General features: G+C 40.0%; 3 protein-coding genes across 3 annotated transcripts; all 3 read right to left on the minus strand.

The window, feature by feature from the left end:
- Nucleotides 1–632: 632 nt before the first annotated feature.
- LOC115790601 (thrombin-like enzyme gyroxin B2.1) lies at nt 633–13,210 on the minus strand. Its single transcript, XM_030744834.1, has 8 exons — nt 13,171–13,210; nt 12,618–12,804; nt 12,236–12,424; nt 10,378–10,439; nt 9,934–10,073; nt 9,735–9,836; nt 4,469–4,679; nt 633–709 (listed from the first exon to the last, which is right to left on the minus strand). Exons 1-8 carry the CDS (start codon nt 13,208–13,210, stop codon nt 633–635), a joined length of 1,008 nt encoding a protein of 335 aa, XP_030600694.1.
- Nucleotides 13,211–23,422: 10,212 nt separating this feature from the next.
- On the minus strand, nt 23,423–29,395 carry LOC115791441 (anionic trypsin-1-like). Its single transcript, XM_030745888.1, has 6 exons — nt 29,353–29,395; nt 27,353–27,539; nt 26,263–26,466; nt 24,085–24,146; nt 23,676–23,815; nt 23,423–23,578 (listed from the first exon to the last, which is right to left on the minus strand). The coding sequence occupies exons 1-6, from the start codon at nt 29,390–29,392 to the stop codon at nt 23,423–23,425; spliced, it is 789 nt and encodes a 262-aa protein (XP_030601748.1). The 5' UTR covers nt 29,393–29,395.
- A 22,439-nt stretch (nt 29,396–51,834) lies between these two features.
- On the minus strand, nt 51,835–54,315 carry LOC115792216 (protein C activator-like). The gene is made up of 6 exons (XM_030747038.1): nt 54,273–54,315; nt 53,862–54,048; nt 53,527–53,733; nt 52,664–52,725; nt 52,080–52,219; nt 51,835–51,981 (listed from the first exon to the last, which is right to left on the minus strand). The coding sequence occupies exons 1-6, from the start codon at nt 54,310–54,312 to the stop codon at nt 51,835–51,837; spliced, it is 783 nt and encodes a 260-aa protein (XP_030602898.1). The 5' UTR covers nt 54,313–54,315.
- Nucleotides 54,316–72,089: the final 17,774 nt, after the last annotated feature.

Below are 72,089 nucleotides of genomic sequence, written 5' to 3' on the forward strand. Positions count from 1 at the left end.
CGTTGAGCCGGGAGGCCTGGGGTCGCCTTGACCCCCACCCCACCGCCACCGCCATTGGGAGACCTGGGGTCTCCTTGACCCCCACCCCACCGCCATTGCTAGGCCTGGGGTCACCTCGACCCCGCACCTCCACCGCCGCCGCCATTGCTAGGCCTGGGGTCACCTCGACCCCGCACCTCCACCATTGCTAGGCCTGGGGTCACCTCGACCCCGCCGCCGCGGCCATTGCTAGGCCTGGGGTCACCTCGACCCCGCACCTCCACCGCCGCCGCCATTGTTGTTAGGCCTGGGGTCACCTCGACCCCGCCGCCGCCGCCATTGCTAGGCCTGGGGTCACCTCGACCCCGCACCTCCACCGCCGCCGCCATTGTTGTTAGGCCTGGGGTCACCTCGACCCCCCCGCCGCGGCCATTGCTAGGCCTGTGGTCACCTCGACCCCGCCGCCATTGCTAGGCCTGGGGTCACCTCGACCCCGCCGCCACCGCCACCACCACCACCGCAGGGGCCCCTTGTCAGTGAGCTGGGAGGCGTGGGGTCCCAGTGACCCCTGCCGCCGCCTCCGCCACTGGGACGACTGGGGTCCCCTCGACCCCCACCCACCCACCCACCCACCGCCACCACCACCACCTCAACTACGGGCAGTCAGGAGGCCTGGGGTCCCCTCGACCCCCAAGCCTCAGTGGGATGGGGGGACGGGTCCGGGTGACCCCTTGCGGGGCGCACAAGGGTTAAGCATAGATAATGGTCTATATGAACCACAATCGGTGGGATCCTTACCTTCTTTGTGTAATACTACTATAATTGCATCAGACCAGGATGGTGCCATAGTTTTAGTTTAAGCTTTAGTTTAAGCTTCCAATAAAATTGGGGTAAGAATATCTATGAAACATTTATAAAATTCGTTTATGAAACGATCCAGGCCAGGACACTTATTATTCTTAAGGGATGAGATAATTTTTTTTAATTTCCAATTCCCGGATTGGCTCATCTAATTGTTTTGCTACTGTTTCAGATAATTCGGGGACATTTATATTTTGTAAGTCATTCGCTATTCTGACCACGTCAGTGCAGGTATCTGTATTCTGGTATAAAACCTTGTAAAACTCTGCAAAAGCTTCAGCTATTTCTTTTGGTTTTGAGATGGATTTATTGCCGGAATTTAGCTTTTGAACCACCCTTTAGGATTGTTGTTTTTTAAGTCTAAAGGCCAAAAGTCTGCTCGCTCTATTTCCATTTTCATAATACTGCTGTTTAGCAAAACGAAGATTGCCCTCAATCTTTTCTGATAGCAGTTCTTGGAGCTCTCTTCGGGTTGTGTTTAAATCATTCAAAATATTAGGTTCCCCATCCTTTTTATGTTCATGTTCCAGAACTTTGATTCTATCCTCCAAGACTTTCTGTTTGGCTACTTTTTGTCTTTTCTTTCCTGTTGTGTAGGAGATGATACTGCCTCTTAAAGAGGCTTTTGCACAATCCCACAACATAATAGGAGATGTTTCAGGAGTATTGTTTATGTCCAGGTAATTCTTAAGCTCTGCTTTAATGAAATCAGTGAAATCCTTGTAATTAAGAAGAGAGGCATTAAGTCTCCATTGCTTAAATGATGGTGTCAAGCCTATATCCCACTGGAGAACAACAGGTGCGTGGTCAGAAATTGTAATGGGCAAAATTGTGATATCTTCAATTCTATGTAGCTCAGCTTTAGCAGTGAAAAAATAATCTATTCGTGAGTAGGATGCATGTTGGTTTGAATAGAAAGTAAAATTTTTCTCCTTTGGGAATTTAGATCGCACTTTGAATACATTTTGTTCAGTTTTGGAGTCTTAAAGTCATTTGATAGCTTGGTAGTGTATGACCTTAAAGTTACAGTGTGTAAAATCTCAGTGCTAGATGTCAGTAGGTTGTAGATCACAGCCAACTGGATTCTGTTTTCTTACCACTCCCAATTCAAGTGCATAATCCTGACTACGGTGGCTGCTATAAGACAAAGATGTTTTAGCATTTAAGAGAGATAAAAACATGAGACTGAGCTCCATAATGGCCACAGCCATTTGTGAAAGGAGACAGATACAATTCGATGAGTCAGTGAAGCTCATTTCTGTCCAGTGACAGCGAAACTGAGGTTATTAATTATTGAACTTTTCTGTTGGTAAGTGCTGCTGTTTCTGCAGTTGTTAGCTGCTGGTATCTAAGCAGAGGTGGCAAAAGTACTGACATTCTGTACTTAAGTAGAAGTAGAAGTACATATGTTAAAAAATACTTAAGTAAAAGTCGAAGTACTGGTTCAACTTCTCTACTTAAGTAAAAGTAAAAAAGTACAGGCTCTGAAATGTACTCAAAGTAAGAAAGTAAAAGTAGTTCTTTTGAGGATGTTTCTACCTGCTATTTTTGTGTAAAACAAACTGAACCTCATTATATATTATTGTAATAATATAAAATAATATTACATGAGAATACAAATTTATTCCAATCTAAATTTTAATCCTAATGAATGCACTCAGCTTGAATCTGTTATGTAGGACACAAACTGTGAAAGGGAATTTAAACACAGCTCTATTCTCTGTGTCCTCCATAGTAGAGGGTGACTGTGCCTCCACCTAAACACAAACATGAGGATACTCAGGGGTTACAGTGGGATTCAGAAGGTGGAGGAACCCCAAGATCAGCTGTAGTGGCTCTGCATGGGGAGAAGAATCACAGCTTTCTATTGTGAGCTGCAGTAAATGATGTTGGTGTGCAGGCTGTGATCAGCTGACCTGCCGCTGCTGCTCTGAGGTTTACTGCTCTGTGAGGATGAACTGAATTCACAAAGATGTAACCCAGTATTTCACAGCTATCTGAGCTGATCTCCATCCCCTACACTGACAGCATACAGGCTGTAGAAATGTTGGACTCAGTGAATGAATCTCAGCATCAGCAGCTTTGATTCAAACTCATCTCTGCTGCACTGATGTAACCTGTCACTCTGACCATGAACACAAAGTGCACCAACACAGAGCTTTACTGTAAATACAGTACAACAAGATAACCTGTTTATTACGTACTAAACTGCAGTATTTTCATCCAATCTTTGAATAACACAAAGTCAGCATACTTCAGTTTATTTTCCAGTCCTTACCTTTAATTCTAGCCTCTCTTCTTCCTCTCCTGTCCTCTTTCTCCATCTGAGTGAACTTCTCTCTCTTTGCTCTCCCTGAAATACAGCAGCTTTTCTTTTAGTTAGCAGACACACTGTGTGACAAACTGCACACACTTTGTGTGTTTGCTGATATTTGTTGAGCATTTAAAAACATTGCATTTACCTGCCACACGTTACTCCCTTCATGCTCGCTCCTCTTCAGTAGCGCTAGCTAAGCGCTTTATGTCCTGCGAGCATAACTTACGGATTTGGTCCGGCCCGCTGTGACCCCTGATTATAGCGCTATAAATGAGACATTAATTACATGGGTTTGTGTATTTAATCTCTTTGTACCTGATAAGCCCCAGTGATGGAGGATACGCCAGTACGATTGTCTCTTATATGTTAATATTCCTCCGTTTAGGCTCAGATCGTTTGATGACTGACGGCGCACTGACCGGAAACGCAAACTTCTCCCTGACGTGTTAAAAAGTAAGGAGTCTGTTTTGAAAATGTAAGAAGTAGAAAGTACCGATACTTGTGTAAAAATGTAGGGAGTAAAAGTAAAAAGTAGTCAGAAAAATAAATACTCAAGTAAAGTACAGATACCTAAAAAATCTACTTAAGTACAGTAACGAAGTATTTGTACTTTGTTACTTCCCACCTCTGGTCACCAGTGATAGTTTCAGAAGGATTTGGCTCTGCAGGTTCTGACTGAAGTAACCCTGGGTTTTCGGATATTTCCAGTACCCCCCAACTGCCTTGCTCTAGCCCTGGTCACTACCCCACACAACTTACTCTTGCTCTCATGGATGAGATCTAACAAAATGGGCAAATCAGTCCCTAGCAGCACAGGATATGGCAACTCAGGAGCTACCCCTACTTTCATAAGGTATGGCTGGTTATAAACTTCAATGTAGACCTCAGTAGTTGGCACCTCCAAACTATGCCCATGTACATATACAACTGGAACTGTCTCTTCTAAATTCCATAAGTCTTTGGGAACATGTTCGGCCTGTACCAGAGACTGGGTGCATCCTGTGTCTAACAGAGCAGTGAATGATATACCATTTATCAGTACATTTGCTAATGGTGACATAGACAATGCATCTTGAGAAACACACAGTTCAGGTCTTGGTACATAACACAAATTTGTACTTTTGAATTTTCTAACTGGGCAGAAGGGACATGTATGGCCTGCCTCACCACAATTGTGGCAAACAACATCAGCTTTATTGCCTGCCCGAGCCTTAAAGTTGAGTGAGTTAACATCCAATGATCTAGTGGAGCTAGCCTGACCAGCTACATGACTGGCTAAACCACCCCTTTTACCCAACCCTTCAGGCTTACCTCCTTGTGGTCTGAGCTGGCCAGCGTAACGGCAAACCCCATGGCCATTATGAGCAGCTACATAGGCATCAACCAGTTCAGCAGCCTTCTTAGCAGTTCCTGGGTTGTGCTCTTTTACCCAAGTCTTCACCTCAGGGAACAGTACTTTGAGATACTGCTCGAGGACCAGCTTTTCCATGATATCTTCCTTGGTGCAGGTGTCATAAGCCACCTATTTACAAAACAAGTCCTTGAGACGTATATACAGCTCTTGAGGGGATTCTCCTGCAGGTGTGTCATAAGAATGAAACCTCTGGTGGTAAGTGTCTCTATTAATCTCCTATTTTTTCTCAATATAGCACTCTTCAGTAATACATAGTCTTTTGTATCCACTGGGTCCATGGCCACAAAAGCACTTCTGGCCTTTCCTGTTAACAGTGGAATTAGTCGAACTGCCCACTGTTGCCATGGCCAACCATAGACCTCAGCCAGTCTATCAAAGGTGGTAAGATAATGCTCAGTGTCATCATTGTCTTCTAACCTTTGCAATTTGGGGTCTCCAACTGGAACTCCACTTCCTGCTGGTGACGGCTGACCAGTCCGGGCAGCTTCGAGGTCGAGTTGGAGCTGTGGCACTTGATGTGACAGGACGCTGAGTTTCTCCTCCTGCTTATTTGTCTCCTTTTCTTGCCTTTTTGTCTCTCTCCAGTTGAACTTGCATAAAACTCTCAAACATCCTTGTCAAAGAGACCAGACTAGCCTCCGTGGATATACTGGAACCAACTCCAAATTGGACATCAGCTTCCCCAGAGTCTGCAGTGGCACCTTCCTCCATACCATCATCCGGTTGCACTTGTTGATGCTGTTGCTTTTTAGGAGGCATTGTTGTTTTTTCTTCTGACACCACATGTAGTAATGCCACAGCTGCAGTTGAGGAAACACACTTGGAGGCTGGAATTCTCTTCACCCGTTGTGCAATTTATTTACAAGTGCTATTTACAAGGAGGGTCAGGATGGTGATATGACCAAAAAAAAGAGATACAAAAACTATAGAAAAACAAACTTAAAACTGTTCAAAATAATTCAAAAATAACTAAACCCAAGAACCCCAAAGGCTAAGCCCATGGCTACTGGGCTCTAGCCGGCACGCTAGGCATGGCCAGCCTTCCTCAGACGCATTAACTCTGGCTTATAAAGCCTAAGCCCCTCCTCAGAATAAACCACATAAAAATTCAATCAAGTCTCCCAATTAGTTATTTTCTACCCATGAGCAACTTTCCAATTACCTCCTTTAAGCTCTGACACAAGATCATCAAAACATTAGTTGGTTTCCTGTATACCAAAGACTATTTCACAAGAAAAGAAAAGAAAATTCCCCCTCTGCATTCTTTCTGACATAGTGAGCTCCCAATCTCCCCTTACTATAAAAAGATTTGGAACCTTCCACATCCTGTTTGGCAGTCCGGATCTCCAAGATGGTGGCAGCATGGAACAGCGCATTCAACAAACATTTGGTAATATTGACATGACTTGACTTGGTGCTAATAAATGGTTTGAATATGTGGGCCCATTGTATTTTATTTTTCTATGACATGGACATAATGAAAATGATAATGCTAAGAGATGAATACCAAAAATCTGCATACAATTGAATCAAACTGAAATTAAAGTAAACCAATGAAGCACTGGACCAATGTAATGTTGGCCTCACATTTACTACTGAACAACCTCTATTTTGCTGGTAAGATGTTATACTATTAGAAGTCATTGCACTCTGTTGTCAGCCATTAACACATTTAGTCTAACAGGGCACGGGCTACCCCGTGACACTGCTTTACTGGATACAAATGTTTTAGGTTTCCAGACAGAAACATAAGCTTTGCTTTAATGTAAACATTTATAATCTGATCTAAGATCAGCCTTCACTGATAGACGATGGTTCTGACAGGCACAGCAGAGTTATTAATTTATTAATACAAGCCCACTTTTACTCTTTAACTTTAAATACAAACGGTAGAGTTTAAGCAGCTGTCAGTGTGCCAGTGAGAAACTTCCACATTACTCTGGGGGAGGCTGGAAAACTTTGTTAAAGGAGTTCAATGTAAGTGAAGCTGTTAAGCAGTGTCAGTGACACTGAGGTGAGCTGTTTTTGCTACCTGATAACAAAAACTGATAAATGTACTGAAGTTAAATGTACAACAGTGAATCAGAGAAGAAGCAGAAAAAAGTCATGAAAAGATTCATGTCAAGTATAAATTCCATAATTCAATTCAATTTTATTTATATAGCGCCAAATCACAACAAACTGTCGCCTCAAGGCACTTTGTATTGTGGGTAAAGACCCTACAATAATACAGAGAAAACCCAACAGTCAAAACGACCCCCTATGAGCAGCACTTGGCGACAGTGGAAAGGAAAAACTCCCTTTTAACAGGAAGAAACCTCCAGCAGAACCAGGCTCAGGTAGGGGCAGTCATCTGCCGCGACCGGTTGGGCTGAGGGGATAGAAAGACATGCTGTGGAAGAGAGCCAGAGATTAATATCAATTAAGGATTAAATGCAGAGTGGAGTATAAACAAAGTAAATAAGGTGAATGAGAAGAAACAGTGCATTATGTGAACCCCCCAGCAGACTAGGCCTATAGCAGCATAACTAAGGGATGGTTCAGGGTCACCTGATCCAGCCCTAAACTATAAGCTTTATCATAAAGGAAAGTTTTAAGCCTAATCTTAAAAATAGAGAGGGTGTCTGTCTCCCGAATCCAAGCTGGAAGCTGGTTCCACAGAAGAGGGGCCTGAAAGCTGAAGGCTCTGCGTCCCATTCTACTCTTAAGTATCCGAGGAACCACAAGTAAGCCAGCAGTCTGAGAACGAAGTGCTCTATTGGGGTGATATGGTACTATAAGGTCTTTGAGATAAGATGGTGCCTGATTATTCAAGACCTTGTAGGTGAGAAGAAGAATTTTAAATTCTATTCTAGATTTAACAGGGAGCCAATGAAGAGAAGCCAATATGGGAGAAATATGCTCTCTCTTTCTAGTCCCTGTCAGTACTCTAGCTGCAGCATTTTAGATCAGCTGAAGGCTTTTCAGGGAGCTTTTAGGACAGCCTGATAATAATGAATTACAATAGTCCAGCCTAGAAGTAATAAATGCATGAATTAGCTTTTCAGCATCACTCTGAGAAAGGATGTTTCTAATTTTAGAAATATTGCGCAAATGCAAAAAAGCGGTCCTACATATTTGTTTAATATGTGCATTGAAGGACATATCCTGGTCAAAAATGACTCCAAGATTCCTCACAGTGTTACTGGAGGCCAAAGTAATGCCATCCAGAGTAAGTATCTGGTTAGACACCATGTTTCTAAGATTTGTGGGGCAGAGAACAAGAATTTCAGTTTTATCTGAATTTAGAAGCAGGAAATTAGAGGTCATCCAGGCCTTAATATCTTTAAGACATTCCTGCAGTTTAATTAATTGATGTGTGTCATCTGGCTTCATTGATAGGTAAAACTGAGTATCATCTGCATAACAATGAAAATTGATGCAGTGCTTTCTAATAATACTGCCTAAGGGAAGCATGTATAATGTAAATAGAATTGGTCCTAGCACAGAACCCTGTGGAACTCCATAATTAACCGTAGTGTCTGAAGAAGACTCCCCATTTACATGAACAAATTGGAGTCTATGAGATAAATATGATTCAAACCACTGCAGTGCAGTACCTTTAATACCTATAGCAAGCTCTAATCTCTGTAATAAAATGTTATGGTCAACAGTATCAAAAGCTGCACTGAGGTCCAACAGGACAAGAACAGAGATGAGTCCACTGTCAGAGGCTCTAAGAAGATCATTTGTAACCTTCACTAATGCTGTTTCTGTACTGTGATGAATTCTGAAACCTGACTGAAACTCTTCAAATAAACCGTTCCTCTGCAGATGATCAGTTAGCTGTTTTACAACTACTCTTTCAAGAATCTTTGAGAGAAAAGGAAGGTTGGAGATTGGTTTATAATTAGCTAAGACAGCTGGGTCAAGTGATGGCTTTTTAAGTAGAGGTTTAATTACAGCCACCTTGAAGGTCTGTGGTACATAGCCAACTAATAAATACAGATTGATAATTTTTAAGATTGAAGCATAAATAATTGGAAAGACTTCTTTGAACAGTCTAGTAGGAATGGGATCTAACAAACATGTTGCTGGTTTGGAGGAAGTAACTATTGAAGTTAGCTCTGAAAGATCAACTGGAGCAAAAGAGTCAAAACAAATACCAGCAGTGCTGAAAGCAGCCGAACATGAAGAATAATCTTTGAGATGGTTATGAAAAATTTTTTCTCTAATGTCTAAAATTTTATTTGTAAAGAAATCCATGAAGTCACTACTAGTTAACGTGAAAGGAATACTCGGCTCTACAGAGCTCGGACTCTTTGTCAGCCTGGCTACAGTGCTGAAAAGAAACCTGGGGTTGTTCTTATTTTCTTCAATTAATGATGAATAGTAAGATGTCCTAGCTTTATGGAGGGCTTTTTTATAGAGCAACAAACTCTTTTTCCAGGCTAAATGAGCATCTTCTAATTTAGTGAGACGCCATTCCCTCTCCAGCTTTCGGGTTAACTGCTTTAAGCTGTGCGTTTGTGAATTATACCACGGAGTCAGGCACTTCTGATTTGAAGCTTTCCTTTTCAGAGGAGCCACAGTATCCAAAGTTATACGCAGTGAGGATGTAAAACTATTGACGAGATAATCGACCTCACTGGGAACAGAGTTTAGGTAGCTGCTCTGTACTGTGTTGGCACTGAAGAGCATAACATTGAAGGAATTAGATCCTTAAACTTAGTTACAGCACTTTCAGAAAGACTTCTACTGTAATAAAACTTATTCCCCACTGCTGTGTAGTCCATTAAATGTCTTAAATCCTCATCTGACACAAATGGACCAACAGCCTCCATGTAAACATTTTCATCCTCAAGAATCGGCTCTGATTTATGAAGTTTATCATCGCTCTGTGTTCAGGCTCTACACCTGAACTGATCACAAAGCCTTTCTGCATCCTCACAGTGTCAGTCTGAGAGTCTGACACCACATTCAAAACACATTCACAAGGTCTTACACAATCTTACACAATTTTAGACAAAGTTTCACATTTTGCATTAAACATGTGAAGATCTTCTAGAGTAGAAACAAAACACACCACACAAGATTCTTGTAGAGATGATTGTTTATTCTCAATGTTGTTTTCATTTAGTTATTTTTCATTGTCTGATCTATCCAGTCAAGGTAAGAACAGACCTTCAAAGAAACAGACAGTTTATTAAAGACACATGGATCAGCACCACCAATGTGTACACCATAAATCATGTTATTGTAGATCACTCCACCACCAGAATCACCCTGAGAGACAGAAATATAGTTTGTTATAAGTTTGTTCTAAAATATCTGATAGCTACACAGATGATATGCAGTAAAGCTAGCAGCTGTGCTAACTCACCTCACATGTATCTACTCGAGGTTCTTTGTAACACATCCTGTTGCCATATGGCAAGACCAAATAACATTTAGAGTATCTGGTAGGCCCACAGTCAACAACATGCATATTTCCACACTGGAGATGAGGTGGTAGATCAGGGACTAAAGAAAAAATGAAAAGAACGAAAGCAATTCATCATCTTTTAATGAAGTAAAATCTTGAGAGAATGTTTTTTTCTTATTTCTGGACATTTCCAAATGATTTTCAAACAAAATTTCTTCATTAAATCAAGCTGCATCTAAGAAGGAGGAAACCTTACATACAGAATATCCACTATAAAATTAAAGAAACACTCTGTTTTTCATACAGTATCCAAATAAAACATAAATGTAACCATCAAAACAGACACAGAAACCAAAATTAAATAACATAAACTGTGAAATAATCAAACAAAAGTTGTCTTACGTTTTTTGTAGTTTACATCTACCGTATAACAACCAAGGCCTGCGACCTGAATGACATCTCCTCTAGAAAAAGACAAAATATATATAATCAATTAATTTCACATCCCTTCATGTGTTGTGATCATAAAATAAATCAATAAATCATATTGATGTACTCTGCACGCTCAGTATCTTCAGCCCACCTCAACTCAGCTAATTTAACTTTGAGGGTTTGGATCACATGTTAAATTTCATTCCTTTAACTGTTTGCTGTGTTTTATTGTCATTGACTGAAGTCATGGATTAACTCCTAAAATCAAAACAAGGAGTATTAACTCCTGTTCTACACTCAGTGATATTACTGATGATATCAGTCAGGAAGAGATGGAGGTGTAATGTCAGTAATGGAGTTTTGTAAATTCAGAAGTATGATGCCCCTCATCGTCTCCTGCTGCATTAACTGTGTTTTACAAGTTTGAACTCTTCTGAATCATCTTCTGAAAATTGGTGCATGTATGGATAAATTTACTGACCACACTACTGTGAAAGAAAGAGATCTTGATTTATAAAACAAGACAAAAAGAGAGCTCTGTTGTAAAATGTAAGAAACAATAATTGTTTTCATCCAAATTATTTTCATATTTCATATTTTCATCTCTGAAAGTCAGCTGTGTTTTGGCTTGTGGCCTTCATCTTTGGCCAAACAAAGTTCTTTTTTGTACTACAAGCGTCTCTGGAGCTTTCACCTCTGTGGACCTTGAAAGCAGGTGAAGCTGTGAGAGAAACCGCTACACTGTTTCAAAAGACCTCAGACAGCAACGCAACACTGCCCCCTAGTGTTCGATGCTGCCAGTTTCAAACAAACTACAGAGTACAGGGTTTAAAGGTTATTAATAAAGTTTTAATTTACACTGTTCTTAGTACGTTTATTAAACCTGTATTTTTTTGTTAAATTGTCCTGTTTTATGTTCCTTCAGCTCACTGAATGTGATTCACTGCTCAGAAGAAACAGAAATTGTATTTTCAATCTTGAAATCATTGTTTTGGTTAATACATACTAAAACTGCAAGAATCAGATCAATATATTTTATGGAAAATTAGTTTAGGATGTATTAATTTCTTTCATTTTACACTTTGACAGTTCTACTGCTCTGGGCGAGGCCTGTAATCCTGGAGGATCTATGAAGGGAACAGAGTTTGGCAGTTGGAGCTGTTCCAGGAAACATGGGGAATGGGAGGTGTTTGGACAATAATATGAATAAGCTTGGTTAGCTAATTAAGACTAAATATAATGCAGTGAGTCCAGTTTGATGCAGCGTGCTCTGCGATGTTGACACCCTCACACTTCCTGGACTAAAGTGTGACTGTACCTGGCTTCAGGATATTTCAGGTGCGCAGTAAGAAGAAAGGTGGAAGGACTGCACTTGTGATTGAAAAGTGCTGCAATCCCAAAACATGTCACTGAGCTGGAATGTGTTCATTTTACCTGCTGAGGGAATTTGTCATTGCAGTTGTTGCTGCTGAATTCCTCTATCAGCTGAAGCAGAGGTCAGCCCTGTTTTGCCCTTTTATTGCTTTTATCAATGGAATCATTGTCAATATGGACTTTTAAATTAAAAATTGTGAGTATGGAAACAGATTTCTGCAAAGTAATGTGAATTAATTAAAAAATTAATAACATAAAGTAACATCATAACATTCAGAGATCTAAATGTATGCCATGGTTCAGTAAGCAGGTGGCCAACTGGCAATATTGTGGACAGGTTCATAATAATTAAAATGTGTAAAGAACAAGCCAGCAACATTCAGACTGCATCGATCTGTTTCTCTGCAGCTCAAAAATGGATATTTTAGACTTTTATGATAAAGGCAAAACTTACATGTTGGGAGGATTTGAGCAGTCAGGTAAGGCAACAGGCTGAATGTTAGACGGGGTAGACAGGGTAGGGAGTTTCAGTAGCATGATGTCATGATTTCCATTTTTGTCTTGAAAGATGAATTTCTCTGTGACTTTCACCTTTTGTCCTTGACTTGGATGTGGATGAATCCCTAAATGTGCATACATATCCCTGCACAAGGGGACAAGGGTGTTAGAGATTGATCATGTCCACAAGAAATGCTGTCTTTATTTTTAAATTCCTAAAAAAAAAAAAAAAAAAAAATGTATTAAGGTTTGTTTGTTGCCTCAGGACTTTGAGAAAAATAAGTTTGAGAGAGAGAAATATTTCATTACACATTTTTGAGTAAAACTCATTTACTCACCTTCCTGATTTCCAGCAGTGAGCTGCAGTCAGAACCCACTGTGGATGGATCAGTGAGCCACCACAGAGAGTTGAAACTGGTCCTCTTTCTGCAGTTACCTTCACATGATACAGACGCTCAGTACTTTCACAGCTGTGGTCGTGAAAGATTCTCTTGTGCAAATCTACCCCCGTGCTCGCTGTGATGCCTGAAAAAGTAATTTACTAACAACTAGTAGCTTCTGCCATCTGAAGATGAAGAACATATTCTTTCCAATAATTATGGTACCAAACAGCATTAGTGTGACCGTAAAGATTTAGTGAAAAAGAAAAAACTTCAATTCAGTCATACTGTATGAGACAATGTACCTGACACAGAAATATTCTGACAGATATACAAAAATTGATGTCAAAGGGGGAAAAATAGAAGCGCAAAAACAGTATCTGATGGATCAGCAAAACTTAACTAAGACAAGTTAAATAAGCCTTTATAACACAAATATGCCAAAACCTGTGAAATCATTCAAATAAGGAAAGTTGAAATAATCAGGATATTAGTCCAATAATTCACTCACCAAGCGACAGAAAAAGAAGAAGCAGCTTCAGATGAGCCATTGTTCTCACTGAGCTTGCAGTGAATGCTGTACTGGGACCATTTTTAAACTGTGCTGGTGGCCACGGATCCACCAATCACAGAGCATGATTTTACCAGCAAAACCCCATTGGCTGGAATGTTCTTCATGCAAATATTGAATATTTAACTTTTTTTTTATTTTCAAGTGTTGATTTACATTAATTACAGTATTTTTCTTCAATACACTGAAAACAGGAAATGACACTGCAGTACAAACAGAAGTAATTTTATTTTTGAAATAAAGCTTTGGCAAAGTTGGTCTTCTGCATGTATTTATTCAAAGTACATCAACTGTACTCTCAGTCCAAACTGCTCCATTTTCCCAAACTTCAGATCAGGACCAGTTCTTCACCCTCTCGAGGATATTGGAGTGTGTGTGGGAGTTTGCCCATCCAGTCTGCATGTGTTTTGTGGACTTCGAGAAGGCATTTGAGCGCATCCCTCGGGGTATGAGGTGTCTGGCCCCTTGTTGCAGGCCATTCAGTCCCTGTACAACATTAGCGAGAGCTTGGTCCATATAGCCGGCAATAAGTCAACAATAAGCTTGGTCCTGTAGGGATATTCATGATATATGCCACATATATATCTTACATACATTTACTTCCCTGAGAAATTTGTCTGGAAAATAACTTAACTGATTATAAATACAGAAGCTTATAATGTTCCGTGTCATCATGAACTTTGTATTCTGACTGTACAATGAACCACACTGATGAAGACTACAGAATGATAGAAATGGAGACTTTGAGGTCACTCTGTTGTTGAATTTCTCTGTTTTCCACATTCTGTTTTGTAAATGATGTAATCAAGACTGATATGCTGTGACTATATGAAACTGTAAGTTGAATTAGAATGTGCAGGTACTTCATGCCATCTCATGGCACGCAGTCTGACCCAGATATCTGAACTGTTTGAAATGGGTTTATTAATTTAATAATTGGACTCCTTATTCCTGTTTTGTGTCATTCCTGTCGATAAGCATACATGCAGAAACCTAAAGGCTTAAACAGCAGACACACACACTTATTTAAATTCCTTCAGTCCCTATAGCAGGCAATAAGTCGGATTAGGTTCCTGTGGGTTTTGCCAGGAACCTAATTTTGCCCTTTGTTACAGATTCTGTTCATAATTTTTATGGACAGAATTTCCAGGCATAGCCAAGTGGCAGAAGGCCTTGGTGGCCTCAGAATCTTGTCTCGGAGTATCCAGAGGAAACCCATGCAGACACGGGGAGAACATGCAAACTCCAAACAGAGAGAGATCCGGGTGGAACCAAACCCAGACCTTCTAGATGTCATTCCAGCTGTGAGGCAGGAGTGCTAACCACCACGCCACTGGATGAACAGTGATGTGAAGTAAAAATTTCCCTCAAAAGCATTAAACCTAACATAATGAGCCTGTTTTGAAAATTTAAAGAGACACAGATGTACAGATATGTGTGTTAGAATGTAGGGACTAAAAGTAAAAAGTCTTCATAAAAATAATAAATAAAAAAGTAGAGTACAGATAAGTGTGGGATATGTGTGAATGAGAGTGAGATGGGTGGAAAGGTGAACACACAAGGAGATAGTAAATGTAGATGAGTTTAAATGCCTGGGCTCAACAATCCAAAGCAACACACAGTGTGTCATGATGAGTGGGCACAGGCCATGTGGCGTGTGAAGGTAGAGAGGACCCAAAAGCAGGATGAAGGAGTAGGTGGCTGAAGCTGAGCCTTTATTGTGGCTAAACGCAAGCAAATACAAGAACCAAAAGAAGATAACAAAACTAAAGAAAAACCTAAACTGGAAGGAAACCAAGGAACCCAAGAAGCTGGGAGAATGCAGGAACAAAACCACTGCCATGAAGACAACAAGACTGACATCTGACAAGTGGAAAACTGAGAATAAATACACAGAGGGAACGAGGGGTGAGTGGAAACAGCTGGGGCAAACAGGTGAACAGAATGATACTAAGGAGACTAAGTGTAAAACAAAACACAAAGCACAAGAGACAGAGGATGTCAAAATAGAACAGGAAGTGAGAAGACTGATACGCAAACGTGAACTTGACACCACATAAAGAGGACGCAGACTAGGCACGACACAGGGAGACAGACACTGTGATAATAAACAAAAGAAACTCCACACAAAGTGGAAACACTTTGGGACAGAAGACAGGGAGAACTAACATGTAAAGCAATGAGAACTAACTAAGAACACATAGGAGAAACACCTGAAACAATATACCCCAAACAAAAGAGTAACAATAAAGGTAACAAAACTACAAAAGACCATAAACTAATAAACAAGGGGTTGCAGACGCAGGACCATGACACAAGTGCACAAGAGAGGTGAAGACGAGAGCGATGGAGTGGAGACGTGTGTCAGAGGTGATTTTTTATAGAAGAATAGCAGCGAATGTGAAAGCGGAGGTTGACAAGATGGTAGTGAGACCTGCTGTGGTGTATAGTTTGGAAACAGTGGCACTGACAAAAAGACAGAAGGCTGAGCTGGAGCTGGAGGTGGAGGTGGCAGTGATGAAGATACTCAGATTTTCACAGGAAGTGACCAAAATTCATGAGATTAGAAATGAGTATATCAGAGGAACAGCTCAGGTATGTTGAGCATAGATGAGTTAGAGGAGTCATAGTGCAGAAGATTTATAGGGGATGTATTAGACAGAGGATGCTAAATGTGGAGCTGCCAGGCAGGAGGGAAAGAGGAAAACCACAAAGAAGGTTCATGGAGGTAGAGAAGGAACACATGCAAAGGGTTAGTGCGACAGAGCAGGCTGCTAAAAATACAGCGCAGCTTTCCAAGTCTTTATTGAAGGTCAAGTTTCATCTATAAAGGCAAACATGTTGTAAGAAATGTCTACGCTTTAAAATATTTCAGTATAGTTTTGGGAGGATGAGTCACTTTAAATAAAGAACAGAGAACATGTTGGGAAAAATTAAGCTATCGTGGACAAATTCCGACAGGATAAGCTTGGAAATGACCAGAGTGGAACTGGATCTGTCTGAATCTATGATCCTAATCCTCTGTAGATCTGTCCTGCTATGCAAATGTAATCCAATGCAATACTGCATGTGATACTTTAGGGCGTATCTGGTCCTGGGTAGGCCCACTGAGACTGATTTACATCATTTTCAGTGGAAAATATGATGAAAATCAGAAATCTGTGATGGCATTATTCACCATCTCTGTCCTAATATATATTGATGAGTGAATGACTGTTACAGTGATCATGTTGAGCACAAAAATACCAAACTAATGTCTAACTGGGATAACAGGTCAAACTCAGAGTTATTAGCTAAACATGCTTCCTGGATTAAGGCCCTGGTCTTCAGTTCTGCCTCAACATTTGAATGCTAGGGTCAGAATATGGCATAAACAATGTTTTCTTGGAACACTTCAGGCCCTTTAGTACCAACTGAGCATTGTTTAAATGCCACAGCCTACCTGAGGATTGTTGCTGACTATGCCCATCCCTTTCTGACCACAGTGTACCCATCTTCTGATGGCTGCTTCCAGCAGGATAACGTGTCATATTATATGGAACGCATTACACCCAACACTGATCATAATAACCTTTGTTTTATTTTAGTAACGATGATTTACAGCAAATGTGCCTTTTTGACTCTTCATCCTGACTTGCAGATTGAACAAAGAGATTTCAGGAGAAAACAAACTAAAGAAAGAAGAAAGAAAGAAAAGACGAGTCACTTTCTCAGGAGAAGTTCGTCTGGGAGCAAATGTTTGTTCACACTGTAGACAGTTTTGCTTAGTCAGTTACCCAAATGTGCTAAAATATTTACAAATGCAAACAAAAAAATGAGAAATGTAATAAAATTTAGTGAAGAAGTTCACAAAATGTTTTGATAATTTCAACTGCCATGCTAGAAAGTAGCCATCAGCATAGTTTACTAGGTTGAGTAGGTGACCCGATGCCATAACATTATTGCAGAGGTCTGTGCAACGTGTAAATGTAAAAATTAATTGTATCCAGCACATATTATACTACTGCCAAAACAAACTAATTAAAATAACTGTAAAACCTGCTGCCACATTCAGAACACATATCAGGAAAAAGGTTTTATATACATACAGAGGGGAAAATAAGTATTTGATACACTGCTGATTTTGGAAGTTTTTAAGAGGTCTGTAATTTTTATCGTAGGTACACTTCAACTGTGAGAGACAGAACCTTAAAAATAAATCAAGAAAATCATATTGGATGATTGTTACGCTCCCTGCAACCCGTAGACCCTGCTGGTAGGGGGTTGTAATAATGATTTTTAAATAATTAATTTGCATTTTATTGAAATACGCATTTGGTCACCTACCAACCAGCAAGAATTCTTACAAACCTGTTACTTTTTCTTTAAGAAGCCCTCCTATTCTGCACTAATTACCTGTATTAATTGCACCAGTTTGAACTTGTTACCTGTATAAAAGACACCTGTCCACACACTCAATCAATCACACTCCAACCTCTTCACCAGGCCCAAGAACAAAAAGCTGTCTAAGGACACCACAGACAAAACTTTAGACCTGCACAAGGCTGGGATGGGCTACAGGACAATAGGCAAGCAGCTTAGTGAGAAAGTAACAACTTGTGGCAGAGTTATAGTGGCTTGCAAAAGTATTCATACGCCTTGAACTTTTCCATATTTTGTCACATTACAACCACAAACATAAATATATTTCACTGGAATTTAATGTGAGAGACCAACACAAAGTGGTATACAATTGTGAAGTGGAAAGAAAATTATACATGATTCAAAACATTTTTTACAAATTAAAAAAACTGAAAAGTGTGGTGTGCAAAAGTATTCAGCCCCCTTTTCTCTGAGTGCAACCAATTGCATTCAGAAGTTGCCTGATGACTGCTAATGACTAAAAAGAGTCCACCTGTGTGTAATCTAATCTCAGTACAAATACAGCTGCTCTGTGACGGCCTCAGAGGTTGGTTAAGAGAATATTGGGGAGTAAACAGCATCATGAAGTCCAAAGAACACAGCAGACAGGTCAGGAAGAAGGTTGTGGAGAAGATTAAAGCAGGCTTAGGTCTATAAAAAGATTTCACAAGCTTTGAACATCTCACGGAGCACTGTTCAATCCATTATCCGGAAATGGAAAGAGTATGGCACAACTGTAAACCTACCAAGACAAGGCCGTCCACCTAAACTTACAGGCCAAACAAGGAGAGCACTGATCAGAGATGCAGCCAAGAGGCCCATGATGACTCTGGACGTAATGCAGAGATCCACAGCTCAGGTGGGGGAATCTGTCCACAGGACAACTATTAGTCGTGCACTGCACAAATGTGGTCTTTATGGAAGAGTGGCAAGAAGAAAGCCATTGTTAAAAGAAAACCATAAAAAGTCCCGTTTGCAGTTTGCCAGAAGCCATGTTGGAGACACAGCAAACATGTGGAACAAGGTGCTTTGGTCATATGAGACCAAAATTGAACTTTTGGCCAAAATGCAAAACACTATGTGTGGCAGAGAATTAACACTGCACATCACTCTGAACACACCATCCCCACTGTCAAATATGGTGGTGGCAGCATCATGCTCTGGGGCTGCTTCTCTTCAGCAGGGACAGGGAAGCTGGTCAGAGTTGATGGGAAGATGGATGGAGCCAAATACAGGGCAATCTTGGAGGAAAACCTGCTGGAGTCTGCAAAAGACTTGAGACTGGGGCGGAGGTTCACCTTCCAGCAGGACAACGACCCTAAACATAAAGCCAGGGCTACAATGGAATGGTTTAAAACCAAACATATCCATGTGTTAGAATGGCCCAGTCAAAGTCCAGATCTAAACCCAATCGAGAACTTGTGGCAAGATCTGAAAACTGCTGTTCACAAACGCTCTCCATCTAATCTGACTGAGCTTGAGCTGTTTTGCAAAGAAGAATGGGCAAAAATTTCAGTCACTAGATGTGCAAAGCTGGTGGAGACATACCCTAAAAGACTTGCAGCTGTAATTAGAGCAAAAGGTGGTTCCACAAAGTATTGACTCAGGGGGGCTGAATACTTTTGCACACTGCACTTTTCATTTTTAATTTGTAAAAAATGCTTTGAATCATGTATAATTTTCTTTCCACTTCACAATTGTATACCACTTTGTGTTGGTCTTTCACATTAAGTTCCAGTGAAATATATTTATGTTTGTGGTTGTAATGTGACAAAATATGGAAAAGTTCAAGGGGTATGAATACTTTTGCAAGCCACTGTACTTTGTTCGTACCAGTAGACCAAACCACAAACCTCTGAACAAGGTCGCTGAATGAGCAACAAACACGTATTTACAATTAATTTACAATACTGAAAGAAAACAAAGAAAAAAGGCCAAGAACAAAAGCAAAAACACAGCCACATTACACAGAGGTAAGAAGATGTTTTTAGAAAGAGGAAATATTCTGTAGTTATTCAGAGATAATTTGTATAAAAATGGACAGATCTCTAGTTTATCACTAAAAGAATGTCAGAACAGAGTAAACACTGCATTTTGTACAAAGGAGACCATTTTAGAAGATATCCAGAGGAGAGTAAATACCTGAGGAAAAATGATACATAGTTTGTCAGACTGACAGTGAGCTGTAGGAACATGTTCTCAATCACCTTCACGGTTTCATGGACAGTGAATACCTACAATCAGTGGCCTGAGAGGCATTTTGGCCTGCAGTAAACGTGAGCAGTGATATACTGTGGACTCGGTGTGACAGTTCTACATCAGAGAGCAAACTGCCATGTATGTGCATATTAAAAAACATTATTGTTATTTGTTTGTGTGTCATATGCTGCTGTACTAACCACAATGGTAATAGTAATGTATGTTTGTGGTTGTAAATATCTGCAGAAGCTTTGTGAACATTTCCAACAGTGTAACTGTTGATGAGGTGCTGCAGGTAACGCAGATTTCCTGACAGTTTTGAGTTATGATGAGATGGGGTGGCTGTAGCTCAGTAGGTAGAGCAGGTCACCTACTGATCGGAAGGTCAGCGGTTTGATTCCTGGCTACTCCAGGAATGTATCCTTCAGCAAGATACTTAACCCCAAGTTGCTCTCCGGCCGTTCTGTCGGAGTATGAATTTGTGAATGTTAGTTAATTAATTAGTAAAAACAAGTGCTTGTATGAATGGGAGTGAATGGGCAAATGTAAAAATGTGTTGTATAAGTGCTTTGAGTGCTCTGACTGAGTAGAAAAGCGCTATATAAGAACAAGTCCATTTCAGCCTCACTCAAACAGTTGCCTCAACTCCAAGATCCGACTGTGGCAAACATTTATCCATCAGTGTGACTGCTTATAATACAACAAATTATTGATCATTGATAAGTGTGTAACAGTAAAGAGTGCAATGAAACTGTTTGTTTGTCAGACTGAGGCAGGGCAGCTTTCCAAGTCTTTAATGAATACAAAGTTTTATCAGAAAAAATAAAAACATAAATGTGTGAGCTTTGATGGAGCTGCAGTATCTCTATGATAGATTAGAGATATTTCCGTATGGTGTTGGAAGGATGAGACATTTTAAATAAGTCGGGGGGAAAAAAGGCTGCTATGAATGGATCCAAAACTGATCCAGATCTGCTGCAGTCTGAATTTGTGATTTTTATCTGCTTTGGATCCGTCCTGCTGTGCAATCTGACATGATTTGCTGATCAGTTATGGAGCCTATGATACCTTTGGATGGATCCGGTTCTGATTTAGGTGATTTTCAGTGGAAAATGTTGAGGCTCAGACTCTGAGTTTCACACAGTGTACCTTTCAAAATTTTATTTGACATGATTTCATGACTGAATCTCAATCTGTGAACAAATTGTAACATGTAGTCAGAACACAGACTGCATTTAAAATGTCACTTTAAATACATTTTGTTCAGTTTTGTAGACTTAAAGTCATTTCAGCCTCATCTTCACTCAAACAGTTGCATCATCTCTAAGATCCAACTGTGGCAAACATTTATCCATCAGTGTGACTGCTTATAATACAACAAATCATTGATCAGTTATCAGTGTGTAACAGTAAAGAGTGCAATGAAACTGGCTGACAGCTGCATTACTGTTCACATCATCTAAGTGCAATTTTTAATGTCCTTCAACACAGAGTTCATAAATTGCTAAAAAACTGCTGCATTACACGTGTCAAAGGTCATCACAGTGTACTGCAGGAAGTGATCAGGTGTAACAGAAGTAGCTATCAGAAGCTCTGGGAGTAAGAGGAACCTGCCAGTATCACTTCAACAAATTAACTTAATAATGTAGGGAGCTGCACCTCTGCTATCTATGCAGGAAATAAATCTGCTCAAAAACAAAGAGCATGATTTGACTTTGGAGTTAAAATGCAGGACATTTTTAAGGACAAATTCTACCTCTTTCTTCATCATGTGTCATTTCAGTGGACAAGAAAATGCATGTTGTTTTAAAGGATGATCATTACATCAATATCATTCTCCAACATGGTGGTCCTAGAAGGTACATCTCCCAAAAGAGTGGATATGACTTTAATAGTTTATTCACACCCTCGTTTTGGCCATCTGTGAGGTAAGAGTCTGTGCACGTGTTTGGCACCTCTGTTCAGGAGTATGGATAATGTAGTCAGTGTTAATCACCCTGCTTTTAACAACATATGGGGCTGCAAACTATGCTGAGAGAGCCAAATAAGGTGTACAATGCCTAAGCTTCCAAGCTGGAGACAAAACAGGAGAAAATTTGTATAAATAAAATGGCAGAGAACCCCTAAAGGTCAGATGATGTCACAGAGCAGGAAAAACAGTAGGAGTTACACCTAGGTCAAAATGTTTGAGTCCACTCCATAAACCACTCAATTCTCTGATGAATGAATCTTATCATGAACATTTAGGCAGTGAAATATTCTAACAAAGCTACAAGTAGATAAGCAGAAGTATAACTAGAAAGATGTTTGGTGCTTCCTTTGCTCGTTCTCCTGCTCTGCATCAAGTTTCTGGTAATTCAGCTTAGTAGTGTGTGACCTTAAAGTTACAGTGTGTAAAATCTCACTGCTAGATGTCAGTAGGTTGTAGATCACAGCCAACTGGATTCTGTTTTCTTACCACTCCCAATTCAAGTGCATAATCCTGACTACGGTGGCTGCTATAAGACAAAGATGTTTTAGCATTTAAGAGAGATCAAAAACATTAGACTGAGCTCCATAATGGCCACAGCCATTTGTGAAAGGAGACAGATACAAGTCGATGAGTCAGTGAAGCTCATTTCTGTCCAATGACAGCGAAACTGAGGTTATTAATTATTGAACTTTTCTGTTGGTAAGCGCTGATGTTTCTGCAGTTGTTAGCTTGCTGGTAGCTAGTGAAACTTTTTTAAAGTGTTGGAACTGGACACTTAGCTGATAAACTCATACAATGTGAGAATATAATCATGCTGTTCATCAGAGGGAAAGTGTGATTTTTCAGAAACTCGTGCCTAACATCAGCTGGCATGTTAGTTTATAAACAGCTGTTGTTGTTGAGCTGGATCACTATCAGCTGTCCACAGACAGGAGAGTCTAACCCGCTGACAATAAGTTATTGCAGCAGTATTGGGAATAAATACATGTTTACGCAAACTTTCATGTATTAGAGCCCTGACTTCAGCTCAGGATATGTGACTTGAGGTGAGGAGGAAGAGGATAAGGTGGAAATCAGGGAGGAGAGAGCAGTTGTGGAGGAGGAAGATGAAGAGGAGGAGGAGAAACATGATGAGAAAGAACCCTTTGCACAGTGCCCAGCTATTTCTATCAGAAGAGTTGAACACATATTGATTTTCCCTCATCCTCCTCATATTTATCCACCAGCCAGCACAATTAAAACCTTAATAATTAATCTGATACTGACTAGTGACAATAGCGACGATTAGTCATCTAGTCAACCAGTCATGCACATCCCTAGTGTTGTTCTGCTTACTTAGTTAGCTTTTTTTAGCGTCCTCTGAGAAGCAGTCAAGACGACTCAGAAAAACTCATCATTTCTGCATCTTCAGTGTAAGTCTGAGAGGATGAGCTACTACACACCTGACACCATTAAAGCACACGCACAACGTGCAAATCTTGCAAAATATTTTCTTTACAATATTCCAGACAAAAAAGGTTGACAATTTGCAGTAAACGTGAAGATCTTCTAGAGTACAGACAGAACACACCACACGAGTTGTAGAGATGACTGTTTATTCTGAATGTTGTTTTTATTAAGTTAATTTCCACTATTTAGTGCAATGTTTTGAATTATCCAGTTAAGGTAAGAACAGACATTCACAGAAATAGTTGGTTCAGTACAGACATTTATACCAGCACCACTGTGTAGACCATAAATCATGTTATTGTAGAACACTCCACCACCAGAATCACCCTGAGGGAGAAAAATATTATGTGTTATAAGTTTGTTCCAAAATGTCTGATAGCTACACAGGTGATATGCAGTATTGCTAGCAGCTGTGCTAACTCACCTCACATATATCTGCTTGAGGTTCTTTCAGACACATCCTGTTGCCATATGGCACATGTGAACCATATACAGCTTTTAAGGTAACCAAACAGTCAACAACACGCATGTTTGCACACTGAAGATCAGATGGTTCACCAGTGACTAGAGAAAAAAGGAAAGGGACAAAAGTAATTCATCATCTTTAATGAAGTAAAATGTTGAGAGAATTTTTCTTATTTCTAGATATTTTCAAATTATTCTTCAAAACAAAACGAGGAAACTTTTCATATAGAATATCCACTATAAAATTAAAGAAATACTCTGTTTTTCATACAGTATCAAAATAAAACATAAATGTGACCATAAAATAAACACAGGAACCAAAATCAAATTTTAACATAAACTGTGAAATGAAACAAAATTGGTCTTACGTGTATTCCCATATTTATCTACCCTATAGTGACCAAGGCCTGCGACCTGAACGACATCTCCTCTATAAAAAGACAAAAAATGTAAAAAAAAAAAAAAGCCATCAATTAATTTCACATCCATTCATGTGGATGTAAGTGCAAAATCAATCAGTCAATCAAATTATTTTCATATTTCATATTTTCATCTCTGAAAGTCAGCTGTGTTTTGGCTTGTGGCCTTCATCTTTGGCCAAACAAAGTTCTTTTTTGTACTACAAGCATCTCTGGAGCTTTCACCTCTGTGGACCTTGAAAGCAGGTGAAGCTGTGTGAGAAACCGCTACACTGTTTCAAAAGACCTCAGACAGCAACGCAACACTGCCCCCTAGTGTTCGATGCTGCCAGTTACAAACAAACTACAGAGTACATGCTTTTAAGGTTATTAATAATAATGTTTTAATTTACACTGTTCTAAGGATGTTTATTAAAACTGTATTAGATTTTTTTTTTGTTAAATTGTCCTGTTTTATGTTCCTTCAGCTCACTGAATGTGATTCACTGCTTAAAAGAAACAGAAATTGTATTTTCAATCTTGAAATCATTGTTTTGGTTAATACTGTTCTAAAACTGCAAGAATCAGATCAATATATTTTATGGAAAATTAGTTTAGATTGCATTTATTTCATTCACTTGCACTTTACATGCATTACACTTTCACTCTGACAGTTCTACTGCTCAGAGCGAGGCCTGTAATCCTGGAGGAGCTATGAAGGGAGCAGAGTTTGGGAGTTGGAGCTGTTCCAGGAAACATCATGGGGAATGGGAGGTGTTGAGACAATAATATGAATGAGCTTGGTTAGCTGATTAAGACTAAAGATAATGCAGAGAGAGCAGTTTGATGCAGCGTGCAGCCCGATGTTGACACCCTCACACTTCCTGGACTAAAGTGTGACTGCACCTGGCTTCAGGATATTTAAAGGACCACTGCACCACCTACTGACATTCAGCTCAACATTTTTTGTAATATCTCTGCTGACACAAGGATGGATACAGAAAATCTTTATCAAGTCACACCACATTTAAGCTCCTCTGTTTACCATAATTAGATTTTAATTGAACTCCTTCTTTAGCGTAATATGCACCATTTCTTCTCATTCACCTTATTTACTTTGTTTATACTCCACTTTGCATTTAATCATTAATTGATATTAATCTCTGGCTCTCTTCCACAGCATGTCTTTCTCTCCCCTCAGCCCAACTGGTCGCGACAGATGACTGCCCCTCCCTGAGCCTGGTTAGCTGGAGGTTTCTTCCTGTTAAAAGGGAGTTTTTCCTTTGCACTGTCGCCAAGTGCTGCTCATAGGGGGTCGTTTTGACTGTTGGGTTTTCTCTGTATTATTGTAGGGTCTTTACCCACAATACAAAGCGCCTTGAGGTGACTGTTTGTTGTGATTTGGCGCTATATAAATAAAATTGAATTGAATTGAATTTCAACTTTCCAAGCTTTTCTTTTCTTACTGTGATCATATCGATTGAGTGAAGTATTTTTTGTTTGTCTGGTGTTTGTTGGGGGTTCTTGTGTTTTTTGGCTGTTGTAATGCAGTAATTTACCAACTTTTGGGATAAATTATTTCTTATCTTTAATCTATTTTATTTATAAGTTGTATTGATGGCAAAGTCATAGTTTCATCAGAAATACATTCAGATGAGGTATATGTCCATATGTTGCAGATACTGCTTACTGGTGTCATTGTGAGTTATTATGGAAATGGGTTATATGATACTAGCACTCATCCTTTGACATAGATGTTACCATTTTTAGGTTAAACCAGCATTCAGATTTGTATGCTTATCTAATATTCTGTACCATAAAGTGCTTATAAAGAGTATGCACCCCTGTTTTGGCCTTTTACTGCTTTTATCAGTAGAATCATTGTCAATAAAACATTTCTTTTTAATCTGAATAAAATGTGAACTTGAAAGCAACTTTATGCAAAATAATCAAAAGAATAAAAGATCTAAATGTATGGTCGTAGTTCACTAAGCAGGTAACCAGTTGGAAATATTGTTGACAAGTAAATACCATAAATAAAATTTGTAAAAGACAGCCAGCAACAGACAGACTGCCTGGCATCTCTCTCTTTCTCTCTGCAGCCCAAGAATTAATATTTTAGACATATTATGTAAAGGCGCAACTTACAGTTTGGGAGGATTTAAGCAGTCAGGTAAAGCAACAGGCTGAATGTTAGCTGGGGCAGGGAGTTTCAGTAGCATGATGTCGTGACGTCCAGTGTTGTCCTGATAGAACACTTCAGATGTGACTTTCACCTTTTGTCTCTGACTTGGAAGTAGACGAATTCCAAATAGTGGCCGTGGATGAATTCCTAAAAATGCATACATATCCCTGCACAAGGGGACATGGGTGTTATGGGCTCGACACACGGGGAGCGACAAACGACAGCGACGAATGGGTCGCATCGCCACTGGGGTGAAACTGAACACACGGGACGCGATAGCGACGGCACCTTTGCGAATCGCGCTCTTACGTCACTCGTCTCCAAGAAATGTGATTGGTTATGAAACTGGAGGGATTTAGACATTTTCAAAGCAGTCCGTGTCAGACACGGCAATAAAGATGAGGAGTCTGAAGATTTTATTGGAACTGACAGAAATCTTGCTGTTAAGTCTCCTCTACAAAAGAAAAAGACAACCTCGCGTTCATCCTATATTAGCACAAAAGTCCTCTCTATCCGTCTGTTTAACGTTAGTCTTGCACCAACACGTTCCCATACGGCTGCCTTTTATGTTTAACTCGATAATCACTGCGTGAAGTGTCATATAATATAGGAAAGTCAAACACAGCTAAAACGATGCTTTCCTTCCTGCTGAAAGTGGTTGCAGACTGCAGTGTGTAGCATACTCTTCGCTCATTGGTCAGTCAATGAAACTCTTGCTGATTGGTTTAGTGCCACGCGACAGCGACAAAAGTAGAACATTTTCCAACTTTCTTGTGTCGCGTCGCCTGGTCGCGTGTGCACGTCTATGTGTACGAGCTCGAAATTTCACATGCACGAACGTCGCCGGTCGCTTAGCTGGAGGAGGGCAAGCGATTGTCGCCTAATCGCACAAGCTCCATAGGAAATGAATGGAGAGCGAGCGACGTCGCTCCCCGTGTGTCGAGCCCCTTAGTCTGTACTTACTGATCATGAGCATAAGAAATGCTGTCTTTATTTTTAAATTCCAGAAAAAACAAACAAACATATTTTTAAGTGAAACTGTCATTTTCTCACCATCCTCGTTTCCAGCAGTGAGCTGCAGTCAGAACCCACTGTGGATGGATCAGTGAGCCGCCACAGTAAGTTTCATGTGTTTTATTTTCTGCAGTTACTTTCACATAATACAGATGGTCTCCTTTTGGACAATTTTGACCCCCATAGATTCTCTTGTGCAAATCTATCCCCATGCTCACTGTGATGCCTGAAAAAGAAAGTAATTTAATCATAAATGGTTGTTTCTGTCATCTGAAGAACAACATATTCTTTCCAGTTATTATGGTTGCAAACAGCAGAAATGTAACTGGAAAGATTTGCCAGAAAAGAAAAAAAATACAGTCATACTGTAAGAGATGAATGTCTAAGGAAAGAATTAGAAGAGCAACAACAGTAGCGTAACAATCCTTATTTAACATAAATATGTAAACAAATATTGTTGGGAATTTTATCACTTTTGGTTGGGGTTCAAGTTTCATGGGTTGAGACCAGCGATGGCATAGTTACCTTGAAAAAGTAATCCGATTACTGATTACTCCTATAAAAAGTAACTTAGTTACTTTACCGAATACTTAATTTTAAAAGTAACTCAGTTATATTACAAATTACTTTATTACTTACATTCAACAGCTGCCGGTGTTGCACCAAAAAGTGATCGTCTGCCATAAAGTGATTCCGAAGTTTCTATGTGCTTTTATGTGTAATGTCTTTGTTTATATTGGTAAATAGAGTGCAGTCAATATGACTTATGAAGGGCTTATATATAAAATGAAGAAATAACCTGTTTTTATTTACCTGTAAATAACCTGTGTTATTGTACCTACATTATAATCAATCCAGTGCTTTTTGGCCAAAATATCTTTATAGATTTATGATGTTATATTTGTTTAATTTCTGCAGCCTTCTGCAACAAAAACTGAGTGCAGCTTCTACCTTGTGAGAGAAATGCTGTTTGTGATTCATAATGACCTGATAACATTCATGAGAGACGTGTTTGACACATGTTTCACAGATTATAGTTCAACAAGTCATTTACAGACATTTAAATGCAGACGATCACTTTTTGGCACAACACCGGCAGCACCCCGGGAGGGGTCAAAGGTGAGTGAGCGCTTAGCATCTTTAACATATGACTGTTGGCTCACTCTTTGTCTCACACACTTACTTTTTTGCTATTCCCTTTTCTGTGCGCTTCTTCTCTCTGCATTTTTCTCTCTTCTTCTTTCTGTCTGTGTGTGTGTGTGTGTGTGTGTGTGTGTGTGTGTGTGTGTGTGTGTGTGTGTGTGTGTGTGTGTGTGTGTGTGTGTGTGTGTGTGTATCTTGTCTTAACTATGTTACTGTCTGTGTTTGGGTCTGTCTGTGTTTTGTGTAACTAAGATGTCTAATAAACAGCCTGCACTGGAACCTGCTCATCCCAGTGATTTATTAGAAATGTGGATTTAATTGGGTTTGAAATGTTGGCCAAGAGGAACAAAGGGGACCCTAAAAAAATTACCAACAATATGTCATAACCTGATAAGTAAAAAGTTAAAATGAATATAGGAAAAAGAATAGCAGTGACTGCTGTACTGGGACCCTTTTTAAATCTGTTCTCGCTGTGCTGGTGGCCACAGAGCCACAAATCCCACAACAGGATTTTTATGAACAAAACTTCACTGGTTGGAACATTCTTTATGCAAATGTGGAACATGCCTTTATCATAAAAAGAGAAATGGTGCTTCTCATTAATTACAGTCTTTTTCTTCAACATACTGACTACAAGAAACAGCACTGCAGTACAAAGAGAAGTTACTTTAAAAAATACAGCTTTGGCAAACTTGGTCTCTTTCTGACACTCTAGTAGAAAAATATACGCTGATTGATTTCAAAGGGGAGAAGAACAAAAACTGTATCTGATGGATCAGCAAAACTTAACCTAGCCAAATGAAATATGGTTTTATTAACACAGCTGTGTCATAACCTGAGGAAGAGTTCAAATAAAATTAAAATAAACATGGAAATGAGTACCATAATTCACTCACCAACCCACAGGAGAAGAAGAAGGAGCTTCAGATGAGCCATTGCTGTCACTCAACTTGCAGTGAATGCTGTCCTGGAACGCCTTTTTTTAAACTTGTTCTTGCTCTGCCACTGCCCATGAAGCCACCAATCACATAGCACAGTTTTATCAACAAACTCCCACTGCATGAGACGCTCTTCATGCAAATGCTGAATTGACTGCTTCAATATGCTGACAGCAGGAAATAACGGTACAGTACGAACAGGAGTCATTTTTTTTTTTTTTAAGCGTGTCATGTCTGGCAGTTTTGCTCTGGTGTACCAAACATATTTGCTTTTACAAGAATTGCTCTGCACGTTTTCAATAGACTACTCTTGTTAATGTTTGTATTTTAATTTAACTTTATTTATTTATGCCAGCCCTGACAGGTAGAAATGAAAGAGTAAGAAAAAAGAGAAAGAAAAGAAACAAAAAAATAAACAAAGGGGAGAAAAAAATAATCAAAGAACAACATACATACATACATCCACATATCTGTACACATGCACAAATAAATACAATCCTGCTGTTGCTTGCAATAATGTGTATGTGCCTCTGTCATGGAATGTACTCACCAATGAGGGCAAGAAACTGCAACCATGCCCCCCCATTATGCAGAGGCAAACAGGGGAGGACTAACGGGACCCGGTCCATCCACGGCCCACTAGGAGCTCAGAAGATAGGAGGCCACACATCCCGATGGCAACCGCGCACACACCCCAGAGGGGGAAGGAGGGAGACCCCAGATGGAGCTCCCACAGTTCAAGGGCAAGAGTCCAGAGAGCCAGAGGCAGTGAGCAACCAACAAGGAGTCATTTTTAAATAAAGTTTGTCTTTTCCATTTGTGTATTCAAAGTACATCAGCTGGACTCTCAGTCCAAACTGCTCTGGTTCCCAAATTTCACACATTTCAGAGATGGTTTTCTTTCTTCATCTGAATAATTATTTTCTATGCAAATACTCCCCAGTGTTGTTTAGTTGTTGTTCAGACACTGCATGATGGTGAATTCAAAGAGGGATTTTTTTTTTAATGAATTCCAGTATTTTGTTATGGTCTGTCTTACTAATTAAAGTTTTTGGATAATTTTGTTCTCATGCACTTTTGTAAGTGATGCTGTGGAGAAAACTTTTTTCTGTGAACATTATTAAATGAATTCATTCAACATGAAATAATAACATAACTTTCAGATATTTACACATTCAAATAACACATTTAATTGCAGTATACACATATTTTAAATAGAATATTACAGTATCTTCCATAATTATTGGAACAAAGACAATTTTTGTAGTTTTACCTCTGTACACCGCCACAGTGGATTGTAAATCAAACAATATGTGATAGAAGTGCAGACTTTTAGCTTAAATTCAAGGGTGTATATCAGCTGGAATGGCATAGTGGTAACATTAGGGTCTGAGATACATGACTGAAGCCATACCGGCTCGGACGTCGCCTGGATTAACAAGGTCCGAGATGAGAACCGAGAATACGGATACCGACTATGGAATGGAGCAAACATCAGCCACCTCCTGTACATGGATGACATCAAGCTGTATGCTAAGAGTGAACGAGATATCGATCCACCAGGATCTACAGCAATGATATTGGACTGTCATTTAGACTTGAGAAGTGTAGTCGGATGGTAACTAAGAGAGGAAAACTAGTCAGAACTGAGGGGATTGCACTACCAGAAGGCAACATTGCAGACATTGAGGACAGCTACAAGTACCTTGGAATCCCACAGGCAAATCGGAACCATGAAGAGGCTGCTAGGAAAGATGCAACCTCCAAGTACCTGCAGAGAGTAAGGCAAGTCCTGAAGAGTCAGCTGAATGGGAAGAACAAGATCCGGGCTATCAACACCTATGCCCTGCCAGTTGTCAGATACCCTGCTGGGATAATAAGCTGGCCAAAGGTGGAGATGGAAGCCACTGAGGTTAAGACAAGAAAGCTCCTTGGATGGAGGGTTTCACCCCAAATCCAGCACCCTGAGACTGTACGCTAAGCGGAAGGAAGGTGGCCGAGGACTAGTGAGTGTCAGAACCACTGTCCTAGATGAAACAATGAAGATTAATGAATACATCAGGAAGATGGCCACAAAGGATCATGTGCTTAGCGAGTACCTCAGGCAGCAGAAACCCAAGAAAGAAGAGGATGAAGAACAGGAACCATCGTGGAAGGACAGGCCTCTGCACCACATGTACCACCGGCAGATAGAAGAAGTGGCTGACATAGAGAAATCCTACAATGGCTGGACAAAGCTGGACTGACAGACAGCACAGAGGCACTAATCATGTCAGCACAAGAGCAAGCTCTAAGTACGAGATCAATAGAGGCTGGGGTCTACCACACCAGGCAAGACCCCAGGTGCAGGCTGTGCAGAGATGCTCCTGAGACAATACAGCACATAACAGCAGGGTGCAAGATGCTAGCAGGCAGGGCATACATGGAACACCATAACCAAGTGGCCGGCGTAGTATATAGGAACATCTGTGCCGAGTATGACCTGGAAGTCTCGATGTCAAACTGGGACACGCCCCCAAAGGTGGTTGAGAACAACAGAGCTAAGATCCTGTGGGACTTCCAGATACAGACAGACAAACTTGTGGTGGCTAACCAACCGGACATTGTAGTGGTGGACAAACAAAGGAAGAAGGACGTGGTGAGAGACGTTGCAATACCAAGTGACGGGAACATCAAGAAGAAGGAACACAAGAAGCCCGACAAATACCAAGGACTCAGAGAGGAGCTGGAAAGGATGTGGAAGACGAAGGTAACAGTGGTCCCCGTGGTAATCGGAACACTCGGGGCAGTGACCCCCAAACTGGGAGAGTGGCTCCAGCAGATTCCTGGAACAACATCCGAGATCTCTGTCCAGAAGAGCGCAATACAGGGAACAGCTAAGATACTGTGCAGGACCCTCAAGCTCCCAGGCCTCTGGTAGAGGACCCGAGCTTGGAGGGCAAAATAAACAGCCCATAGGGGCGAGCTGGGATTTTTATATATATATATATATATATATATATATATATATATATATATATATATATATATATATATATATTAGGGGTGGGACTTGATTAAAAAAATTAATCGAATTAATTACAAGCTTTGTAATTAATTAATCGAAATTAATCGCATTTTAATCGCATTTCAATATTTAACATGATAAATATTAATTTAAGTTTAGTTGATGAATGAATCAATATACATAAGCTTAAACTTCAAAATTTTGTTTATTTTCCCACCAGTCTACTACACAGACCAATGAAGGGTGGAAGCGCTCCTGTGATAAGCAAACACCTGAAATTAAAGTTAAGCATCATAACTGGATACTTTTATTCAACATTAATGTCTCACTTGTTATATTTGGAAATTAATCATTCTCTCAGCTGTATTCCTTGATGTTGAAATGTGTTATGCTTGTTTTAACAGCTTATTTTGAATTAAAGACTTAAAATTAAAGCACAAAAAGGAGAAAAAGTTCGTTCTCAGTTTAACAGCTGCTTTTACACAGCTGTGCTTCGCACTCACGCTTGCTAGGCGACATGAGCTACGCAGAGGTGACGGCAGCTGATATATATATATTTTTTTTTTAATTAAACATTTGAACAAATGTACAGAATCATGTGGCATGTATACACAATAAACACATCAGGTTTTACATATTTAAGGCACACAATGATATATAAGCTAAAGATAATACTTCACACGTTAAACGGGGAAAGAAATGTAAAAGGATAAATTAATTAGAAAAAAACAAAACAAAAAACAAAAAAAAAAAAAAAGAGAAGAAAAACGGCGACGCTGATATGAAGGCTAGCCGCTCACTTCCGGCCTTTCGTGGGCTGCGAAAGACATGGGCCGGGTCCTTCGCAGGATGCAGCCCCTAATTTGGACATTGTGCGTCGATATAATCTGTATGCCTGGAACTCGTGCACTGAGAAACGTTCCACGGTGCAAAGTGCGATTAAAATGCGTTAAAAATTTTAATTCGTTAATTTCCCTGTAATTAATTAATCGAAATTAACGCGTTAAAGTCCCACCCCTAATATATATATATATATATAAATAAAATCAGCTGTCTAAGACTCACAGCCATTTTTATAGACATTTTCAGAGGTTCAACTGACTGTCACAACTGACTGTCATGCAGTTTCATGGCCAGGTGAGGCCTGCCCCCTTCTTATTTTATGACAAATGAAGCAGACATAATATCTGAAGTTCATTCCAGTGTGGAATTTATATTTTATGTAATTTAAATGTAAGTTTAAATATGAGGCCCAAAGAGATGTTAGTGCAGGTGAGGCCCTTTTGTGTTTTCTTTCTTTTGTTCCAGTAATTATGGAGGGCACTGTAAGCATTTGTTTTTGTTTTGAGTGAGTTGTTTGACAGCCTCCGGAATCATATCTCCTGGTGCTTAACATTTTGGTGTAAATGTGATGTGTTTCTGCATCTTGGAAATTTCTTCTTGAGGCCTTTTTTCCCCTCTTGGTTCTCATTTAAGAGTTTTTCTTTAAATATATCCAGGGTCAGAGGGACAGAGGCTGTTATTTCAAAACCAAAACTAAAATCAGAAAAACCCAAGAATTAAAGACAACCCCAGTAAATGCCCAGCAAATCTTTTAAAATGAGGAAACAGTCCATACATATGCATGTTAGGTTAACTAGTGAAAATTAACTAATGTAGTCTATTTTGGCCATGCTGTGAATGTGAACATTAATGATTGTCAAGGACGTACCCCACCACTCGCTCAGAAGCAGCTGGGATAGGCTACCTCACACCTTCTAGTGTGTGCATGTGAGCACCTCATTGTATTTTTATCCTTGTGTCTATGCAAATGTGTGGCTTGGAGAAGGCAAACTATATTCACACCTATTCTGTCATCCTCTTTGTCTGAGGAACATGATGAGACTGTAATATATTGATAAAAAAAAAAAAAAAAGAAGCAGCTGGGATAGGCTACCTCACACCTTCTAGTGTGGGATGCGAGCGCCTCATTGTATTTTTATCCTTGTATATATGCATATGTGTGGTTTGGAGAAGGCAAACTATATTCAAAACCTCTGTTTCTTCCTGATACTCAGTGGCAGTCAGGGTGCTGTTGCCTAGCATGCAGAGGTCTGTGTGTTCCTCCATGGATATGTTTCCTCAGACCATCACTGACCCACCACCAAAGGAGACATGCTGAATGATGCTACAGGCAGCATAACATTCTCCACAGCTTCTCCAGTTCCTTTCACATCTGTCAGACAGGAGACCAGTGGTAATGGTAAATGGTCTAGTTCTTATATAGCGCTTTTCTACTCTAACTGAGCACTCAAAGCACTTATACAACACGTTTGCATTCACCCATTCACACAAGCACTTCCATGTGTAGCTAAGCTAAGTGCTTACTGTCTAACAATCACACACATGTACACTCCAACGCTTGTGTCGGAGAGCAAGTTGGGGTTTGGTACCTTGCCCAAGGATACTTTGGCATGCAGCCTGGCACAGCCAGGAATCGAACACCCAATCTTCAGATTAGTACATGACCTGCTCTACCTTCTGAGCCACAGCCACCCCATGGACCTGCCAACTGGCTCAACAATACTGGTCAGTGAGCACAGGGCCCACTAGAGGATGTTGGGCCTTCAGGCCACCCTCCAGTCTGTTTTTTATTGTTTGGTCAGAGACATTCACACCAGTGGCTGCTGGAGGTCATTTTGTAGCTCTGGCAGTGGTCATCCTGTTCCTCCTTCCACAAAGGAGCAGATACCTGTTCTGCTGATGGGTTAAGGACCTTCTACGGCCCTGTCCAGCTCTCCTAAAGTAATTTCCTGTCTCCTGAACTCTCCTCCATGCTCTCGAGACTGTGCTGAGAGACTCAACAAACCTTCTGGCAATGGGAGATATTGATGTGCCATCCAGGAGTAGTTGGACTACTGACAGGTAATCGGGTTTGCTTGTGAATGAAGACACCTGAAACACTTTAATTAAAAAGTATTTAAAAAGTATATATTAAAGAATCAGAAGAAATCTCATATGCATGTGGGGACTCAGAGGAAGAGACAGGCCTTTGTGTGTGTGCACTCTCTCTTCCCTCTCTGAGCCCATGTTCCTGTCTAACCATATTATATTTATACTGCCGCTATCTAAATGTAATCAATCTGGGTGCTGTGAGTTGGGCCTTTGTCATTTTGGTCTTGTCCAAGCTGGTTTTTCATGACCCAGATTCCTCTCATCAGTGATGAGCACATCTACTTCCTGATGTTTTAATTTGTCATACAGAGCAATCTTGTCCAGATTAATAACAGAACATGGTGACGTGTGTGAACCTCCAACCTCCAAGATAAGATGAACTGAGACAGAGAAGTTAGTCTAGCACTTTCTGTTGCCCTCTGTCTAATGTATTATTTAATTGTTTATTATTTGGTTGCTCCACTGTTTATTAATTAACCTACTGGAGTTTACTTTTAAACATTTGTCCTTTTATTCATTGAGTAAAAAAAAAAAAATCCCTAACACTACCTGTGCAACCTCTGTGGGGTCCATGTATCACCTCAGGCTACCAGTAGTGACACTGACCCTAGCCAAATGCAAACTACTGAAAAAACTAGTCAGATAAGGAGGGAAAAATGTGAGTGTCCTCCACCTGTAAAAACATTCCTGTTTTGGGAGTTTTCTCATTGTTGCCCCTCTAGTGCACCTGTTGTTAATTTCATTAACACCAAAACAGCTGAAACTGATTAACAACCCCCTCTGCTACTTACTGACCAGATCAATATAACAGAAGTTTAACTGACTTGATGCTGAACTCTGATTAAAAAGTGCTTGTTTAATTTTAAAAAAAATTGTTTTTGTGTATGTTTGTATGGAAATATGCTATTGATTTTTGTGTGACACTTTATAAACTTGACTGATTTCAATGGGTGTACATTTTGTGTTACTTCTTGTTAGTAAAAGATATAAAAGTATGTTGATTTCAAGTATATTAACTCCAGACGAGGTATGCTACAAGTGTGTAGTTCATATTTTAATGCTATACTTCTGTCATAGTTATGTTATATTAGAACTGTGGCTTTGCATGTCAGTATAAATACACTCAAAAGTACTGAATACTCCTCAAAATCCACTTTAAATGCATGTTCTGTAGTACAGCAGGGGCTGAAAAAGTTTTTTTCTTTACTAAAGGACTCATTTTAGTGTGCATGTGAGCACCTCATTGTATGTTTATCCTTGTATCTATGCAAATGTGTGGTTTGGAGAAGGCAAACTATATTCACACCCGTTCTGTCATCCTCTTTTGTCTGAGCCACATGATGAGACTGTAATGTATTGATGTTTTCAGTCTGTGGGAACTTGTCAGTTTATTAATGAATGTATGGAGGCAGCAGTGCTGCAGCTGGGAAGTTCTCCCAGGGAAGATTAATGGACATATACGTTAATGGACACACACACACACACACACAAAAACACAAACACACCCTGGCTCTTTGTGGCAGCAGTAATCACTCATTATAAGAACAAAGCAATATTTAAACCACCTGTCGAAGCTTTATATTCAGTAATTTTTTAAAGCAACTGTGAAAGCCTTTAGAAGTGCTACACATGACTTAATATTCAATCTAATATAAATCATGGTTCTGGGGTGTGCCCAGTGTTTTTGTGTTTGTTGTTTAGTGTTTGTCAAGTTCTTGTGTCTTAGTCTTGGTCTTTGTGTCCACTCCCTGTCTTATTTTGGTAGTGTCTGGTTTCTTGTGCAATGTGTTTAGTTTTGCTTCCTCTTGTCTCGTCAGCATCATTGTGTTCAGCTGTGCTCCTCACATGTTTCCACTCCCCTCTTTACCTAGTGTGTATATTTTGTCTGCATCCTGGTCAGTTGTGTTATGTTGGTGTGTTCTTGTTTTGCATTGCTTTGTTGTGACTTATGCTCTATGTCTGGCTCCCACAAGGATTTTTGTATTTACATTTTTGTTTTGCAATAAACATCTTTTAAGTTATGTCTGTTTCTGGAGTCATGCGTCTGGGTCCATCTCTGCCTGTCACACCGCCCGACATGACAGAAATGATGAGATTAGATTAGATTGTACTAATGACTGGTTTGGATATTTGGTCAACAAAGTTGTTCCAAAACTAAACTGATTGTTGACAATGAAAATGTTTTGTATATCAGTGAAATCAGGTGGAGGGAGAGGTGAATATGAAATGTCCACTTTTCACTTTGATCTTGGAAGTAAGGTGTAAAAATGCAGGACAGGAGAAAAGATATGTGCAAATATGTTACCGCTGTAATGAAAATTAAGTTAGAGAGGACATGGTGTTCACTGAAAAAGTGCCTGTTTTATGGAAAGCTTTTCTGAATTGTTGAAGGACTAAGTTACATTCTCCAAACTAAACTCCCCTAAACTGATTTATTGAATCAAGGAAACCCCTGAACAGTCTTTACCTATTTAGACACAATCTTCATTCTTTCCAAACATCTAAACATGTTCTAACTCACTCATACTCATTTTTACATAATGACTCGCTTGTGATGCAAAACCAGTGGAGGCAGAAGTGAAGCACAGATGCCATTTATTAAACACTGTGAGGGCACAGAGGGCACAGCCTGCAGAGTTGAAGGTTGACACCAACAATGGAAGGAAGCAATGTGAGAGGCAGAGGAGGAAGATGATGAAGAGCAACATCAACAACAGTTCAGACAACATTTGAGCTCCTGCATTAGATTCTGTTTTTATATGAAATACAATAGAATAAAGAGTTTACTCACAACAGCGTTTCCTTTCAGTTTTCTTATGCAACATAAAGCTTGCTTGAGTCACTTTGAAAAAAGTTAAACTGGCAACTTTCATGAGTAAATCATAGTGTGAGACATGGAAGTCTTATGGCATATTAACACTTGCTTAACTTTTAGTAATAAAAACCCCAAATTGTCTTTAAATTACCCATCAAAACTACCACAGATACAGCCACTAAAAATGGCCACTCTCAGCCATTTGACATCCAGCTGGTTACCAGCTCCTTGGAGTCCCCCCCTCCTTGTCTGGGGGCGTTTCTACTATAAACACGCCCCTTCGAGTCAATTGTCGCCAGGAGATGGCACTTTCTTTTTTGGATTTTTGGCCACAGTGGATAGAAAAACACACAATGGAATGCAATCAGTTATGGACTGACCTCCCAGAGCCCAGACTTCAACATTACTAAAGCAGTGTGGCATCATCCTGACAGAGAATGGAACAAAAGGCAGAAACATCCAAAGAAAAGCTTAGAATGACCTTCAAGAAGCCTGGAGAACTGTTCCTGAAGACTATTTAAAGAAATTACAGAAAGCTGCTGAACCACCTGTCACGGCTGGTGCAGGCAATACAGGGAGGACCCCAGTGCAGGACACGGTGAGAGCAGGGTTGAAGATTTATTGATAACACTTCACAAGAAACTCGAAACCAAAACACACAGCAGACATAAAACTGAGGAGGACCTGATCACAGAACTAATACAACTAATACTGAAACTTAAATACACAGAGGAAACGAGGGGGAGTGGAAACAACTGAGCACAACAGGTGAAATGAATGAGACTAATAACACAAGAAGTAAAATACAACACAAAACACTAACCTAACACAGAAAACTTGACAAACGGAACATTACATAAAGAAACTACAAGAAGGGAAACCAAACAGCACACTCAAACAACAAACTGCGAAACTAAATTGTAAGAAACACTAAGAAACACAACCTGAAAAATACTACAAAAAAGAGCTACACAAAAGAAACTCAAAACACCAGGCCACCGGCTCAGGACCATGACACCACCAAATTAGTGTTTCCAATTTTCAGCTGGCAAAACATCCAAAATATGTTGTGGTTCTAATTAGGGCTGCATAAAACGATTATTTTAGTAATCGAGTATTCTATCGATTATTCCATCGATTAATCGAGTAATCGGATAAGAAATACTTTTTTTATTAACAGTTTATCTGCATATTTTAACTTCCGTACTGCAGTTTTTCACCGTGTGAACAAACAGCGGTGGATAGAGCAGCTACAAAGTTCTCTTTTCTTCACCTTAACACTTGCTGATCCGGTGCTTGATGAAGGACCTCCAGCTGTTTCCCAGTAAAGATTTTAATGGTGGTTACTAAAAGAAAAAGCTGCTGTTTTGGACGCTGGAAAAACGTTTCCTTTTGCACTACTTGAGCTCGCCGTCTCTTTGCGCTTGCGCAGTTAAAACCGCTGCCTGCTATGAGTGTTTTGAAAAACTAGTGGCTGTGGGAGCCATGGTGCATGTGTGAGTAATGTTGTAATGCTTTGTATTCACAAGCATTTTCAAAAATACGTTTCTACTGCAGGTCTATATTTAGTCACTAATAAGGGATTAAAAAAAACATTTTTGACGGAGCCTCCCGGTCCTGGGGGGCGGGCCTTCCGGTACCGAACCATCGCTAGTGCTAATGGCCCGCGCTCTAGCAAACCAGTTCTGGTAGCTACAGCTGAAGTAAAGACAAAAGTAGCAGCTGAAATTCTCAGCGAGCACAACACACACAGACACACAGAGAGCAGTGGAGGCGTGGAAATGCATGTCAGCAATAGTTGCCACCCGTCCGGTAAAGTACGGAACCCCGCATGTTACGGAGCCGTATTCCGCGGAGTCCCGTACCATACGGGGTTCTGTATTTTACGAGACAGGTGGCAACTCTAGCGATGATCCACTTTGTGTTAAAGGAAATCCATCGCAGCGACGGAGAGCTTTTTAGAATCTCTGTGTGTGTGTGTGTGTGTGTGTGTGTGTGTGTGCGCGTGATTCACACTCCAGTCCAGTAGGTGGCGGTAATGCAGTTCTATGTTGGTTTGCCAGCCACCAATAAACCCACAAAAAGACGACGGAGCACTAATGCTAGTGAGGAGCGCCGCTTACACCGAGACAGCTGAGCGCTGCAGAGTTTAAACGAAGCATCAACACAGTAAATTTGTGTCGATAATTTTTTAGAATCGATTTAATCGAGTTAATCGATGAATCGTTGCAGCCCTAGTTCTAATTATGTTCCAATATATGATTTAATTTGAGTAAAAGTCACTTTATCAGTAAACAACATCGTGCACATAGTGCTTTCATGCCCTGTCACTGCTGGAGATTTTTAGAGCTGTCAGCAAATTTCTGTTGTCAACAGAAACAGGGTGGTATTCTAAACTTGTACCTTCATGTGAATAACATGAAAACACACTAATTTGCTGCCTCATATGAGACATGAATAAATCTGGACTGTTTAAAGGGCCACAAAGATTTTTATTTAAAAAGTTAGTTTTGTTAGATCTCTGTATGATCAAGATTCTTTTCTATAAAAACTATTAATATTAATATCTAACAATTTTTGAAAAGAACAGTGTAAACAGATGTAAACATGGCCAAAAGTATGTAGACACCAAATTACAGAAACCAGGTTTGACCACAAACATTATCGTGCTCATGTCCAGTGCTGATGTAGGGTTCAGCTCATGTCTGAGTCCAGTTCACCCTGAATGTGTTGGAGGTTCTTCTGAGCAGTTATTCCTGTGTTGAAACCAGGACAGACTCTGGTTGAAACTGATTTTCATTCATCTAAACAAAGCATCAACACGTGGTTGGGAAACTGCACCAAACAGGGGTTCATGGCCCTTAACAGGGTGGTTCATTCAGCTGAATGGCCATCAGACCAAGACGGTTGACTAACATGAGGCCCATGCAGGGTCCATGCATAGCCCATGCATGCATGGACCGTATGGGTCCGAATGAACATAGATTTTAACTGGCCCTGAATATGTGTTCATTCGGACCCATACGGTCCATACATGCATGGGCTATGCATGGACCCTGCATGGGCCTCATGTAAGTCAACCGTCTTGGTCCCAATGAACACGTATTCAGGGCCGGTTAAAATCTATCTGGGCAAACCCCTGTAGGGCCACCATGGAAACCGCGGACAAAACCTTATGGGGCACATAATGTTTGCCCTTGCTTGTCCCATATGGGGCCCACCTAGGAGTGCTGGCAGGGCAATAATATGCCCTCATGTAAATACCAACAACTAGGATTTTATATTTTTACCCTATATATTTATATATTTTATCTTGTGTACTGTGATGTGTGAATTATTTATTTTATTCTTATTTATATATCTTTAATATTTACTATCGGCTTCAGCTACAAAATGCATTTCACTGTGCCTTGTACTCTGTATCACTGTACATGTGACAAATATTTTATTTTATCCTAATCTCACCCAAATGTTAAGAAAACAGCTACAGACATTTAGGAGAAAGAAAGAAAGAAAAAGAAAGAAAGAAAGAAAGAAAGAAAGAAAGAAAGAAAGAAAGAAAGAGAAAAAAAATAAATAATACAGACAGGAATCATCCGTGTCATGAGTGAGTTGTTGCTGTCTTTGGTGTTACTTGCTGCAGCTTCTGGGAGGTTATCTTACTGTCCAGACTATCCATGAAGCCTTTGCCCACAGGCTCCATTTCTACCTCCTCTCCTTTGGCCTCACTGGGTAGAAACATGTGGATCTGTGTGCAGACTGGACCAGCAGCTAGACGCTGACAGCAGCTCAGAAGGCAAGGCTTCCCAACCACAGACAAGGACTCTTCCTGATCCTGCAAAGCTGAAGGCCAGATGCGGCTGTCACACCCGGCTCAGGGCCGGGTTGTGTGAGTGTCATCTCACTGGTCTTGGCCTGGAGTTCGGCTGTATGGCACGGGGGAAAGTGAATATAGGCCGGTCGACTGCAGCTCTGGACCCACTGATGAGGCTGGCTGGTCTTAAAGGGGAACAGGGAGGAGGACATGCTGAATGAAGAAGGTGGCGGAGGTCAGTTCTATAAAACAGTTTGAACAGGACGTTCATATTTGTGGTGAAGAGGGATGGTTCACAGAAACTGTGAAACCAGATGGGGAGAAAAAGGAAATTATTTTCACTGATGTAAAATATTAATAAGATCAACAGTCTACAAATAACACTTTAGTAGTTATTTGTTGCAACTGTAACACTTGCATTTTTTGTACATTTGTGTTTTGATCTATTTTGTCATTTTTGTATTAGAATTTTGTTTTTCAGACAATGATTCAAATTGTCCTGCTGTCCTAATGGTCTCTCTCCTTTGGAGGTCACAGCTCAACCAGTAACAGCACACAGTCAAGGAGAAGAGGGGGGGAAGAAGAAGCAGCTTAATTAAACTTCCTGTTAATGTTCCTGTGCTGTCAGGTATGTACTGAGGCAGGTGCTTCTTAGAATGCCTTAATCCAGTTTACGGGTCAAATTTATATTTATACGGACAGTTTATGGACTGCAACAAGGCTGCTAAGAGGACAAAGGGTTATTATAGTCTGTGAAGTTATATTGTTGTCATGCTCTTGGAAATAGCATCAGTTCCATAGTAAAAATTTACTGCCATTGCCTCATCAAACCAAATGAGGTCAGGTATGCTCAGTGTAAACCACAGTAGTAAAATATGAGGTCAGTCCATTTATTCATACACGTTGATGTCTCTAATTTGCCTCCTATCATATTGTGCCTTTACTCTGCTAGCTGTTCTCTGCTCTGCTGATTATATAAAAAAAAAATGAAACAGATGAAAGAGCCATGAATTTCACAATAGCAGAGGAACAGTGGGTGCCCAGCTCCAGATGCTGAGGCAAAGAGAGAAGTGCTCTATTAAGGTGATACAGTACTATGAGCTCTTTAAGATAAGATGGGGCCTGATTCAAAGCCTTATATGTGACAAGAAGGATTTTAAATTCTATTCTGGATTTAACAGGGAGCCAATGAAGAGAAGCCAATATGGGAGAAATCTGCTCTCTCTTTCTAGTCCCTGTCAGTACTCTAGCTGCAGCATTTTGGATCAGCTGAAGGCTTTTCAGGGAGCTTTTAGGACACCCTGATAATAATGAATTACAATAATCCAGCCTAGAAGTAATAAATGCATGAATTAGCTTTTCAGCATCACTCTGAGAAAGGATGTTTCTAAATTTAGAAATATTGTACAAACACAAAAAAAGCAATCCTGCATATTAGTTTAATATGTGCATTGAAGAACATATCCTGGTCAAAAATGACTCCAAGATTTCTCACAGTGTTACTGGAGGACAAAGTAATGCCATCCAGAGTAAGGCCCTGGTTAGACACCAAGTTTCTATGGTTTGTGGGGCCGAGAACAAGAACTTCAGCTTTATCTGAATTTAGAAGCAGGAAATTAGAGGTCATCCAGGTCTTTATGTCTTTAAGACATTCCTGCAGTTTAACTAATTGATGTGTGTGATCTGACGTCATGGATAGATAAAGCTGAGTATCATCTACATAACAATGAAAATGTATGGAATACATTGTATTCCATACTTGTATATTATTGTAGGGTCTTTACCCACAATACAAAGCGCCTTGAGGCGACAGTTTGTTGTGATTTGGCGCTATATAAATAAAATTGAATTGAATTGAATAATATGGTATGACTCCAACAGTATTGAACACTGCACTGAGGTCTAGCACACTAGTTTTGATAGTTATATATGGCACATATAAATTCTTTATTCAAGTCTATTCCCTGGTTTCCTGATTAGGGAACATCTGTAAATTACAACCATTTGTGAAAGAATGTGTGGCTCTCAGGAGCTCAGTGAATTCCAGCCTGGTACCGTGATAGGATAAAACCTGTGCAACAAGTCCAGTCCTGAAATTTCCTCTATTAAATATTCAACAGTCAACTGTTAGTAGTATTATAACAAAGTGGAAGTGATTGGGAATTACAGCAACTCAGCCATGAAGTGGTAGGCACAGAGCACAAAGAGGTTCATGGAATGGGTTTCCATGGCTGAGCAGCTGCATCCAAGCCTTACATCACCAAGTACAATGCAGTGGTGTAAAGCATGTTGCTACTGAACTCTAGAGCAGTAGAGAGGTGTTCTCTGGAGTGAGAAATCACATTTCTTCATGGATGAGGTGGTTCTCAGGAGAATGGTACCTGTCTTCCTGCATTGTGCCAAGAGTAAAGTTTGGTGGAGAGACCCAGGTATTTAAACCCCTGTGGGCGTATTCCCCTGGAGGTGGTTATGACCCTCTATTGATCATGTGCGTGAACACATGTGCCCAGGTGTGAAGGGGGCACATGGGCACAGGGGCACAGGGGTTTAAATACCTGGGTCTCTCCACCATTTGGTTGAGAACTGAAGAAGCCTTTCGGATGAGAGGTGAAACGTCTTCAAGAAACAAAAAGAAGTCCAGTCGCCTTTTTCAAGCTCCAGAGACCAGCCTAGAAGTAATAAATGCATGAATTAGCTTTTCAGCATCACTCTGAGAAAGGATGTTTCTAATTTTAGAAATATTGCGCAAATGCAAAAAAGCAGTCCTACATATTTGTTTAATATGTGCATTGAAGGACATATCCTGGTCAAAAATGACTCCAAGATTTCTCACAGTGTTACTGGAGGCCAAAGTAATGCCATCCAGAGTAAGTATCTGGTTAGACACCATGTTTCTAAGATTTGTGGGGCCGAGAACAAGAATTTCAGTTTTATCTGAATTTAGAAGCAGGAAATTAGAGGTCATCCAGGTCTTTATGTCTTTAAGACATTCCTGCAGTTTAACTAATTGATGTGTGTCATCTGGCTTCATTGATAGGTAAAACTGAGTATCATCTGCATAACAATGAAAATTGATGCAGTGCTTTCTAATAATACTGCCTAAGGGAATGAGATAAATATGATTCAAACCACTGCAGTGCAGTACCTTTAATACCTATAGCAAGCTCTAATCTCTGTAATAAAATGTTATGGTCAACAGTATCAAAGCTGCACTGAGGTCCAACAGGACAAGAACAGACATGAGTCCACTGTCAGAGGCTCTAAGAAGATCATTTGTAACCTTCACTAATGCTGTTTCTGTACTGTGATGAATTCTGAAACCTGACTGAAACTCTTCAAATAAACCGTTCCTCTGCAGATGATCAGTTAGCTGTTTTACAACTACTCTTTCAAGAATCTTTGAGAGAAAAGGAAGGTTGGAGATTGGCCTATAATTAGCTAAGACAGCTGGGTCAAGTGATGGCTTTTTAAGTAGAGGTTTAATTACAGCCACCTTGAAGGTCTGTGGTACATAGCCAACTAATAAAGACTGATTGATCATTTTTAAGATTGAAGCATCAATAATTGGAAAGACTTCTTTGAACAGTCTAGTAGGAATGGGATCTAACAAACATGTTGCTGGTTTGGAGGAAGTAACTATTGAAGTTAACTCTGAAAGATCAACTGGAGTCTAAACAAATACCAGCAGTGCTGAAAGAAGCCAAACATGAAGAATAATCTTTGAGATGGTTATGAATAATTTTTTCTCTAATGTCTAAAATTTTATTTGTAAAGAAATCCATGAAGTCACTACTAGTTAACGTGAAAGGAATACTCGGCTCTACAGAGCTCTGACTCTTTGTCAGCCTGGCTACAGTGCTGAAAAGAAACCTGGGGTTGTTCTTATTTTCTTCAATTAATGATGAATAAGTAAGATGTTCTAGCTTTATGGAGGGCTTTTTTATAGAGCAACAAACTCTTTTTCCAGGCTAAATGAGCATCTTCTAATTTAGTGAGACGCCATTCCCTCTCCAGCTTTCGGGTTATCTGCTTTAAGCTGTGCGTTTGTGAATTATACCACGGAGTCAGGCACTTCTGATTTGAAGCTTTCCTTTTCAGAGGAGCCACAGTATCCAAAGTCATACGCAGTGAGGATGTAAAACTATTTACGAGATAATCGACCTCACTGGGAGCAGAGTTTAGGTAGCTGCTCTGTACTGTGTTGGCACTGAAGAGCATAACAATGAAGGAATTAGATCCTTAAACTTAGTTACAGCACTTTCAGAAAGACTTCTACTGTAATAAAACTTATTCCCCACTGCTGTGTAATCCATTAAAGTAAATGTAAATGTTACTAAGAAATGATCAGACAGGAGGGGGCTTTCAGGGAATACTGTTAAGTCTTCAGTTTCTATGCCATATGTTAGTTTAACATCATGTGTTGTACTGCTGCATTTTTAGCTGGGGCATAACTACAATAAACACATAAAATCAGTCAATGCTGTTTCTTAAAAGTTATGATGTCATACAACTGAACTGCTTTCTCAGTTCCATTTCACGGGAACTTTACTCTCCAATAAAGTAGCCTAACTTATTAGAACCAAAATATTATTTGTGAAACAGCATACCACCATCACTACTGTTACAAATGTTACCAGTAAATGTAACCAAATGTAAACAAAATATGTGTCCTTCCTAATGTAACTGGGAAAGCAGCTCAGTTGTGTGAGAACCCGACTTTTAGCGCTTGTCAGGAAGTAACAGATGTAGAATTTATATAATATGTAACGTCAACCAATGAAACTTGCAATATCTGAAATCTTGCATCTCTTCTACTCTCTTGTCTCCTTGTCTCTCCATTCAGGATGTTTTCCTAATCTGCTTCTCCCTGGTCAGCCCGGCATCCTATGAGAACGTCAGAGCGAAGGTGAGTTTTGTCTCTCTGTGTGTGACGCCTGCCTTTCAGTTGCCACACAACGACATAGTCCTAACATAAAACGAGCAGTCGCTGCCCTGCATTTTAATTCAAACAAACTTAGTTACCACCCATATTACTGGCAGGTATAGTTGAAAGATTGTGTGCATGTTCATTGTAGTCATTATTTCCCCGTGCAAACCTTCATCCACCTTTTTTTATTACCTGGCATCAGAGCACATCTCCCTTCACCTTGTTTTGTGTCCTTCACCTCTAACCCCTCCTTGGTTTTGAAGATTTGAAGATTTGAAGATTTATAAGATTTGAAGCCCTTTTCACCAGTGATGATATGAAACAAATCATTAAACTAAGGAATTTATTGCTCAGCAGATTTTCTTTAGGTAAGAATATGACTAATGGCTAAGTCACTAGGATAATATTTATCACACTGGAAGAATATGGATATTTTATACATCCTTACCCTTGTTTCAACAGCTTTATTTCCCCATGCAAATTTTATATCTTTGATATAAAAGATTTCTTGAGGGAAAAGCCTACAGAGGTATATTGAAAATATTGGAACAGCATTATTAAGCAGGTTAATGAGCTAGTCAGTCAGTCAGAACTGATATTGTTTTCTTTACCTTTCTTCTTTTTGTCTTTATGGTTCTCTGTAGTTTTATTGATGTATATGTGTGCGGCCCTCAGCCCACCAAGGTCAAGAAGAAGCCCTGCTCGCTGCTGTAAATGGTACGACCGATGAAAACACACAGAGGAAGAGGAGGGAGAGAGATTAGAAAGAGTTTGAGAGACAAGAGAAACAAAGGGAAATGTACTTAAGGAACATGTAAAGGAGAGCACATGGTTACTTGTTTTCTTTTCCTTAATCTTAAATCTGAAGATCGATGTTGTCGATACTTATCACTAATAGACGATTCAGAAGTTTCTTTTCACATACATACTGGACATAGACAATAAAGAACGGGAAAAGGCAGACGGTCACACAAACACCACAAGACACAAGAGAATAAAATAGTTTGTATCCCCAGTCACTTTTTTGCTGAGAGGAAAAAAATACATTTTTTTTAAACACTGAAGGAGACATTAATTTTTTAAATCCTACGTGCATCATTTTAACCCTGTGATTCATGTGGTCTCTGTTTTAGATTCTCACTGGAACACCAAGGACAAGAAAACGGACTGGAGACCCCGAAGAATACTTGTAACTAGTTTAAAACAAAAATAACTTGATGGCATTTATAAGTCAGCAGTAGCAATATTTCATGTACAGCATGCACTGTTTGTTTTTTAAAGTTAATTATAGATGCTGCACCAGACACGATCACTTTCTAAAATATGCCACGTTACACATGCGAAGCATCTACAGTACTAACAACAATATATAAAGATGTATTGAGAAACTTAAACCAAAAATAACATTTGTAACTGAATGAAAAACACTGTTTCAATATTTGTTTATTGATTTTTTCATGGGTCAAAGCAAAGTTTGTTTGAATAAGATTTAACAGTTATTTTATTTGTTGTGGTATTAAAATAAAAAGTCTTTGATCCCTTTAAAGATTCATGTTTTTCCACAGCATATGACTTCTTCTGATATTGATAAATCTGCTGATATCTTCTCTCCTCTATGCTTATTATATATATTGTAGCCTGTGTAAATCTATATAACGTTTGTTATTTTCACTAAAAAAAAGAAAAAAGGAATGATGAGAATATTTTATTATCATTTTATAATACAAACTAGTTAGTAACTTACAGTGAAGTCCTAACACCACTTTTTTTCATCTGCTACATTACCCGGCATTGTTTTCTGCAGTATTGTTTGTAAAAAGACAAAAAAATGTTCATATCTGCACAGCATGGACGTATATACAGTTGTGTGTTTTATAGGCCAATACTGGCTGATCAATATATCTCACAGGCCCTGGTACAGATAAGTTCATGAGGCATAACTAGGTAGGATTATCTTTTAAAACTCCATAAAATATTTTTCTTAATCTAAGACACTAAATGGCTAATGATTGTTTTCTGTTTAAATATACCTAAAGTCATCACTATATGCAGGTTTATTCCCGCATTTTAATGAGCCCCGCAACATAGAGATGAGAACAATGCCACCTTTTCACCTCTTAGACATTCTAAGGGTGACTTCATTTAAAAGCACAAAACTATTTCTGCTGGTGCCGGAGAGACCAAATCCCAGATAGCTTTGGTGAATAATAGGTCAGATTAGGCATAGGTTTCACCTATAAAATGTCTCATTATTTATTTTTTTCAGTGTATAAGTAATTTTAAATTATTTTACTGGAGTAACCATAAAAAGGTGACTCATGCATTTGAAGTTATTTTAAAAATTATCATCAGGCTCTTTAATATACTAAATATAAACATTTTTCCCATTTCCATACATGAAATTGGTCACATTTATGTTTTCATTAAATACAAAAATAAATAAATAAATCTGTTTTCATTCACAAGATATTTTCTGTAGCTAATCAGTATTATAATTTCTAGACTTTTTAGGGGATTTTGAACTGTAATGACATTAGTGAATAAAAGAAATTAAACAAAAGTTCCAAAGTGCTTGACATTATATGTATCAAATAACACAAATAAAATGATGAACAAAATCATTATTACTATTAGTAGTATTGATATTAGTAATACTGATTTTGTATTTTAGTGTAGGCACACAGTGAGTCCATGTGTGGACAGCAGACAGAATCCATCACTTAAAGAACTCGTTAACGCTCCAACTCCAAGCCTACAACACTGATATTGTTCTAACATGTTTCTTTCACTGTTTTCTGAAGAACAGATTGCCGAGGTTACCAACACAGTTCCAATTTATACAACAGCTACATGGATTGTTTGTAAGAGAACAAGTTATACTGTATGGTCACAGATTAAAGACACATTGAAAATTAGGCTTCAATAAGCAGATAAGCTGTAATCATTATATAATGCTCTACTAACCAGATGAAGAGTTCATATGCCCACTTTTCTTTTAAAAGAACATTTTTTGTCAGTAATTTTATTTTACAGACTGATTATTATTTTGATGAAAAATTGCAATTTTTTCCCCAAAATGTAAATATAGTCTTTTCCTTACTTTTCAACAAACAATATTATTGGTTTGTGGCAAACCCAGCTAAATCAATTTTATCTACTTCTTCCACAAAGACATAGTTAAGTGTGGCAAAATCACTTTTGATGGAACTGGAAACACTGAAAATGATGAAAGAACACAAAATAAATTAGAAGTTCACCATTTTGGGGGATTAAGGGGGTAGGTAGGTTCATGCGTATCTATACCCATGTGCCACATTTTCAGATAAGACATGCAATCATGCAATCTTTTCAGTCTCTGCCCAATGCGAATGAAGGCAAAAGGCCCAAATATTAGATTTCTAAATAAATTCACACAGTACAACTACAAAGGCACAACATAGCAGCACATTTATTTTAACAATAACAGAACAGAAGATAGGCCAGCAAAAAACAAACAAAAAAAAACCATTCAAAATACATGCGCATAAAAACTCGATATTAAAGCACACTCTGAAACAGAATATAGGTTATAAAAACACAAAATAACTTTAACCAATATTAAATTATGCCCAAAAATATTAACACCAAAAGAAAAGTTAACAAAGCCATACAAGTGCAGCAGGTCTGTATTATTAAATTTGCATACCAACGTTTTTCCTTCTTTGCATCCATGACACAAATTTCTTTAGAGCCATTACAATTTTCAGGACGTGCTTTGCTATTCTCAGACTAGTGCTTTGCAACACCCTGGAGAGAAGCGCTTCAGTGCCAAAGAACCTTTGTGTTGCAGCTTGTGAGCTGGGTGTTCTGGCTGCTTTCGCCTGCTCTGTGGAGAGGAAAGTGACGGTGACAGTGGCTTCTCTGTTCTTTCAGTTTAACTATTAATAAAAAAGCTTTTTACTTTAACAATGTGTCTCTTTTTCAACCTGGAAACATTTTATTACTTTCCCACATTCCCTGGATTTTTTTTTTTTTTTAGGGGAACATGACAGTCCTTCATAAATGATGTTTGACTCACAGAAGTTGTGTTTACTCATTTTAATCCATTACAGGTCTACTGTTTAGGAGTGGTTGCAATAGAGTGCAGAGTGAGGTTAATGGTTTATGGTTATGGTTACTGTATTTACTTTATGGCATCTTATAAGGTGAAGTTCTCTCCTGTGAATTTCAATTGTATCTATATGATAAGAGCTTTATTGTTTATGTTTATATCTTTGTGAGTGTGGATTGTATGTTTGTGTATAAATGTGAGAGACCACAAAGGTTTTTACAACGTATTGCATGATAATTGAAAAACAGACTCCTGGAATAGGTAAAAACAAATGTGATAATTTAGTGGAAAAAAGTAAATCATTGACCCTGCATGAGAGGTTCTCTCATGCTTGGGTTAGATTAGAGAGAAGGAGAGAAGAAATCAGTACAAAGTTGCCAGTCAAATAACTGATTAATGAACTAACAATTTGAATAGTTTAATCAATAAAAGCAAAAATATATTTTCCATGTGTTGTATGTGGATAAACCTCAGTCTGTAAAGTACCTGATAGCTAAAGCTGTCAGATAGATGTATTGAAGTTAAATGTGCAACATGTCCCTCTGAGAAGCAGCGAAGAAGAAGCTAAAGAACCTCATGAATGTCGAGTATATATAAGTGTGATCAGAAAGCCGTTCTGCATCTTCACAGTGTAAGTCTGAGAGTTTCTAACCAACAGGATGAATTGCTACACATCTGAAACCATCAAAACACATGCACAAGGTTCAAATCTTGCACAATATTGTATTTACGATATTTTAGACAAAAAACGCTTCACAATTTGCAATAAACATGTGAAGATCTTCTAGAGTAAACACAAAACACACCACACTTGTAGAGATAATTTTTTATTTTGAATGTTGTTTTCATTTAGTTATTTTCCGTTAATTGTCAGCTTTATCCAATCAAGGTAAGAGCAGACCTTCACAGAAATAGCTGGTCTAGTACAGGCATGATTACCACCACCACTGAGTACACCATAAATCATGTTGTTGTAGATCACTCCACCACCAGAATCCCCCTGAGAGAGAGAAATATAGTTTGTTATAAGTTTGTTCCAAAATATCTGAATGAATATGCAGACAATATGCAGTAATGCTAGCAGCCGAGCTAACTCACGTGACATGTATCTACTTGAGGTTCTTGCAGACACATCCTGTTCCAATATGGCACATATACACCATATGTAGCCATTAAGAAACGCCCACAGTCAACAACACGCATGTTTGCACACTGCAGATGAGATGGTTCATCAGCAACTAGAGAAAAAGTAAAAGGACAAAAGTAATTCATCATCTTTAAGTAGAATGAAGAAAATGAAGCAGAATGAAGTAAAATCTTGAGATAATGTTTTTTTTCTTATTTCTGGACATTTCCAAATGATTTTCAAACAAAATGTCTTCTTCAAGAGAAGCTGCATCTAAAAAAAGGAAACCTTTCATAAATATATCTGTTGCAACCAGAGATCAGGCGGACACTGACGATTTCTGTACGTGGCACTCCCTTTATTTTCTGCTTGCACCACTACAAGATCCTTCATCGATTACACTATAAAATTATAGATATCCACTATAAAATTAAAGAAATACTCTGTTTTTCATACAGTATCAAAATAAAACATAAATGTAACCATAAAACAGACACAGAAATCAAAATCAAATTTTAACATAAACTGTGAAATAATCAAGCTAAATTTGTCTTACGTTTGTTGTTGTTTACATCTACACTATAACCACCAAGGCCTGCAACCTTAATGACATCTCCTCTAGAAAAAGACAAAAAAATATATATATAATCAATTAATTTCACATCCATTCATGTGCTGTAAGCACAAAATAAATCAATCAATCATATTGATGTACTCTGTAGGCTCAGCATCTTCAGCCCACCTCAACTGAGCTAATTTAACTTTGAGGGTTTGGATCACATGTTAAATTTCATTCCTTTAACTGTTTGCTGTGTTTTATTGTCAGTGACTGAAGTCATGGATTAACTCCTAAAATCAAAACAAGGAGTCTTAACTCCTGTTTCACACTCTGTGATATTATTGTTGATATCAGTTGGGAAGAGATGGGGGTGTAATGTATGTATCATCAGATATGATTTTCACTCTAATTAAGCAGCCTCAGTAGAAACCATGTTAATATATTTGTGATATAATGACTTTTTGGCCTGTTACTGTGTGGTGCATTTTCCCCCCAGATACCAAAATCCTGAGCTGCCAGATCCACCAAAACCTGCAACTGCAGGTAAGTTGGCGAATCATCCCAAGAGTGTGAGACTCAAAGCTGTAGCTAAATGTTGTACACGGCACAGTTTGTTTTACTCCTGTGTTTGTGTGTCGCCAAAAACTGTGAAAGATGATCTTGTTGATCTCATCATCTTTGTTCCAGCTGACATAAACCATCAGTGAGTTTGGGCTTTTAGGGACTCTAAAGAGGTACTCTTGACTTTTAAAACAAGACAAAAAGAGAGCTCTGTTGTAAAATGTAATTCCTGGCAACCCTCCCTCTCTCTGCAGCCCAAGAATTAATATTTTAGACATCAGAGATAAAGGCACACTTACTTTTGCGGAGGATGTAAGCAGTCAGGTAAAGCAACAGGTGTAATCTCAGATGGGGTAGGGAGTTTTACAAGCATGATGTCGTGAAGTCCATCGTTGTCCTGAAAGAACACTCCAGATGTGACTCTCACCTTTTTCATGTGACTATGATGAGGTAGATTAATTCCAAAAAGTGGACGTGGATGAATTCCTACAAATGCATACATATCCCTGCACAAGGGGACATGGGTGTTAGTTTGTACTTACTGATCATGAGCATAATTGCTTATGCTGTCTTTATTTTTAAATTCCTAAAAAAAAAACAAACATATTTTTAAGTGAAACTGTCATTTTCTCACATTCCTGGGATCCAGCAGTGAGCTGCAGTCAGAACCCACTGTGGATGGATCAGTGAGCCTCCACAGAGCTTTCCAGCTGTTTCATTTTCTGCAGTTATTTTCACATAATACAGATGCTCTCCTTTTGGACAGTTATGACCCCCGTAGATTCTCTTGTGCAAATCTATCCCTGTGCTCACTGTGATGCCTGAAAAAGAAAGTAATTTAATCACAGCTGGTTGTTTCTACCATCTGAAGAACAACATATTCTTTCCAGTTATTATGGTTGCAAACAGCAGAAATGTAACTGGAAAGATTTGGCAGAAAATTAAAAAAAAATCAAAGAAATACAATCATACTGGATATCAAAGGGAATCTGAGAAACAAAAAGTTAAAATAAACGTAGGAGAAATAGTGCAATAATTCACTCACCAACTGACAGAAAAAGAAGAAGGTGCTTCAGATGAGCCATTGCTGTCACTGAGCTTGCAGTGAATGTTGTACTTGGACCCTTTTTAAACCTGTTCTCACTGTGCTCGTGGCCACAGAGCCACCAATCACAGAGCAGGATTTTATCAACAAAACTCCATTGGTTGAAATGTTCTCCATGCAAATGTGGAAAAAAAAAAAAAAAAAAAAAACCTTAAAAAAGAGAAGTGGTGCCTCTCATTAGTCTTTTTTTTTTTTTCAGTATACTGACTACAAGAAATGACACTGCAGTACAAAGAGAAGTAAAATAAGCCTCTGACAAAGTTGATCTTTTGTATGTATTTATTCCAAGTACATGAACTTTACTCTCAGTCCAAATGGCTCCATTTTCCTAAATTTCAGTTTTCTCTGCAAATATTTCTGAGCATTGCAAAAATCCACAAGGAGTTATTTGGTCCTGTAAGTTGTTAGGGTCTGTGTCAGATGTTTGATGTGAGTGTAACAGGTACCGGGTCACGGCGCCTGTGAGCAGCTTTACAGATAGCTGAAATAATGGAAAACAAAAAGATGACACAGGAGAAGCGGCTTGTCGTCTCTGATTCCTCCTCAGCTATGAAGGGAATGCTCGAGCTGCAGGCACACCACCATCTCACAGTGCCTCCTACTGGTGGGAGCAGAGTAACTGCATACACACTCAATATTTAACACAGTGTGAACCAAAAATTGACCCATATAAATACAAACAAAATATGTCTGAAACACAACATTATAGACCTTATTCAAATGGTTATTTCTAAGCATATTTCTACATCCACATGTGAACACACTTGTTGGCTTCGCACGAGCAGCACCAAATCCATGAAACATTTGATGGATGTTTTCATTGAACACTCATTTTGTCTCATTCTGTCTGAAGAACATTTAAAATGTTTTCTTTGCTCTGTGTTAAGCAGCTCTTGCACCATTCTGTATCTAAGTAAGGAAAATGTACTCATTTAGCACTTTTCACAGATAAAAATCACAAAGTACATCACAATAAAGCACAAGAAAAACATGACATATAACAATGTAAAGCATAATAGAATACAATATAAAACATAATAGAATACAATGTAGAACAAGTTACTTATAGTAGACGTGAAACACTACATGTATAAAGGCTAAGTTACAGCATGACCTGATCTAAAATCTGTCATAGATTAAACCCTGTCTGTGAGGCTGGATTTAAGAAATGTTTAAGAAATGTTTAAAGTTACAGATTTTAGAGCATGTGTAGCACCATCTTGTTTCAGGACAAAAACCAGGTTAATTGGTTGGTTGCTGCTAGTAGCTTATGTTATTTTACTAAAAAGAAAACTGGTAACACAGTGGAAAACAAGGAAACTAAAAAGCAGCCCACAGGGGGGGTCACTTTTATACCGTCCCTGGCTGCAGCACTGAGTTTTATGTTAGCTGTACTGAAACAGAGAAGTCCACCTGTTAGCTGTAATGCTCGGCTTTGTAGAGCAGTCTAGAAATGCGGCGTGCACCTGTCAGCTGCAGCGGTGGTTCACCAGACCAACAAGCTGAAGGTCCCATCTGTGTTTGATTTTTCCTCATGGAGTCAGGTGTACCAAGCAGTGCAATCAGCTGACAGAGCAAAGGTCCCCAAAGATGTGATGAGCACTATTTTATGCATTAAAGTAGTTTCATTTCCCAAACACATCCAAACTGTTTACATTAAAACTTAAATATAATTTTCACTTAAAATGTGTAATATTTCTTTCTTAAATTTTGTTTTTTTTTAAGCAACAAACATTTCTTTTAAACATTCATGTTCACTTGGCTATAGAAATAATAATATTCATAATTAATTTGCCATGAATTAATATCAGTTTAACACATTTAACACATAAAACATGATTAACAGGAACACTGGCTGCTGTTGAACATGCATCCATCTGTTTTTGTTTTACCTAAAAAGTTGCTTAACTTCCTCCTGGATCTTCACATTTACCTTTTTGATGATATCATTTTTTTCATCTCAGTTGTGTGTGTGTTGAATATCAGCCATGTGTTTTCCATCCTCAGTGTGATTCTTGATGAGATTTCTTCTTTTTTCCCAGTAAAACACTTTTCTTCATCAAGGGACAGAGGGGGCTGGGCACAGTGAGGAAAGCGCATTGAGTCAAATTTGACATATTGGGCTGTATAAATCAAAATGGTCTTGACTCTCGACACAAATGATATTTTCCAAGTGCAATACAAGTAACTGAAAGACAATTATTCTATAATTTAGGCAGATGGTGAAAGTACGTAATTACTGCACTTCACATATCACTTTACTAGATACATCTGTGCATCAGAGTATTATCTCAAATATATAATTAAACGCATTGCAGCAACTCAATGCATTTAGGCAAGTAGACGTGTTCAAGATGACCTGCTGAAGTTCAAATTGAGCATCAGAATGCGGTGATTTAAGTGACTTTGAAAGTGGCAAAAATGGTTGAAGGTGCCAAATGGACTGGTCTGAGTATTTCAGAAACTGCTGATCTGCTAGATTTACAGAGAATGGCTGCTTTAAGCTGATGGGAAGGCAACAGTACCGGTAGTCCACTCTCCTACTCATCACAGAAAGACACTTTCTGACCAGCTTATCCAACCTGTTGCAGTCCTTCACAGTGATGCTGTTTCCCCAACAAGCAACCCCAAAAAACACACTACTAGCCACAACAGACTGGTAAAAAGTGTGCAAGAACTCATTGCAGACATCGAAGGATTTGAGCCTCCTCAAAAAGTGAAGTCTACTCTGTCCTTTCTTATGGGCCACATCCATGTGTACCGACCAGTTCAGCTTGTCAATATGGACTCTGAGATATTTGTAGGACGAAACAACTTCAGTGGTCTCTCCATCAATTATGATGGGCGCTCGGGGAAGTCTCTGTTGCCGGAAGTCCACAGTCATCTCCTTGGTCTTAGATATATTCAGGATCAAACCATTTCTCCTACTCCAGAATGTAAACGCTGCAATAAGCTCTCTGTACTCCACTTCTTCTTCTCCTTTCACCTCTCAAAAGTCTTCATAATAACAGACGTCAAGGCCACCGGTCTATAGTCCTTGACCCCTGCCGATCTTGCCACTTTAGGAACCAGCACCAGGCATGACAGTTTCCACCGAACAGGGACTTGTCCAGTGCGAAGGCTCTGATTGAATAAAGTCTGAAGAGGCACAGCCAATTCAGATGCACACTACTTGAGAAGCCTAGGTGCTACTCCATGAGGACCAGCAGACTTCCCCCACCGCAACCTCTGGAGCTCAGCACGCACCTCATCCACAGAAAAACCACGAGATGTCCCAAGAGCAGAGGTGTAACAGCTGCCGGATGGGGGAGCGCAGGCCACAGCAGCAGAGGTGGAACAACCACCGGGTGGAACAGAGAAGGTCACAGTTATTGTAGTAACAGTAATGTTAATATAATAATAAAACAATATTAGTACATGTGAATACACATTTCTTTTACTCTGCCTCCCAACCTACACATGAAAATGAGTAAAGTCAAGGGTTAAAGTGGGATTCAGCATGTGGGAGATCAGTTGTAATGGCTCAATGAAAAGAATCACAACTCACAATAATTTCTATTGTGAGCTCCAGTAGATTTTGGGTATATGCTGTGATCAGCTGACCTGAGCTGCTGCTCTGAGCTTTACTGAATTCAACTGGATTCAACAAGATGTAAGCATTTGTTTCACAAGCTGTCATAGCTGATTTCCATCCCCTAACCTGACAGTCTGCTGTTTATACTGTCTTTATACTGACAGCATACAGTTACATAAATGTTGAATTCAGTGAATGAATCTAAGCATTGTCAGCTTTAATTCAAAATCATCTCTGCTATCCTTGATGTAACCAAACTCTGACCATGAACACCACAGCTGCTGTGCACCAGTCCAACACAGAGCTTTAGTGTAAATTCATCACAGTACAGCAAACTGACCTGTTTATCCTGCACTAAACTGCATTCAAGCACCCTTCAAATAACACAAAGTAACACCTCAGTTTGTTTTGCAGGATGTTTCACAATATAAAAAAAACATAAAGTACAGATACAGATCCAAGATCTGATTTTAAAAATGAGGACATTACATGTAAGCTTTAAATTTCTTCCAGTTTTTTTTTAAATTCCACTGAACTGTCCTTACCTTTAAACAAACTTTGCATTTTAATTGCATTATACAGTTCACAACACATCATAGTACATATGGGGGGCAGGTGTGTCACACAGTGGTTAGTGGGTGGCACTGCTGAGGTGGCCCCACTTGTCTGTTCACTGCTGCCTGCTCCTCAATTTTATTTACATTTTAGACATTGAGGGCCTTGGGGGGGCAGTGTGGATGGGCGCTGTTATTCAGTGCTCATATTCTTCTCATTACATATTACATTCTTCTCATTACATACACTCACATCACCCCAAACACGCTGAGTGGGAGGAGGGGGTATGCGGGTCTTCTCACACCCCAGTTTCATGCACCCCGCCTGGGATGGGGAATGGCTCGTTGTTCGGGGCTGGGTTGGCTGCTTCCCTGGGTTGCCGCTGGCTCTGTGCTGGTACCCGCTCTGCCACACTAGGTGTCCATGTATGTTACGTCATTATTGAGTACACTGCATGACAGAGGCGCATACACACACATTACTGCAAACAATAAAATTGTGTGTATGTGTGTATATGTATGTGCATGTGTGTGTGTGTATATCTACTTTTCTTTGATTTTTTTTTTTTGTTTTCCTTTCTTCCTTTTGCCCCCCCCCCCCTTGTTGCCCCTTCCTTGTTGCCTGTCAGACCTGGCATAAATAACTAAATAAAAAGATAAATAAATAAAAATACAAACATTAACAAGAATAGCCTATAGAAATCTTACAGAGCTGTTCTTGTAAAGGCAAATATGTTTGGTACATCAGTGCATTCGGGTCATCATTCCGATTGCAAAAAATGCCAGACATGACAGGCTTTAAAAAAAAAACAAACAAAAAAAAAAAAAAACATGTGTTTGGTTGGTGATTTCTTTGTTGTAACAATAATTCTTGGCAATGAATCTTTTACTGTTGGAAAGCCTGTTTATTTCCTGTTAAATGGAGCCACATTTTTAAGGAAAATGCACGTGTATGTGTAGATTGCACACATAAAAAAACTTGCCATATCTTCTCTGCCAATGCCAAACAACTTATTCTGCTACAGACTTATGATTGGTGTTGTTTATTGGATTGGATGATTAAAGTCTGAAGAAGCAAGGCATATTGGCAATTTAACAATTTATTCATTTAACAAACAGGGGCCTCACTAGCATGTTGGGGAGAACCATATGCATCCACAACAGCCCGGCACCTCCACCTCATGCTGCTCACCAGCTTGGTCACAAACGTCTGTAGGATGGCAGCCCATTCTTCAAGCAGCGTTTGTCACAAGTCAGCCAGTGTTGGTTGTGCTGGTCACTCTGGCAAAAACAGCACGTCCAAGCTAATCCCACAAGTGTTTGATGGGGTTGAGGTTAGGACTGCAGGCAGACCATCCTATCTCTGGAGGTAGTCTCTGATAAACCCGCTCTGTGTGGGGGAATGGTGACATCTTGGAGATATGGGATTGCCACTAGCTGAAGAATCTCATCTTGATATCTCTCTGCATTGAGAAGCCTCCAATGATGACAAGCCTGATTGTCACCACCTGGGCTACCAGATGCTGAAGTACTGTGACCACAACCTATGGACAACTGCAGCAAAAACATCGTTCCAGATCATTCCAGTACCTGAATATAGTTATAAATGATGCTTTTTTTTGCCTCTTTCCTCTCTTTGTATGCAATAATCCCTGGTGATCGATATGCCAACATGATTGTCTTGTTACTTTTCCCTCCATTTAAGAAGAAGAAGAAGAAGAAGAAGAAACAGCCTTTATTGTCCCACAGAGGGGAAATTTGGGTGTAACAGCAGCCGCAGTTATTATAAATATAAATAAAAATATAATAATTTACACTATTAAGAAAAGAATATATATATATATATAAAATCAACAAACAAGATTAACCTTAATACTACTAATAATAACACTATATACAATGTACATGATGTGCCTGTGTGTTGAACCTTAACAGGCCGGACTATTTACAGTATATTATATATTATCCTACATTGTGTAGGTTATTGTGGTTTTTGTTGGGAGCAGTGATGGTTATAAAGTCTTACAGCTGCTGGGAGGAAGGATCTGCGGTAACGCTCCTTTGTGCATTTAGGATGCAGCAGTCTGTCACTGAAGGAGCTCTCCAGCTCAGCAACAGTTTCATGCATGGGATGGGAGACCTTGTCCATCAATGATGTTATTTTGGTCAGAGTCCTTCTGTCTCCCACCACCTGCACTGAGTCGAGAGGACATCCTAGGACAGAGCTGGCTTTCCTGATGAGCTTGTCTATCCTCTTCCTCTCAGCTGTAGACAAGCTGCTGCTCCAACATACTGCTGCATAGAAGATGGCTGATGCCACCACAGAGTCATAGAAGGTCTTCAGGAGTGTCCCCTGCACTCCAAAAGACCTCAGCCTTCTCAGCAGGTAGAGTCTGCTCTGACCCTTCCTGTAGAGCGCATCAGTGTTATGAGTCCAGTCCAGTTTATTGTTTAGGTGAACACCCAGGTACTTATAAGAGTCCACTATCTCAATGTCCACTCCCTGGATGTTCACCGGTGTCCGTGTGGTGGGTCTGCGCCTGCGGAAATCCACCACCAGCTCCTTGGTTTTAGCGGCGTTGATCAGGAGGTGGTTCCGCTGGCACCAGTCCACAAAGTCCTGAGTCCACTGTCTGTACTCTGAGTCATCCTCACCTGTGATGAGGCCAACTATGGCAGAGTCGTCAGAGAACTTCTGCAGATGGCAGCGTGGGGAGTTGATGGGGAAGTCTGCAGTGTAGAGGGTGAAGAGGAACGGTGCCAGCACAGTTCCCTGTGGGGCCCCCGTACTGCAGACCAGCCTGTCAGAGACACAGCCCTGTGTCCTCACGTACTGTGGGCGGTCAGTGAGGTAGTCCAGTATCCACTCGGAGATGTGGTGGTCCACTCCTGACAGTTCCAGCTTGTCTCTCAGAAGTCCTGGCTGGATGGTGTTAAAAGCACTGGAGAAATCAAAGAACATGATCCTCACAGTGCTTCCAGGCTTCTCCAGGTGGGTCAGAGCTCGGTGCAGGAGGTAGATGATGGCGTCATCCACCCCGATGCCAGGCCGGTAGGCGAACTGCAGCGGGTCCAACGAAGACGACACCACGAGGCGTAGATGGTTGAGGACCAGCCTCTCGAGGGTCTTCATTAGATGCGATGTCAGGGCTACCGGCCTGTAGCTGCTAAGATCCTTTGGATGTTTGGTCTTTGGTACCGGTACCACACAGGAGGTCTTCCACAGTTGTGGTACTTTCCCCAGCTTCAAGCTCAGGTTGAACATGTATCCCATGATGCCACACAGCTGATCTGCGCAGCACCTCAGGAGCCTGGAGCTGATGCCGTCTGGACCAGCAGCCTTTCGCACCTTGATTTTACGTAGCTCCTTCCTCACATGATGAGTTGAGAGGGACAAGATGGAGGTGGGGGATGGGGGTTGTGAGATGGAGTCCTCAGAAGTGAAGGGGGTGGGTGATGGCTGAGAGCTGAGAGGTGTGAGGTCCCAAGAAGAAGAAAGGTTGGCAGTCATTAAAGATGGTGGGGCTGACAGCAGGGGGGACTGGGCTGGGGGAGGGGTGGGTGGCTGGTCAAACCTGTTAAAGAACTGGTTCAGGTTGTTCACCCACTCTAAGTCTCCCACAACCCTAGGGCTTGGTTTGTGGCCTGAAATTGAGTTCAAACTCCTCCAAACCCCACTGATGTTGCTCTGCTGTAGCTGGTCCTCCATCTTCTTCCTGTAGATGTTTTTTCCATCCCTGATTTTCCTTCTCAGATCCTTCTGCACGGCTCTCAGCTCCTCCTTATTTCCTGATCTAAAGGCTCTCTTCTTCTCCTTCAGGAGAGCCTTTATTTCAGAGTTGATCCAGGGTTTGTTGTTTGAAAAACACCGTACCCTCCTGGTGGGCACAGTGTTTTCCACGCAGAAATTGATGTAATCAGTGATGCAGTCCGTGATGCTGTCGATGTCCTCCCCATGAGGGGCACAAAGCTCTTCCCACACAGTGGAGCTAAAGCAGTCTCTCAGAGCTTCTTCAGTCTCCTCAGACCATTTCTTCACTGTGTGTGTCACAACTGGTTCTCTGTGTACCAAGGGTTTGTACACAGGCTGGAGATGAACCAGGTTGTGATCTGAGCCCCCCAGGGGAGGCAGAGGTGATGAGCTGTATGCCTCCTTGATGTTGGCATACAGTAGATCCAGTGTGTTGGTATTCCTGGTGTGGCAGGTGACATACTGGGTGAAGGTGGGGAGAGTGGAGGACAGGGAGACGTGGTTAAAGTCCCCTGAGATCAGAAAGAGGGCCTGTGGGTGCTGTGTTTGGAGTCTGCTGGTAGTAGCATGGAGGACATCGCAGGCTGCAGCAGCGTTAGCAGAGGGCGGCACATACACAGTTATCACAATAACATGTGAAAACTCCCGAGGAAGATAGTGCGGTCTCATACCAACAGCGAGCAGTTCAATGTCCTTACTGCAGAGCGTCTCTTTGATGGTTAGATGTCTGGAGTTGCACCATCTATCGTTCACAAACACAGCCAGACCCCCGCCCCTCTTCTTACCACTCTCCTTGGTTCTGTCGGCACGGATCAAATGAAAGCCGTCCATGTTTATGTGTGAGTCCGGGGTTAGCTCGGTTAGCCACGTCTCCGTCAGGCACATGAGGCTGCTCTCCCGGTAGCTCCTTTGATGTCGCGTTAGCGCCGCCAGCTCGTCCACTTTGTTGGGAAGAGATCTCACGTTTCCCATGATGATGGACGGGATGACGGGCCTGTACCTTCTCCCCTGGCAACGACGACCTATGCCCGCATGTCTCCCGCGTCTCTTCCTTTTCAGTTCGTGGGGAATATCAAGTCGTTCTGCAGGAGTAGGCACAGCGGAGCTCCCGATGGAGATCAGCTGGTCCCGAGAGTAAACAATAGGAGCGTGGCCACTCTCGCAGTCTCCAAACATAAACACCATAAAAAGGGTACATAAAAACAAAGTTTTCCAGAAAAAAGTCCGCTCCATCATGAGGAAAAAGAGCAGAAGATACAGAAACACAAAAACACATCTAATACTAAACAAAATGAGAAAAAACACGGAATTAGTGCGGAGCTGCTGAAACTGGCTGCCTGCTCGCGCGGCGCCGGAAGTAAAACTTAGGTTCAAACTGGTTTGATGTTTGAAGGTGCACAGTGATGTGAAGTAAAAGTTTCCCTCAAAAGCATTAAACTAACATAATGAGCCTGCTTTGAAAATGTAAAGAGAGACAGATGTACAGATAATCGTGTTAGAATGTAGGGACTAAAAGTAAAATGTTTTCAGAGTACAGATACGTGTGGGACATGTGTGAATGAGAGGGAGACAGGTGGAAAGGTGAACATGCAAGGAGCAGAGATAATGAAAGTAGATGAGTTTAATGCCTGGGATCAATAATCCAAAGCAACAAACTGTGCACAAGAGAGGTGAAGAAGAGAGTGATGGAGTGGATGGAGACGTGTGATTTGTTACAGAAGGATTGTAGTGAGAGTGAAATGCAAGGTTGACAAGATGGTAGTGAGACCTGCTGTGGTGTATAGTTTGGAAACAGTGACACTGACAACAAGACAGAAGGCCGAGGTGGAGGTGGAGGTGCTGAAGATGCTCAGATTTTCACTGGAAGTGACCAAAATTGATGAGATTAGAAATGAGTGTATCAGAGGAACAGCTCAGGTATGTTGAGCGTAGATGAGTTAGAGCAGTCATAGTGCAGAGGATTGATAAGGGATATATTAGACAGAGGATGCTGAATATGGAGCTGCCAGGCAGGAGGGAAAGAGGAAAACCACAGTGAAGGTAGTGAAGGAAAACATGGGAAGGGTTGGAGTTACAGAGCACAAAGCTAAAAATACAGGGCAGCTTTCCAAGTCTTTACTGAAGTTTCATCAATAAAGGTAAACATGTTATAAGAAATGATTAGGCTTTAAATTATTTCAGTATAGTTTTGGGAAGATGAGTTATTTTAAATAAAGAACAGAGAACATGTTGGCAAAAATTAAGCTATCATGGACAAATCCCAACAGGATAAGCTTGGAAATGACCAGAGTGGAACTGGATCTGGTCTGAATCTGTGATCCTAATCTATTGTAGATCTGCCTGCCATGCATAAGGAATCCAATGCAATGCTGCATGTGATACTTTGGGGCGTAACTGGTCCCATGTTTTTTATTTATTTAAATAATTCCTACAGTAGTGTACAGTACATGTTCACAGTGTAAGGAAACTGACAGTCTCACAGCATTACTGTCCATAGAGTCACAGAATTAGAAAAATGGACACTGTAGATTTGATTCTGAGCAGATTATAAATCTGTGATATAATCACCATCTTTGTCCTTATAGCATATATACTGATGAATGAATGACTGTAACAGCGATCATGTTGAGTACAAAAATACCAAACTAACGTCTAACTGGGAAAACAGCTAACAAACTCAGAGTTGTTAGCTAAATATGCTTTAAGGCCCTGGTCTTCAGTTCTGCCTCAACATTTGAATGCTAGGGTCAGAATATGGCATAAACAATGTTTTCTTGGGACACTTCAGGCCCTTTAGTACCAACTGAGCATTGTTTAAATGCCACAGCCTACCTGAGGATTGTTGCTGACTATGCCCATCCCTTTCTGACCACAGTGTACCCATCTTCTGATGGCTGCTTCCAGCAGGATGATGTGTCATATTATATGGAACACATTACACCCAACACTGATCATAATAACCTTTGTTTTATTTTAGTAAAGATGATTTACAGCAAATGTGCCTTTTTGACTCTTCATCCTGACTTGCAGATTGAACAAAGAGATTTCAGGAGAAAACAAACTAAAGAAAGAAGAAAGAAAGAAAAGACGAGTCACTTTCTCAGGAGAAGTTCGTCTGGGAGCAAATGTTTGTTCACACTGTAGACAGTTTTGCTTAGTCAGTCACTCAAATGTTCTACATTTACAAATGCTAACAAAAAATGAGAAATATAATAGAATGCATTCAAGAAGTTCACAAAATGTTTTGATAATTTCAACTGCCATGTTAGAAAGTAGCCATCAGCATAGCTTGCTGGGTTGAGCAGGTGACCCGATACCATAAGGTTATTGCAGAGGTCTGTGCAATGTGTAAATGTAAAAATTAATTGTGTCCAGCACATATTATACTACTGCCAAAACAAACTAATTAAAAGAACAATAAAACCTGCTGCCACATTCAGAACACATATCAGGAAAAGGTTTTATATACATACAGAGGGGAAAATAAGTATTTGATACACTGCTGATTTTGCAAGTTTTCCCATCTACAAAGAATGGAGAGGTCTGTCATTTTTATCGTAGGTACTGTATCATAGGTCTCTCACAGTTGAAGAACTGTGACAGACAGAACCTTTAAAAAAAATCCAGAAAATCACATTTTATGATATGCTCCCTGCAACCTGTAGACCCTACTGCTAGGGGACTGTAACAATGATTTTTAAATAATTAATTTGCATTTTATTGCATGAAATAAGTATTTGGTCACCGACCAACCAGCAAGAATTCTTACAGACCTGTAAGTTTTTCTTTAAGAAGCCCTCCTATTCTGCACTAATTACCTGTATTAATTGCACCTGTTTGAACTTGTTACCTGTATAAAAGACACCTGTCCACACACTCAATCAATCACACTCTAACCTCTCCACCATGCATAAGACCAAAGAGCTGTCTTAGGACACCAGAGACAAAACTGAAGACCTGCACAAGGCTGGGATGGGTTACAGGACAATGGGCAAGCAACTTGGTGAGAAGGCAACAACTTTTGGCAGAGTTATAAGAAATTGGAAGAAACACAAGATGACTGTCACTCTTCCTCGGTCTGGGGCTCAATGCAAGATCTCACCTGGTGGAGTAAGGAGGATTCTTAGAAATGTCAGGAATCAGCCCAGAACTACACAGTGGGACCTGGTCAATGACCTAAAGAGATCTGGGACCACAGTCTCAAATGTCTATGTGTGTTAGTAACATACTATGTAGTCATGGACTAAAATCATGCAGGGCACACAAGGTCTCCCTGCTCACGCTAGCAAATGTCCAGGCCCGTTTGAAGTTCATCAGTGACCATCTGGATGATCCAGAGGAGGTATGGGAGAAGGTCATGTGGTCAGATGAGACCAAAAAAGAGCTTTTAAGTATCAACTCCACTCGCCGTGTTTGGAGGAAGAAGAAGGATGAGGACAACCCCAAGAACATCGTACCAACTGTGAAGCATGTGGGTGGAAACATCAAATTTTGGGTGCTTTTCTGCAGAGGTGACAGGATGACTGCTCTGTATTGAAGGGAGGATGGATGGGGTCATGCATCAAAAGATTTTGGCCAACAACCTCCTTCCCTCAATAAGAGGATTGAAGATGGGTTGTGGCTGGGTCTTCCAGCATGACAATGGCCTGAAACACACAGCCAGGGCAACTAAGGAGTGGCTCCGTAAGAAGCATATCAATGTCTTGGAGTGGCCTAGCTAGTCTCCAGATCTAAACCCAATAGAAAATCTTTGGAGGGAGCTGAAACTCAGTATTGCCCAGAAACAGCCCCGAGACCTGAAAGATCTGGAGAAGATCTGCATGGAGGAGGGGGCCAGAATCCCTGCTGCAGTGTGTGCAAACTCGGTCAAGAACTACAGGAAATGTCTGACCTCTGTAACTGCAGACATATAGTACAATAATAATGCATTTTATTTGTAAGCACCTTTAAAAAAGGACACTTTACCGAATTAAAAAAACAATAAAAGCATTATTACAAAAACTTTTCAGACGTACATTTCTGGATAAATATTGTATTTACCTCATATTCTGTACTGTTAGCTTGAGAACATGTGCTGTTTTTGACTTGTAGATTGAAGAAGTCGATCTCAGGAGGGGAAGAAAGAAGGCCAAGAACAAAAACAAGAACAAACAGTCACATTACACAGAAGTAAGAAGATATTTTTAGAAAGAGGAAATATTCTGTAGTTATTCAGAGATAATTTGTATAAAAATGGACAGATCTCTAGTTTATCACTAAAAGAATGTCAGAACAGAGTGAATGCTGCATTTTGTACAAAGGACACGATTTTAGAAGATATCCAGAGGAGAGTAAATACCTGAGGAAAAATGATACATAGTTTGTCAGACTGACAGTGAGCTGTAGGAACATGTTCTCAATCACCTTCACGGTTTCATGGACAGTGAATACCTACAATCAGTGGCCTGAGAGGCATTTTGGCCTGCAGTAAACGTGAGCAGTGATATACTGTGGACTCGGTGTGACAGTTCTACATCAGAGAGCAAACTGCCATGTATGTGCATATTAAAAAACATTATTGTTAAGTGTTTGTGTGTCATATGCTGCTGTACTAACCACAATGGTAATAGTAATGTATGTTTGTGGTTGTAAATATCTGCAGAAGCTTTGTGAACATTTCCAACTGTGTAACTGTTGATGAGGTGCTGCAGGTAACGCAGATTTCCTGACAGTTTTGAGTTATGATGAGATGGGGTGGCTGTAGCTCAGTAGGTAGAGCAGGTCACCTACTGATCGGAAGGTCAGCGGTTTGATTCCTGGCTACTCCAGGAATGTATCCTGCAGCAAGATACTTAACCCCAAGTTGCTCTCCGGCCGTTCTGTAGGAGTATGAATTTGTGTGAATGTTAGTTAATTAACCCTCCTGTTGTCCTCGGGTCAAAATGACCCGCCAGTGTGTTAAAACCCCCCAAAAAATCCACTAAATGCTATTTTTTTAACTTGAAATTTTATGACTTTTCCTAGATTGGCTCCAACAGTAGAAAAAGTGAAATGTTGCTTTTATTCACATTTCCATCTAAGCTGTACAAAAAAAGTTACAAAGGTGGTCTTTGGGTCAAAATGACCCGTGAGGCAAATAGAGTTGAAATCAAGGTCACAGAGTTATTTAGAAACCACAGAATGTTACAATGGTTTAGTTGTGTCTCTGATCAATCAGTAGCAGAAGTAAACAAGGCAAATCAGGAGGTGTTCTCGCAGACTTCAAAAGACCACCTGTTTATTTCCAGAGGTTATAAAGGTGCTGCAGATAACAGGACCCCGAATTCTGTCTGTGCTAAAGCCATGAGTGTGCGTTATAACGTTGAAGAGGCTATAGAGCTTATTTTCTCAGATGTCCAGCAAGACAACTCTGATTCAGAAGAGGAAGTGGAGGATGTATCCGAAGAAGATGGGGAGGAATACAACCCAGAGCATGATGAATCATCTTCAGAAGAAGAAGAAAACCCTAAAGCTGAAAGAAAGACTTTCCTTTCAAAAAATGGCAAAATAGCATGGTCCTCAGCAGCATATGACCAACACGGCAGGCATGCAGAACAAAATGTCATAAAGATGACGTCAAGGCCACCTCTATAGTCCTTGACCCCTGCCAATCTCGCCGTTTCTCATTCCCATGACATTGTCTCTACATTCTACCTGTTTATCACACCAGCAACAGAAAAAAGAATCCTGGAGATGACAAATCTGGAGGGTTTTCGCAAATATGGAGACAGCTGGAAAAAGATGGATGAGATTGACCTGCAGGCCTACTTAGGGCTGCTAATCTTAGCAGGTGTATACAGGTCCCGAGGTGAGGCTGCAGCTAGTCTATGGGATGTAGAGAGTGGAAGGCCAATTTTCCAAGCCACAATGCCACTCAAACTCTTTCACACCTACTCAAGACTGCTACGATTTGATGACTGTGAATCAAGACCAGCAAGAAGTGTGACAGACAAACTTGCAGCCATAAGAGAGGTATGGGACAAGTGGGTGGAGCGGCTGCCCTACCTCTACAATCCAGGGCCTGACGTAACAGTGGACGAGCAACTGGTTCCATTTAGAGTTAATCTGTTTTCATGTTTGTAATAAAAGTGACAAGCCAGCAAAATATGGGATCAAGTCATGGGTGGTTTGCGATGCCAAATCAAGCTATGCTTGGAAAATGCAAGTCTATACTGGGAAGCTGACCAGTGGATGCCCAGAGAAGAACCAGGGCATGCGAGTTGTGCTTGATGTGACAGAGGGACTGAGGGGTCACAATGTGACATGTGACAATTTCTTCACCTCTTCACCTAATTAGTTGAATGGGTTATGTTATTTTTATATTTTTGCATTGTACACAGACGTGGCAAAAGTACTGACATTCTGTACTTAAGTAGAAGTACAAGTACTTGTGTTAAAAAATACTTTAGTAAAAGTCGAAGTACTGGTTCAACTTCTCTACTTAAGTAAAAGTAAAAAAGTACAGGCTCTGAAATGTACTCAAAGTAAGAAAGTAAAAGTAGTTCTTTGGAGGATGTTTCTACCTGCTATTTTTGTGTAAAACTAACCGAACCTCATTATATATTATTGTAATAATATAAAATAATATTACATGAGAATACAAATGTTATTCCAATCTAAATTTTAATCCTAATGAGTGCTCTCAGCTTGAATCTGTTATGTAGGACACAAACTGTGAAAGTGAATTTAAACACAGCTCTGTTCTCTGTGTCCTCCATAGTAGAGGGTGACTGTGCCTCCACCTAAACACCAACATGAGGATACTCAGGGGTTACAGTGGGATTCAGAAGGTGGAGGAACCCTAAGATCAGCTGTAGTGGCTCTGCATGGGGAGAAGAATCACAACTTTCTACTGTGAGCTGCAGTAAATGATGTTGGTGTGCAGGCTGTGATCAGCTGACCTGCTGCTGCTGCTCTGAGGTTTACTGCTCTGTGTGGATGAACTGAACTCACAAAGATGTAACCCAGTATTTCACAGCTATCTGAGCTGATCTCCATCCCCTACACTGACAGCATACAGGCTGTAGAAATGTTGGATTCAGTGAATGAATCTCAGCATCAGCAGCTTTGATTCAAACTTATCTCTGCTGCACTGATGTAACCTGTAACTGTGACCATGAACACAGCCTCTGTGCACCAACACAGAGCTTTACTGTAGTAAGTACAACAAGCTAACCTATTTATTACACACTAAACTGCAGTATTTTCATAGGATCTCTGAATTACACAAAGTCAGCATACTTCAGTTTGTTTTCCAGTCCTTACCTTTAAATCTAACCTCTCTTCTTCCTCTCCTGTCCTCTTTCTCCATCTCTGAGTGAATTTCTCTCTCTTTGCTCTCCCTGAAATACAGCAGCTCTTCTTTTAGCTAGCAGACAGACTGTGTGACAAACTGCACACACTTTGTGTGTTTGCTGATATTTGTTGAGCATTTAGAAACGTTGCATTTACCTGCCACACGTTACTCCCTTCATGCTCGCTCCTCTTCAGTAGCGCTAGCTAAGCTGTTTATGTGCCGCAGCGCAACTTACGGACTCGGTCCGGCCCGATTATAGCGCTATAAATGATACATTAATTATATGGGTTTGCGTATTTAATCCCTTTGTACGAGATAAGCCGGCGATGGAGGATACGCCAGTACGATTGTCTCTTATGTGTTATTATTCCTCCGTTTAGGCTCAGATCGTTTGATGTTTGACGGCGCACTGACCGGAAATAAAAACTTCTCTCTGACGTGTTAAAAAGTAACGAGTCTGTTTGAAAATGTAAGAAGTAGAAAGTACAGATACTTGTGTAAAAATGTAGGGAGTAAAAGTAAGAAGTACTCAGAAAAATAAATACTTAAGTAAAGTACAGATACCTGAAAAATCTACTTAAGTACAGTAACGAAGTATTTGTACTTCGTTACTTCCCACCTCTGATTGTACATTGTCTTAAATTGTTCACTGGACAAAAAAAAGAAACTGAGTCATTGGGATGAATAAAAATGCATTAAAAAAAAAATTCAAGTGAAGAGAAATATAGAAATTCAAGTGAAGAGGGAAAACTCAGGTATTCACACATTTTGTGTTGAATGACAATATGCAAGATGAAATTTGGTGTTTAAAATTCAAGTAAGCTGCTTATATTGGGATTTAGTGAAGACGGGTCATTTTGACCCGGAGGACACGGGGTGTATACAGAAAATGAGGACAACAGGAGGGTTAAAAGCACTTAGCTTAGTAAAAACATGGAAGTGCTTGTATGAATGGGAGTGCATGGGTAAATGTAAAAATGTGTTGTATAAGTACTTTGAGTGCTCTTTGAGTAGAAAAGCGCTATATAAGAACAAGTCCATTTACCATCTCAGCCTCACTCAAACAGTTGCATCAACTCCAAGATCTGACTGTGGCAAACATTTATCCATCAGTGTGACTGCTTATAATACAACAAATTATTGATCATCGATAAGTGTGTAACAGTAAAGAGTGCAATCAAACTGGCTGACAGCTGCATTACTGTTCACATCATCATCTATGTGCAATTTTTAATGTCCTTCAACACAGAGTTCATAAACTGCTAAAAAAACAGTGGCTGGTGCATTACATGTGTCAAAGGTCATCACAGTGTACTGCAGGAAGTGATCAGGTGTAACAGAAGTAGCTTTCAGAAGCTCTGGGAGTAAGAGAAACCTCTGCAATCTATGCAGGAAATGAAATCTGCTCAAAAACAAAGGGCATCGTTTCACTTTGGAGTTAAAATGCAGTCATAGCTCCATGAGCTATCACTGCTAAAACAGGTTCAAGGAGAAATTCACCTCTTTCTTCATCATCTCTCATTTTAGTGGACAAGAAAATGCATGTTGTTTAAAAGGATGATCA

This window comes from Archocentrus centrarchus, chromosome 1 (genome assembly GCF_007364275.1).
Source record: "Archocentrus centrarchus isolate MPI-CPG fArcCen1 chromosome 1, fArcCen1, whole genome shotgun sequence".
NCBI lineage: Eukaryota > Metazoa > Chordata > Actinopteri > Cichliformes > Cichlidae > Archocentrus > Archocentrus centrarchus.

Coding starts and splice junctions, on each gene's coding strand:
- LOC115790601 (XM_030744834.1), bottom strand. CDS start 13,210: ATGGCTCATCTGAAGCTGCTTCTTCTTTTTCTGTCGCTTG. Junction 10,074..10,377: donor AGATGTAAACTACAAAAAAC/GTAAGACAACTT, acceptor TTTTTTCTTTAG/TCCCTGATCTACCACCTCAT. Junction 710..4,468: donor CCAGCTCAGACCACAAGGAG/GTAAGCCTGAAG, acceptor GCGCCCCGCAAG/GGGTCACCCGGACCCGTCCC.
- LOC115792216 (XM_030747038.1), bottom strand. CDS start 54,312: ATGGCTCATCTGAAGCACCTTCTTCTTTTTCTGTCAGTTG. Junction 53,734..53,861: donor CACTGCTGGATCCCAGGAAT/GTGAGAAAATGA, acceptor CCCCTTGTGCAG/GGATATGTATGCATTTGTAG. Junction 52,726..53,526: donor TGCTTACATCCTCCGCAAAA/GTAAGTGTGCCT, acceptor GTCTTTTTCTAG/AGGAGATGTCATTAAGGTTG.
- LOC115791441 (XM_030745888.1), bottom strand. CDS start 29,392: ATGGCTCATCTGAAGCTCCTTCTTCTTCTCCTGTGGGTTG. Junction 24,147..26,262: donor TGCTTAAATCCTCCCAAACT/GTAAGTTGCGCC, acceptor GTCTTTTTATAG/AGGAGATGTCGTTCAGGTCG. Junction 23,579..23,675: donor CTCAAGCAGATATATGTGAG/GTGAGTTAGCAC, acceptor TTTCTCCCTCAG/GGTGATTCTGGTGGTGGAGT.